Consider the following 72089-nt stretch of genomic DNA (forward strand, 5'->3'; position numbering starts at 1 on the left):
CAATTATTTATGACGAAAATTTTAAAATAAAAACTCATTACCTTCTACGAATATCGTTGAATGTTTTTATTTCCTAAGAATTACCAACGAAAAATGTATAAATACAAATTATGGCTTCAACACTGCAAGTCTAAAAAGTTTAAAGAAGGATCTGTGACTCAGGTAGGGATGACGTCGATCAACTTCCATTAATTAATAATTCCATGACAAATATAGTTATTTGTTTCAAGTAAAAAACATAATAGCAAATACAATTGTACATGTACTTGATCATTCAAAGGAAGAATGAGTACAACCCTCATTTTTAACTGCAAATATTTATGAGTTATGGTCTATACTCGTACAATAATACACTTAGAACATGTCTTCCTCCATGACTTTAATTTATCAAAAAAATCCAGCCGACAATTACTTCATTAAGATTCAGACAAACTTCATGAGTCATTCCATTTGAATGTACTACCTTCCACGAATGTACAATGTATATTGTATATGAAGTTGTAACAACTAGTTACATGAATCAGAGTACTTTGGAATATGTACGTATATAATATTTATTTACTTGAGCTAAACAAGTGTCCTAACCTGTAGACCTGTAGTATTCTGACAAAGTTTTGATAATTCTGTAGAGAAAAACGCGTGCAAGGAGAAGGGGGGAATACATATGGTATCATTGTTTAAAATTCTGATGTGATTATCATCTGCCTGCTTTATTATGATTTTTGAGGGTATAACGAAAGTATTTATTAGCAAAATGTTTAATGAAGATATACTACGTATAATTGACTTAGACGTTTTTTATCCGTTACAGTAGATTTTATAACGTCACATTCCATGAAATTGTAATTCATTATGAACCTTATTCTCAGTAGAGTATTTCGAAATATATTTGAAGTTCCCAATTTAAAAGGAAGGCTTCAATTAAATATAATCTACATACTAAAAAATAAACCATCATACATTTATGTTAAATATACAAGATTAAACAATTGTAATCATATAACTAATAATAACAATGAATTATAAATACAGAATATTGAAATAATAGATTGATCCAAATAATATTTTCTTGTTCTAACATCGGAATTCAGTTAAATATGTCATAACTTTAAGTTGCTAAACACAAGCCAAACGTGGAGTTTAATCAAAAAGATCATCTCCCTTTTTTCCTAATATGGTAATACAATTGTGCACAGGAAAGATATTGATGAGATCTAAATAATTATTAATAATAAAGTAAATATCAAAATCATAAAATTAGACAATAAAAATACTAATAAAAAAAATGTTAGGATTAAATCCATCGTAAAGATTTAGTGCAAAAGCTAATTATGTAGTAATGTCCGGCGATATTACTCCTTATTAAGGGCATCAAAAAAGATTTCCCCCCGTTATTTATGCTTTTATAACAGCATACTATTATCATGAAGGATACACACAATTGCTAATTATAATGCTACACCCAATGTAACTACCCAGTTAAACAGTTGTAGATTTTTTTAAATTTTTTCCCAATAAATTTAATATTTGAAAATTTATTTTCTGTGAACAGCTGTGAATTGTTAAAAAAAATCAAAAAAAATTAAATAATTTTTTGTGAATAACAGTGGATTTTTTAAATTTTTTAATACAAAAAAAGATCCAAAAACAAATCTCCCCCCCCCCATATATATAATCTATAGTCCTGTGGACGCCGTAATATTAAAATTTTGGCTTTCTTGTATCAAGGGTATTATTCTATTCCAATGTATTTTTGCAGTTACTTTTTATATCATTTTTGAATAAAAATGTTAGTATATAATAAATATTACCCAAAGCTACACGACCCAATAAATGAGTACTCACAACCCAATTGTAGGAAACCCAGATTTTCATTTATTTGTGAGAGACATATTGGCATACTACCATATACATATTTCATAATATTTTATTATATATAAGTTTTTATCAGCTGTACGCTATTGAAAACGGACCAATGAATTTTTTTCCCATTTTCATGAATGCAAATGTCGTAGCGTCCAAAATTAACATTGTTAAATGACGACATCATATTCAATGAAAGATACTTAAAGTTATATTATATTATTTTACTAAAATATTAGTGAAAATCATGCCTTATACCTAAGACAGTATAAAATTTAGGACCTTTTCAAGGACTGATAACAGGGATCGTACCAATTTTATGTTCTAAATTACGAACCAACACAAGACTAGAAAATACTAACTATTCATTAAAAAAATAATAAGGTTGACAAGCTTTGATAATGGGATAATTGTCTTACTACTAAATGGCTACAGGTCTGAAGATGAAATGGAACTGAAATCAAGGCTGTTACACAGTCCACCATGGGGTATCAGATTCGAAAAAAAAACCAAATGCAATTAGTGCCCATAAAGAAGTCTGTACTACTTAATCAAAAACTGTTGTACATATTCGTCAATTGGTTGACTGTAGACAACTGGAGTACTATATTGCATTACTTGCTCAAAACCCAACTGTGGAGCCCAATATGTGGGTCAAATATGTAGTAATAAGTTGCAATATATGAAAGCACAAATAATTGAAAAAGTAACCGCAAATGCAGAAGTAATAAGATTGACCAGAGAGGGAGTGTAGATTCGCAAATTAAACGTAAATAGAGGAGGGTTTAATAGGAAATTGTGAGGAAAACTACGTACACAAATATATCCTAGTTTCCTTTAAAAAAATTGAAATATTTAATTGTCAGATGATGTATTTCTTTTATTAATAATTATTACATCAGTTACGTTAGAAAAGGCTCCCAAGAAGGGTTTACTGAATTTTTTTTCCGTATTTTTCTATTAAAAGAAAAGAACTTAATAGTTATAAATACCCTTAGCAATGACTCTAACTGAAATCATTCGTTGTTTACCCTTGGACTCTCCCATATTTGAGGTTATTATGAGTATCATTTTAAATTTCCTTAAGACTGTCTGTATTACAACCGACATATCGTTTTGTTTTGTTTTGAAGAAGAAGAAAAACATTTCACGACAACCTGGCACCACTGGAACTCATATTTCACAGTTTGTTAGTTGAGAGGTAGGAGCAAACATACTGTACTCACCACACGTTCACCGAGTAGGAAAAACAAGATGACTCTCTTTTGAGTACTAGTAATTAATGGGTTACTCAGGCCGTCTAAATGACTGACTGTAGATGAATCCGATTCTCCTACTTCATAAATACATACTCATTAATGACAAATTCTGAATCTAATCAGGGGCGTCCGCAGGTGGAGGGCTGGAGTGGTTTTACCCCCCCCAAATATAAGGGGATTTTTTTACTCTTACTAGAAAGTTTACTATTTGAATTTTTTTTTTCAAAAATTTGATTGATTTATTTACATTTTTTTTATAAATACCTATGGATTTTTAAAAAATTTCTGTGAAAAATTTAATATTTGAAATTTAATTTTTTGTTAACAGCTCTGAATTTTTGAAGTTTTTGTACGAAAAATGTATTTTTTGTACAAAAACCATGTAATTTTTAAATTTTGTGTGAATAGCTATGGATTTGGAATTTTTTTTTCCAAAAAAATTTATATTTGAAACTTTTTATCAAAAAATTTAATTAAATAATTTAAATATTTTTTTAAAATTTAATTTTTTGTAAGTAGCATTGAAATTTTTATTCCAAAAAATTTAATATTTCAAACTTTTTTCAAAAAGTTAAATTAAATTATTCAAATTTTTTCCAAAAAATTTGATTTTTTGTAAGCAACTCTGAATTTTTTAAAAATGTCTCCAAAATATGTAATATTTGAGTCTTTTTTGAAAAAACTTTATATTTGAAATTGAATTTTAGAAATTTTTTTCCAAAAATTTAAATTTTTCTAAGCAGCTCTGGATTTTTGACATTTGTTTTTACAGCTGCATATTTCTGACATTTTTTTTCCAAAAAATTTAAAGTATAAAGTTTTTATTTTATTCTAAACTTTATATTTGAAATTGATTTGTAGAATTTTTTTTCCAAAAATTAAATTTTTTGAGAATAGCTATGGATTTTTGACATTTTTTAATTATAGCTGCGTATTTCTAAATTTTTTTTTCCAAAAATTTTAATTATTTTTTTCCAAAAAAAATCCCCCCCCAAAAAAAATAATTTATTATCCTGCGGACGCCCCTGTGATACTCTTAAAAAAATCCCCATTGTTACATGATTCATTGTTTGATGGATTGAAGCTTTTGAAACATCACACTCATTCGTTAATTTTTAATTGCATCCCATTCTTAATTGAAAGAAACTTTTGAGTGTACGTATTTTACTACAAAAACATATTTTTTTCCATCAAATAAAATACAATACATATCTACAAATAAGGAAGATGTCAGGGAAAGATAAGATTTTTTTCCATATCGGGATGCACTTTGTAGGAGATTAAAGATCCACAAAGCCAATGATTAATGTGGATAGAGAAGACCACGTCATGAGAATTTTTCCATTATCATCATCTGCACTCCCACCGCAATGGAATTCCTTCTACATATAAAATAAGCAGCACCCTAGTTCAACAAAAATCATCAGATGATGAGAATTTGATACAAGTAAATGTTATACACAGTCCAATGAATTCTCTTTTTCAAAAACCCAAATCATGAATATTCAGGGACATACATTGAATGCGTTCAGAAGGGACACATTCAATGTACCATGCGTGACTACATCAATATTCATAAGGACAAGTAATGATGATAAAAAGTATATCACGGTGTTAACTCAATAAAACAGACATATACAGTGTATTTTGTAGTCAGCTGTCAATCTTTCTACATATTTTCTCCTAATCAGTGTTCTAAACCTAGAATGGTTGAATTCAAATAAGCTTTTTTAAAGTTCGGAATAATTCCCAAAAATGATTGAATAGCAGGGGCGTACTCAAGGTTATATCTTAAAACTTTTTGAAAAAAAAAAAAAAAAAAAAAATAGGAAAAATAATCCAAAAATTAAAATTTTTTGGAAAAAAAATTTGAAAAATTAATTTTCCATATTATTTTTTTCAAAAAAGAATGTCAAAAATCCACAACTATTTACACAAAATTTTAAAAATCCATGGTTGTTCTCCTAAAAATTAAATTTTTTGGAAAAAAATTCTGAAATCCACAGCTGTTTACAAAAATAATGGAAAAAAATTTAAAAAATCCATGTGTGACTCACAGAAAATTACAATTTTTGGAAAAAAATAGAAAAATTAAATTTCTAATATAATTTTTTTTTCTTCAAATATTACATTTTTTGCAGAAAAATTTTAAAAATTCGTAGTTATTTAAAGATAAATAATTTTTTTTTTTTAAAAGTTTGAAGAATTAAATTTTTTTTTTAAATTGAAAGAATTAAATAGATTTCAAGTATTAAATTTATAGTAGTTCCATAGTTGGGATGAATTAGCGTACTACTAACTGATTATGGGCCTACTTTCTGTTTCTTTTCGAATGAAAGGTTGCGTGTCCCAATAAAGTAAATGCATGATGTATTTATGCTGGGATATAATGAAGATCCCAGATTTATTTTTTAGGTATCATTTATTTTGTAAATATATTCAATTATTTTCTACCTAATATTAAATAATTTTCGTTGCTGTTTTATGTAATATCCCCAGTAAAAGCTGACTTGATGGTGCAGTTTTTTTACATCTGCGTTCAAGCAGCTTAAGCCCTCTAATTGTTCTCTATGAATAATGGGTAAGGGTGTGAAATCATCTAATATATAAAGCTGCGTGAGTGTAAGTCAAAAGTCATGTATATGTTGGAAATTTTGTCAGACGAAAGAGATCACTTCAAAACTATAGTACTTCGTGCATGCTCAAAATAGGGGGAAAAATTAATAAGAACACTATTACCATGCTGTTTACCAACAAATTTATATATTTAAACGTATGCTCATAAGAATTTCGAAAATTTATCATCCTTAATAATGATTAATAATTAATAGTAATATAATTCAATTTCTGTGTACGGTAAAAATATATATCAAAGTCTGTGGGAAACTTGTCAACGAGAGCAGCCATGAAATTAGATAGGATAAAGATTTTAAAGAAATATTTCCTTCATTTACAAAATATGTGTAATGTCTCAAGCAGTGTGCTACTACTCATGCTGTAAGCACTTACGAACATACTAGGTATAAGAAAGGCTCACTCAGTCAAGCATATTATATTAAGACCTAATTAGACTTCATATACCTACATACTGATACAAACATATACAGGTAAAGTACTTAATTCATAACTTTTTTTAAAGAATAAATAAAACTTTTAAAACCATTCCACCGTTGGAATTAAGTCTCAAGGATTTACTTACGCCCTCAACCATAAAATTCGTTTCTCAATGAGCTAATTACATATATACATAGCACAACTTTTCTAAAATGAATACAACAAAATATATTTTATAGGAAACAAGTCTGTACAAAATCAGCCAACACCCATTCATGGTCTATTAAATCAAAATGATAACAGGGCCAATAAGATCGAGTCGTGTCTAATCCTGGAGTATAAATTTATATATAAAGTAAATATACCTGGCTAACTTTATTATCAAGAATAATTATAACTTCCGTTAGGCCGTAATAAAGAAAAGAGTAGATTTAAGACGCTTAATGTGATCAAATTACCAATATGATACAAATAGTAGGGTTATTTACCTTAAAAACTGCTTCTTGTCCATTAAATACAGAATACATGTGGCTTGTTAACACAAAAGTAAACTAGAATGATTTTTTGAAATGTTCATTTCATTGGTCAAATGGAAATGCACTGATTAAGTATAAGTAAATATTACACAATTACATTTACTCCATCTGACTTAGAAATTGTCTTTGAAGTCCATACACATTTAGTATACGAGGGTCGTTTGGAAAGTCCGTGCAAAATCCGATAATTGTGTATCGAGGTTATGTTTAGGTATTAGCATCTCTTGGAAGGTAACACTCCAATTTTCAGTCAGATCGGTATATTTCTTTCTGTTTGGCATTCCTTTGAATCGAGGAAGTGGAGTGATTTTCAAAAAATGGACGAAAAAGAACTTCGTGTGTAGATTAAACATTACTTTATGAATGGAAAAACGCCTCAGGAGACTAAAAAGAAGCTTGAAAATATTATGTGGACTCTGCACCTTCGATTAGAACAGTTTATACGTCGTTTCAAAATTTTCGGAGTGAGCATATGGGTACAAGTGACGTTGAAGTTCTGGATGCCCTGTTGAAGTTACTACTACAGAAATCATAGATAAAATCCATGATATGATGATGGATGACGGATCAGTGAAGGTGCATGAGATTGTTTGTGCTGTTGCCATATCGAGTTGGAACCCTATTTCCATTAACTCTGCGACTACGACTGCTGAGGTGTGAGCTGATGCATTGTCGTGATGGATAATGACGTTTTTTGTTAGACAATCGTGAGTGTTTTTCTTGCAGATCGGTTTTCAAACGGTTCAATAACGATGAATAATATGCACCATTAATAGTTTTACACTTTTCCAGATATTCGATGAGGATTATTCCTTGCAAATCTAAAAAAACAATAGTCATAATCCTTCCCGTCGATTTCTCAATTCAAACTAATTTCTAATAGAAAGAAATTGACCGATCAGTCTGCAAGCTGGTGTGTTCTTCCAAGAGATACTACTAACTACGCGCCAGTAGTGTCATTTCTTGGACTTAGTACGGACTTTTCAAACGACGCTTTTATTTCCTTCTTTGGGAACGACTGTCAATAATTTTCTCTAAATTGAATGTGTATTACATTTGTATTATTGTCGTCGATTTCTATCGACAAATTATAAATAATAACCCTTTGGAGACGCCACAAATGGCCCCCAAAGTAACCAAGCTTGATTGCCACAATAAAATAATAAGAAATTGATAGATTTGAATTGAAAAGGGCCGTATCGGGACCAATATAATAGAACTATCTTGAATCAAATAAAAGTTTTATAACTAAAATTCTTGGGTATCTTTACCCATCCCACTATTATAAATACAAGCCTATGATCGACCCAAATATGTCTATAAAGTATTGAATTGTATGTAGGTATATATCAAGTAAAAAATAAATGCGGATTTTCTCATTTTCTTTGTTTTTTATCAAGATTGTGTTTATATTGATCCACCACATATGTACTATGTACGTACGCTCAAATGATAATGTACAGGTAGGTATATATTGAAAATTAAAGTCTTTTTCAATCGAAAGAACGAATAATAATAAAATCCAATTCATCAAGAAGAGTATTTCACACTGTAATAAATTTATAGGATATATTCTATTTCTCATCTATTCCAAATAACAACGAAATTATTTAATGAAAAATCCAATTCTCTGTAAAAAAAAAAAATAGAGAAGAAAAGAAAAAGAAAAAAAAGGGAAAAAAGGAGGACGACGTGTGTTTGTTGTAGCACTGTAGTCTACAAACTCACACTGGCGCACACAATTTAACGAAATCCCCCCTCATCCTTTTCAGTTGATTCATAGACGTGTGTGTGTCGTGTTGTAGTACATCGTTCGTGTTGTTCATTTTTACTCTATAAGGTTTTGTGATAATATTTTACAAGTGTCTTGGAAATAGAAGAACATATACTAAATGAATTTAGTATAAGTTTTTTTCAAATTTTTTCTTGTCAAAAAGAAGGATTTATCGGGAGAAAAATATACTTGATATATATTATTAAGTATGCTGGGAGCAGAGAGATCCATCACTGTTGTATTAGTCGGTGATACGAAAATAGGAAAATCCGCTCTCATCAATCGAATAACCAAAAATGCATTTAGCCAGGTAATTATTTGCTAATCTACGATGTAAATGTTATTACTGTTTTACCTGTTTGACCATTTATGTAATCCAGTCATGGAGGAGGGCCTCTTCCTGCCTATGAGCAATTAAATCATGGATGTAATTGTCTATATTAACAAAATGGAGTTAAATACTTATCATTTCAGTACATGGAGGAAACTATTTTCATTGATTCTCCATTTTCCATGTTGACCAGTATTTCGTTGTGAGTAAGAGTCCCTTTTTGAAGTGGAGTTTGAGGTCTTAATATGTGCATGCATTATACATATTTGGTGCCTCAGTACAAAAACAATCTAGATCAAAATCAAGAAAATGATACAAGGCCAATTAATTTTTTTACTCCATACAAACCCATTATTTCATAGACATATTTGGGTCAATTATATACATTGTATTCAAATTTTTGGTATAAGTTGAGATACTTGAGAATGTTAACTATAGTTTAAAACCTTTTATTTGGTTTATATGACTTGATTTTGAGCTGATATACCCTTTCAAATATAATTCATCAATTTCTAATTCTTTCATTGTGACGATGAATTTTTGCTACATTAAGTACAATTTGCGACGTATCTAAATGACGAATCAGAATAATTTGTTAATATAAATTAACCACACTTTGTCGAAATTTGTAATCCAGACTCAATTTTTAGAAAAATCATTGTATCTTTATTTTGTGTTGACGGGGTACATTTGTAGTAGCCCTTCTACGAAATTTAAGAATCATGTCGAGTAAAAGCATTAATCATTTCTCAACACATAATCGACAATTGGATTCAATCAGTGAAAAATGTAACACTTGACAAAAATTACATGTTAGTGCCAACGTAATCATCTTCTAAGGAGCAAAGTCTAATTACTATGTTCATATATATATAAGTAATATCCACCAGTATTTACTGTGTATTTGAAAGGTTGTCAATTCCTTCTGTGTTATGTTTCCAAAGTCACTATACAAAAGAGGATAATAATAATTTATAGTCCTACATATATATATATATAAAATGCTTTAAAGTGATTTAATAAGACCTCCTTCATGTGATATTGATTTAATATGATACCTAGATATGTGTATAATCAAGTAAACGGTGGTTAAAAACCAATTTAGCTCTGAAAAGGTGATTCAATATACGTTTTTAGTTTCATTTCAATAAAAAATATATAATAAAACCCACTTTTTTTTCCTACTCAAAATATAAATAGAGAGAGACACACAATACAAGAAATTGACGAACCACCCATTGTGTGAAGAACCTATTCTTTATAAACATATGTACATTGTACATAAATGCTTTTTTATATCTTTTAAGAATAAAAATAAAATAAAATCTTTTTTTATATATAAATCTTAAGGAGGTGTTTGCTTGCTCCTTCACTATGGGGGCATTATTTTATTTCATTCCATATAAAGATGGCTATAAAAGTACATAGATATTAATAAAAAACATTTTGACAAGAATTTATTTGAATAAATGAGGATTTTCACGTCTTCCCATCAACTGAATAAGTAAAGGACTCACAAAATAAATGAACATAATTTTTGATATGTATGAAAATGGAATGAATACACTTTTTGTGAATAATTCTTATTTGGTTTTTATAAGAATATAGAATATTATTTAATAGTATGACTATAATGGCTATTACCCTTTTCTTCTATAATTAAATTGTATGTATTCCATGTTTTGTTTTTTGCTTTTCCCTGCCAATCTATCCCCAATTAAATTTTTCCTTTTTTAAGATATGTATCTTAACATACATATTGTGTATTTAAGAGTTTCAATAGCTTCTTGAATTGAATTTGTATTTATAAAGATACACACATGGATACATATATTTAGGGTTGTCAGTTGCAAGCATTTTCACTATATACTATATGTTTTTAAAAGAAACCAAAAGTTACCAGTGTAACTAACAGTTTGAAGAACGTTTGAGAGGAAAGCAGATTAGCTGTCATGATATCAATTAGACGCGAATATCTATGTGATGAAAGAGATACACACAAGTCTCACTCCGCATCACGCATGGACATAGGCAGGAATGACTCCGTTATCGATCCTCAATTCTACAGTCGAACAAGGACTTATACTTACAACTCTTCAGCGTTACTCTCCGTCATTCATGAGCACACATACTTGTGGTTACATTTTATACCTAGATTTTCTCTCCTCGAGAATGGAATAATAATGATAACAGCTTAAGGAGATAAAAAAACACTGTTCAAGTTTCCAGCAACAATTAAAAAGTGCTCACTAAAAAAATGTATAAGTGTACGTCTTGTTTGACTGAGGGTAAAAATGGTGATCAAGAATAGAGTAATGTCCTTGCTTGATACGGAATGGGACTTGTGTTTATTTCGTTCATCTCACAGATTTAATGAAACATCATGGCAGATACATCTCCTCTAAAAAATTCTTCCAACTGTCCGGATTAATATGTTAAAAATTTTGCTCCTTTTTTTTAACATACCGAACATGCTTACGACCTACAACGGGGGCTGCGGAGTTGGTAAATAAAATACTCAGACTCCAGTATTTTGAATGTCACCAACTCCAACACACAATATTATTTTTAATAATATGTTTTATAGTCAATATAAGTACTATTGAGTCATTTGAGTTGATATATTTTAAATATAGATTTTATATATAGCTATAGGTAGTTATTAGCTATATGTAGTAAATAATTGTGCTTTGCACAAAGAAAATATTTGAAATATTAGATATGTAACTAGATGAACAAGAAATGAAATGTATCAAAATTTATCTATAGCTAATTCATTCATAACTTTGGAAAAATAATCTATATACTCGTAACCGAGAAACGACAATACACACAGCATCTCACTACAATGTTACACTTTTCTCCAATAACATTGACCATTCAAAAGTCCAATGAACTACCCAACATAATAATTTAGACTTTAGAAGTGTTTGGAAATTGTGATTATATGGAAATATGGGAAGCAAACTTATAATTATATCATTTCATTTTACCATATTATTTCATTAGATTTTATCATATTATTTTATTATACTTTATCATTAATGTTTTATTATGAGTCAACAATATCGGGCTTTTTTTAGCCACTAGTCGAAACCAACCAAATAAATATATTAGTTAACTTATTAAGTTACTTTAAATAATGGTGCTTAATAACTATAATTTATAACCATTTAGAAAATAACATTACGAATACTCAATATAAGCCTTGGATTATAAATAAGTTTTGGTTACATAAATCATTATAATTTTTGTGGCCGGAGTCGGTACAAATTTTCCGACTCCTCCAAAAACAGCACCAACTCCGCAGCCATGCTTAGAACCCTACGTATTCTATTCGCTCTAAAGAGTCCTACTTTGGGTGGACAGGAATATTGATTTCAAATCGTTACTCAACTATTACTTATATTATTGTTATTACTTTTCACGATTTTGTCATAAAGATAAATGTAATTTTGGCACACTCCACCCTTCATTACTTTTATTGGATCATTATTAATGGGGATACTTATTCAGCTCCCTTCTTTTTTGTGTCTTCCTTCCTTCCTGATCTTTGTGTCCTTGTAGGATTTGGTTGAGACTTTGATAAAGGAGATATGCTTGAAAACACAATCATTTGAAAGGCTTCTATAATCATTGAGTATCCATCAATAATCATTATAATTGAAAACTGATTCTTTTATCATCATTAACATAGCGTTGATAAATAATAATAAAAAAAACAGGGGTTTCCCTCAAATATCCAAAAAATTAAATATTTATTTTTTTCCCTTAAAAAATTAAATATTTGAAATTTTTTCCCCTAAAGTTAAATTTCTGTGAATATCTGGATTTTTGGAATTTGAAAACCAAGTCTTCCTCAAAATACGCCGCTGAAAAGGCAAGATGATCACACGTTATAAATGTGAATGAATTTACAGTATTTAATAGATATTATTAAATATCGTTAACGGTCTTTTAAATATGAATTAAAAAAATTAAATATCCGTGGGGGTCTTAAAGTTAAGGTGTAGGTAAATGTATGTATATTTATAATTTTTGAAGAAAAAAGGCAAAGCAAAGCATTGCACACTTTAGTACAATTGTAGGTCTGTATGAACAAAGTGTTTTGCAAAAAAAGGAAAAAAAAAACAAAGGTTTTCAAAGAGAAATTTCAACATCCCACAAGAATTATGTACTTACAAATGGTTATAGTGGAATATTGTAACAAAATGTGTTTTTTTTTTTTTTAACCCAACGATGTATCATGAGCTTAATATTCATTTTTTTATATTTGTTTGTAATTAGATGTAGCCTCTGTAATTGTATTGTACATACTCGTAACTCCAAAAGTATCTGTCTGATACACATAAATATTGCGTCGAGGTTGAAGCAATACATGAAATAAGGAGTTGTGCTCTAGAACGGAGATTCTCGACGGGGGTTACCATTATTTCACATGATTATGATTATTACTATTATATAGAAGCTTCAGGGGTGCGTTATTGGATATTCTTTTTGCCTTAATATGTTAGTAAAGCTAATTATTTTACAGCATCAGTAGCAGTAATCCTAGTATTGCTTATGATAGACAAAATTTAGAAATGTTTTGCAATATTGTTTAGCTCTGTCTAAAAGTGGGTTTCCATATCTATCGTACTTGTACACACGTGAACAATGTCTTGAGCAATGTATATCTTATTTCCAAGAATTTTGAGATTATAATCTTCAAACCTTAACAATTTTCCTTTTGAAAATAAAGAGGTTCTGTGATTTAAAATGCGTTTGTTTGGAGGAGAGAAAATGACTCGGAGAGATACATTTGTAAACATATTTAAGTGCTTCCAAACTTTAATTTATCGTGACTCACATCGTATATTCACTCTTAGAAACAAAACAAAATCTTAACTGTTACCGCCTAATCGCCAATGCGAGTGGACCCTTCCTCGTCAAGTAACTATCAAAAAACACACACCCGAGTTGGTAAATGGTTCCTTAACCTATCATTTGTCGCAAATTGGTTTGAAAATGGCAAAAACTTGCTTAAGTTTATTAATTTATAAAAAAATGGTGTGCAATAACATATTTTTAGAAAAATGTTCAATCTAAAGCAGCCATCTTTATTAGAACTAATGCGCAACTTTTTTGTGCAGAGTCTGCACACGATGTATTTTTGTCCAATATGAATATATTATTTTGTTCCATGTCAATGCTTTGTCGTTCGGATTCAATCGTTTTTTCATTGAAAAACACAAGCAAAACTACAACTTCGGAGTCGTAGATCTGATTTTAACGACCCTAATTAACCAACACAAACAAAGAGCCAAACTAGAACAGATTAACGTTTTTGTTAATGTCACATAAGAAGTAGAGGGAAGTAGGCGAGAACTAATACCTGAGCCAGATCTTGTTGAGGGTCTCCATGATTATGATTATGACTGTCAGTATGGCTCTGATGATAAAGTAGATAGGAACTATGAAATGTGATAGAAGCAAGTCTTAGAAACCTTATAAAAGCTAAGTAATATTGAATAACTTATTATTATTTAGAAAATTGTTTTATTTTGTATTTGATTTGGGCCAGTGTCCAAATTAATAAGCCCTGTTACAAAACATCCTCATTTCATTTTGAAAGGCATAATTGTTGAGATTTTGAAGATTATAATATGCTTGGTTCTTTATAAACATATTACCCATTGGTCTGTTCCAAAATTATACGCATATTTTACGAAACTCATCAATGTTCAAGTTATTTTTGCTGTTTCTCTTACAAGGCTCAATATATTAAGAACGAAAAAAGAAGGCGTGTGTCCATTTGTTGGAGGAAAATCAATGGATGAGTCAGAGGGGTTTCTTCTGAATGTATGTACATTTTATGTATGTAATTGAAAAACATGCTGCCAAAAGTTGCAATGTTGCATGTAGTATTTATTGAACATGCACGTTGATATTTGTATGTTTTACTACCTCAAGTAACCCTTGGCACTCTACCCCTTTTTTATGTGAGTAATGTTACCATTAATTTGTTGAAAGCCTCCCCTTGTGTATGTTCTATGATGGTAGGTAACACAAACAAAACTATGAATTAAACGACGTATGAGAAAAAAGCTTATCAACAGAGAAAGAATTATATTTCTTTTTATTAAGTATAATAATCCCTCATCGATTTTCAGAAAAATAAGGTAAATTTATAAATATATACAAGTCTTTCCCCTACGTTATACTTTCCTACCTAGACATATGGCTGTTTTTGTCATGTATGTTGCTATAAGAAGGGGAGTAAAAACAAATCAATTTTACCCTCGTTTTCTAAGAGGGTTTGTGGAGAAAGGAGCTTTGTCATGCTATGATGGATTATTATAGAATTATTTATTAGACATATGTAGGGTCTAACAGATAAATCAAAGACAAAGTTTGACTTCATTTAGATGAATAACAAAAGCGCATATGACCATTTGGTTCCGATATCAACAACAACCATAGAAGTGACACAAAATTGACTACTACTAGGGTTGTGTTGGTCTGGTCCTTATTTATTTGGTACAGTACAGTCCAGTCTTAACTGTCTGTCCTTGGAATTTTATATAAAAATATCGATGGATTATTAAGCCAAATAAGATATATGAAATATTTATTAAGATATATCTTGCAAAAAATATGATTCTTTTCATTGAAATACGAACATATTACTTTTTACTTAGTTCTCTATAATTTATCCTTTTATATAACAGAATAATAAAAAAAAAAGGAAAATCACCCTCATTGAGATCACGAGGGATACCTTCTTTAAGGACCAATAAGTGGACCGGACTGGACTGCGGTCCTCGGTCCTAAATAAGGACCAACACAACACTAGCGACTACTACTGGATTAGCTTGAGCAGGAAACTGCGTCAGGGCTATCATTGACTCCACCGAGTACCATAAGACGACCGTCTACGATGTTCTAAAGCTTATGAACAATTCGAATGACGTCACCAGGAGGCCCCAAAAGAAAGAAACATGTCATTCTGCCTAAAGAGATCAATTGAGGCAAATCCAACAAAGCCTATGTCAAATCTGGCCAATAACCACTCTGTAAGCACGATAGTGGTGGATAGGGCCGTTAAAGACTAGGGGTTCATCCCTTATATAACAGACCAGGTTCTAGACCCTGTACGAACCTACTATTCAGGGCTTCAAAATACTTTTGTTGGTTGGTTGTTTTTAGGATTCAGGATTCAAATTCATATATTTCATACGTTAATTCAAGTGATGAGACTTTATACAAGATGGATTTTTGCCCCGGTTCGGTCTTAAGTGATTCTTTCTAGACTGATTTGGATCGATATTTATATTCCAATCGTTTTCAAATCGTAGACATATTTTTTGGGTCTCAATCTATGGACCGATTTTCTTCCCTATCCTGATTTATGAGTTGTACAAATATGATTAATGTAACACATTTAGCCATGTTTTATATTATTCTGCAGATGTTCACAATTATGAAAAACAAATACATCCTCAACCATTTATCTATCGAATCCTTGTAGACCGAATTTTAAATAAGACGGATTTTTGTTTGGTGGGATGGATCTAAAACGAGCTTCTTTAAATGACCTAATTATTTCGCTTCACTAAAAACCATAACGTTCTCAGACTGAATAGGATTTTCAGACCGAAACCTGATACTAGCAAATGCATTCATACATATAGTTATCTGTGGTAAATTTAGATGAATAAACAATCTTTCAAATGTTTGTTTGTTTAGAATTTTCCCACCAAATGATTTTTTCTTCTATTTTTTAATAGTAGAAAATTGCGGTGCACACTGAATGATGTCAAACCTTTTTGTCTGTCCAAAACTAACTATCAATACACGTTGAGGACATGCGTACTAACATAACAAAAATTAATTTTGACAATCAAATCAGAGTTAAACTATTTAGGGGCGGCAATTTCTTTTGTTGGTCGTATGGATTCATGATTTAAATGTATACTTTCATGGGTAAATACGTGTATACATAGGTAAATATATCACGTCGTTACTTTTATTGTATCACGCAACCTTTTCTACGGAAATGGACAGAAAAAAGGCTGGAAATCATCTGGTAGTTAGCCAAAAAAGTCGATCATACTCTTTGCTATTTATTTATTTTGTAATATTAAAATCCAACATAGGGTTCTATTCGATACTGTATTATAATATTGCTTATAAATATTCTATTGAAGGTTAGATATAAATTTGTATTTGTATATGATAGCCAAATTTATTCATATAAATAATAAAATGGCCAATATATATATTATATAAACGACAAGGGATCAATCGTTTTCCTCTTCTTTTGGAATCTGAGTATAACTTAGTTATCATAAATAATATATTAAGAATTAGCCATGACGTATCAAGCAAGATGAATGAATCGACAGGTGACAAAAATATATTGGGTATTTTTGTGTTTGTAAGCTAACGTCGTGATATCCGTGTGTATCTTATTACATAAAACATTTATTTTGGGAAGATAAGAGAAATTTCTCGCATAAAGTCTCATACAAACATAAATAAAGTATTTATAAACTTCCTGGAACGTTTCCAGTTGATCACGGATTCATATACATGCATATTGTACTCGGATACCTGCCTTTATGCATGCTGCTCCTTATTTTTCTTTCATTTAAATCCATCCGTTCAAAAATGCATTTTGTGTATAAATCAAATCCGTCTAAAAGACCTTGTCCCAAATGTGACTGCCTTCAATCCTGTTTAGTTAGTAACAGTCTGTAGATTATGTGTGAAAATCTGTTGGTTATTTTCAATTATCCTTTGCAATTAAGGATCATGTTATATTGATGTTTATGCTTATAAACCTTGTATACATTGATGAAGTTTTTTTTGTAGGGATTTAAAGTTTCCCATGAAAGTGGGCGATGTTCTTTTCCTCTCATGAAATGTTCATTGCGGTTTCGTAGCAAATAAATAGTTATTCTATAATTGATTAGTTTATGAGTTTTCTGTAATAAAAAATGTATGTACATTTAGACACACATACATATGTATATCCGGTTCATGGACAGACATTCTTGCACATGAAAAAAAAACATGAACTCCATTGAAGGAGGTCTTTGTTGTATTTTTTTCTTTCTCTAAAATGTCCTGGAGGAAGAAATTTAATTACTCATTTAAAAAGGGTAATATGCATACAGAATATGTACATATGTCAACAATTTTAGGTATATTAATAAAGAAATATATATATTTTAACCTTTTTACATGAATATTTCATTTAATAGTATCTACTTGCTTTGACATGATCAGTTTTGATTAATTTAGCGATTACACAGATTTGCATATTTATAATTGTATGGAGTGCTATTAAATTTATATTGGTTTTTCTGTTTATTTATTAAATTATAACTATTCATTTTTGATTTCTGAAGTGTACAACATTCTTTTCTTTTTTTTTTAAAGTCAGTCATTTTTTCTCATTGGTTATAGTCATTCATCCTCTGAGAAATATTTATTAAAAAGGCACATTTTGATAAATGTGAACATGTTTCATTTGGTTCTAGAAATATTGACCTCTGAAAAATAGCAGTAATTATACTATATATGTTGTGATGATCTACCGATCTGTCTTCATTCATAGAGGGGCCTACCCATCTAAGATAGTTTTCCTATCTACAAAAAAACTGTTGATTATATATACATAGTGGCCGTCAAAGCTGTCGTTGCAAAAAAGTATTGGGAAATTAGGAGAGGGGGGTTTATGGCACCTTATATGGCGACAAGGGTGGTTTTTAATCTGCCTTGAGGGCTCAAGTTTATACTGTATATCCTTCTAAAGTATCGGCAATTTTGTGAAAGACTCTTTGATTCATAAACAAGTGTTTTTAACCTGTCCTAAGGTCCCACGGCTATCCTACACAAATCTTGTATGTCTGTGCCAGAATTTAGGAAATTAGGAGGGTTATTTTATCAACAGATCCTTAGCTGAGTCAGACAATTTTCCGCTGATGGTAATTTATCGGAGGGGCATTTTCTGCAGACAATATCTTGGAGGGGAAATTCTTACTGTCAATCCTCAGTGCACGGTTTCATTTATGTAGAAAAACAAAAAGAATCTCGACGAATTGCATGTTTGAAATATAATATGTAAATCTTTTGAAGAGGAGGGGGGAGAATACAACAGAAATAAATATTGATAAATAGATTTTTCAATATTCAACAACGTCATAATTTACGTACATACATATATACTAAATATTATATGTACATATATTATTTCTTTTTATAAAAACTATGTATTTCCCTTTAAGATCCACGAAATATTTTATGATGATTATTTTCCAAATATTATTTAAATAAGACATCAACATTTATGGTCAAAATTCAACTCGTGTTTCTTGATTTTTTATATATTTATATTTTTTTCCCCTTAAAAAAACAAACAAAAAGAAACTGCAGAGTCATGTTTATGCATTAAACTTAATTTTGTGAATCTTTAAGATAAAACTTTTGATAGAAAATGTCATTTTATAAGAATATCATAATAATATTTGTATGCAGAAAAAAAATATGTACATTTATAAAAGTTAGACATACTTTGAAAGTTTAATTTGTATTTTTGGAAAATATATAATATTATATAGATGTAGTAAATGATAAAAACAGTTGACTATATGATGTAAATGAATGCCACTTTTTAAAGGAGAGAGTTCTTGTCCACTCTTGGCCTAGAATCCTTTCATTGTTGGTACTACTTTTATACAATAATATGTAGAGTTGCATAAATAAGGACCGTTTGGTGTATAAAAATATGAACGTGATAATACCGGCAATTTGAAGAATTTTTGGGATGAGAGTAGTTTAGCTTTCATGGCATTTATACTAGATAAGCTGCATGCCCTCGTGAGAGTAAGGAAATACACACAAATCCCACTCCTTAAATAGGAATATAACAAGGACATACATGCTGGAATTACTCCAATGTCGATCCTCAACTCTACTTCTACTCTTAAAACTCCCCAGGAGCAAATCCTCATTCTCACTTTCTGTCTTTCATGAACATATGCACAAATTATTACTTTATACTTGGATGTTCTCTCTTCAAGAATGAAAAAATAATGATAACATCATTGGAAAATAAAAATAAAAAACCCTACAAAAAGTATATAACTAGTTCTAGTCCATATTTTATACAACTATACTAATATACATTAACTTGAAAGGGAGTTTGCTCTTTATTGAGTCTCATGCTTGCCTCTTCCCCGTTACGTTCCAAATGGCTTTAATAAATGAACTATGTGCTTGTTAAATATTACGTAGTTATGTCTTCACATATTGTATATGAATATGAAACTTGATATTACTTGAATGAATTAGATGCTACCCTACATATAAATTGGTGGCTCATATTTACATATTATTTTTAACTAAGTGAGTAACGAAGAAGAAGCATAGTCGAGTATACAATATAAATCGTTTTCACGTGACGTCAATATTGTTAATGTCAGTCATAAACAATCAACATTTATAAAAATAATAACCCTTTTTCATTCAAATTAATTTAATTTACTTTAGTGAATTTGGATATCAAAAAAGAAACTGACAAATAAATACATACAGGACTTCAAATTATATTGTTTATCAAAAATATATCTCTCTAATCTAGTAATTCCAAACCTTTTTATACCTGCAGAGGCCATAAACGTGACTTTTAGGGGGCTGAGCTACAAATTTTCCTCGAATATTTGGGTCTAGCATTTTTTGGTAACATTTTTTGATCGCCCCACACACATACAAGAAGGTACAACATTTCTTCAGGGCGAACATGGCTGCCTTTTGGCCGGCAGACTTCTTACATTAGTCCTCACCCGACGTGCACCCCCTGGACTTCCCTGTTGGGTGTGTTTTGGATTACAAGACGAACAAAACTTCTCACCCTAATTTCGATATCCTGAAAGATGTGATCACGAAGGAGTGGAACAACTTGTACTCAGACTTCATCGAGACCAGCTGTGTCTCTGTTCGTCCCCCATATTGAAGCCATTCATTTAGAATGGAGGGGCATATTGAATAAAAAGTTTAAAAAATTATTGAATGGTCAATTTTGCCCTCAAAAGTTATCCATATAAATGTCATAAAATAAAAATATGTAGAAGTCACAACGGTTCTTAAAATTTTCTATTTTTTGAGTACTCACCCTATATATATACATCAAAATATGTATTTTTTAGCGATTATCTTACTTTTATTGTCCCTAATGAATCAGAACCTAAATGTATGATAGATATTTATCCATTTTTATTAGGAATTCCAGTATATTAATGTTTGATTTAGTTTAAATATCACTCTTTTTCTTTGGTATCAATTTGAAGTTTTATTTTCTAAACCATTTGATGAAGTTTTCTTAGATTTTTCCCATTTATTTATTCAATATATAAACTCTAGAACAATCAATGACGACAGATGAAACCGCTCTATATGTACAAACATTAATTTCTATGTCCATGTGCCCGTTCATTTTTAGAGAATTTATATTTAAAAAGCCAACTAAAGACCTGTGTAGAACCCTGAAGTCCATTATGTATTTACCAAGTACAAATTTCGTAGTTAATGACCATCAATGAATGGTGTGTCTCAAACATTTCTTTCCTATCAAAAGAAAGGAAAGACGATTTGAACACTCGTTTTTGTATTTCTTATTTATATTATTAGGTTCATCATGATAAATATCTTTGAATTTATCCATAACCATAAAAAAATATAATGAATGTTGAGATACGTGTGTGTCTATTTTGAGTTATTCATGCTATTATTTCATAAGGAGGGGGGGGGGGATCTTAGCAACAACAAATACAAGAAAGAAACTAATATATTTCGAAATACGTAATTTTTTTCTGTTATAATCTGCCTGCTGTGAGCTCTCTCACTCAAATATAATGGCGAATAATACATATTAGATATGTAAAGTACTTATTAACCATGATGTATGCTGGAGTCTCATATAGATTTTTTATTGTCTTGAAAGACGTAGAGTTAACACTAATGATTATTAATATGAAATATAACTCCCGAAGAAATCATTATTGTTAACTCTACGTCTTTCAAGAGAACACTCACACGTAATTATTCAATACTAGTGATGGGAGGATTCTATAAAAAAAAATTCGATTCTTTAATATTTTAAATAATAGTTAAAAATATCATTTTGCTATGAGGGGCGTCCACAGGATTATATATACTGTTAATTAATGTTTATTTTCTCATTACTATGAAAAGGTTCATTGATTATTTTTAGATATTCTATTTCCCGCCGTCCTTTTTACATAAACAAACTATACTAATATTTTAGTCATTTTATCATCATGAGCGAGCAACCAGCAAAAAGGCAGTGCATCTCCGATCTCCTAGATGCTGGAGTTGATATAATGAAGATTACATACATCGTTAAGTGTTCTAGGAGCCTGGTTTTTAAGTTGGCTAAGATTTAAAATAACGGGAAAGACCTTTCCAGGATGTCAGGAAGTGGAGGGCTTAATTTAAAGAGGATGCGAAGTTTTTTTTAAAGTTTGGAGAAGAATATGAATGAAGATGCTCTAAGTCGATGAATCGCCTCGCCAACGACTTCTCTGTGGGTTCTAGGACCATCAGGAGGGCTAGAAAGTACAACTTGGGATTATTTTCTTTCACAAGGACCTCATGTCACCTTCTGACAGAGTGCATGAAACCCTGTAGGGTCAAAAGGTGCAGGAAAATCATCACATGGATCAAGGCAAATGGGTCAATTGTGTAAATTTTCTAGGACGAGAAGATTTTCCCAGTTGATCGATTCCACAACCGCCGGAACGACCGCTGACTTGTGGAAACAAAAGGAAAGATCCAAGGGGTTTACCGCACCAAATATCCGACCCAAACAATGGTTTTCGGTATTGTGGCCTCTGATGGAAAGAAGATGCCTTCATTCTTTTCCAAGGTTGGACAGATAATCGTACAGGAGGCCTACTATTAGGTGCCTAGGTACACCATCTTGCCATAGCTGAAGCTCAACTTCCTGGAGGGTAACTACATGTGGACTCAGGACGACGCCCCCACTCACACGTCCGCCAAGTGCCAAAAGTTATGTGCAGATAATATGGCTCGATTCTGGTCCAAAGAGATATGGCCCTTCCTCATCAGATTTGAACCCACTGCACTTTTCTATATGGGATACTTTGTATAGGGAAACCAACAGGACCTCACACCCAAATTTGTACTTAATGAAGTCCTCCATAGTGGTTGCATGGGACAACTTGTTATTGAAGTTTGTCATCAACTCCTGGATGGAAGGGGACGTGTAAAGGCTGTGATTGAATATGAAGGTGGCTATATTGAGCGAATAAGTTTTGCAAAAACCTTGCCAACATATTTTGTTTTCAATATTTTAGTTTTGCCTATTATTGAAAATATAAAATTATTAATGTCTTTCTAAATCCATCTCTCGAGTCCAGGTTTTGCTGCCCTACCCTCTAATATAAAGTAAAAAAAATAAATTAGGATGTTTTCCATTTTTGTTCAATATTCTTTTTATGTTGACGGACCACATATTATGTAATTAATATATTAATTTCCAAGTCGTGACCAACTTATGAAAAGAAATAATATTTAGCTTATCCCATTCTCAAGAAACTGTTTTATTATTATCCACTTAAAATTTATGAATATGTAGGTATAAGCTAAGATGATTAATAAGCAAATTTATAAGAAGATGAAGAAGCCACAGTCAAAGGTGTGCCACCACCATCATCCTGTATTGGATATTAAAAAAAAAAGTCTATACTATTATGATTGTTGTTATTAATATACATATGTAGAAGCACACGCAAAAACTAAGACAAAGAGAGAGAAATAAAAAGCCTACACAGGAGTTATTTTTATAATAATAAGAAGAAGAATTACTTAGCCTTTTTTTAAAGTTTGATGAATGAGTTTTCACTCTTCATTCATTCCTAATTGAAATTTGTGGTTTGCAAGGTTGGACCCTTATCGATCCAGCAGTTCAAGCGGTTTCGGTTCTTGAACCGTTAGAACCGGAACCGACAAAGCAGAACCTACTGCAATATATTGCTCATCGGTCTCGGTTCTTTAAAAAAAAAAATATTTTTATTTTTCAATATGATTTCCTTATAAGTCATACACACTTCTCCAAGTTACCGACGGGATGGGTTACAGAGGTGAGGGCATCCCTGGTAAATGTGTTTAGAGTTACAAGGAGACCCATGTTGATAAATAAAAATCAATCCAGAATTTATTTTTCAACATGGATCTAGATTTGAAAAATGATTTAAAGTAGAGCATTTTAGCGGTCATGGCATTTTATTAGATCTGCTAGAAACAGCTATGAGAGAAAGAAATATATATCCCACTCTGTATATAGCAAGAACATATAGGCTGGAATCCGATCTTCTATTCTATTCTGAGTCCAACAAGGCTTATAACCAATGCATAAAAAAATATATACTGCAGGTATATATAAAAAATAAAACGAAAATGAATGTGGTAATCCGGACAATTTATAGCAGCTTAGCTGTCATGAAGTTATATTAGATCCACTACAAGTAGTCGTAAGATGAAGAAAATAAACACAAATCCCACTTCCGTATCGAGCAAGGACATAGGTAGTAATTATACTCGGATGTCGATCCTCAATTATTCTCCGAGTCAAACAAGAACTTACACTTATGACGACTCCCAAGCAAATCCCCATGGTTATTCTCCGTCCTTCATGAGGGTACACACTAGTTATTACTTTAAATCACTTAGATGCTCCCTTCTCAATAATTAAATAACGATGATAAAAGCTTTTGGAAAATAAAAATGACTGTTTAGATTCCCAACTAAATCAACTCTTCTAAGGACATATTTTACACACCTCTGCTTATAACTACGCTTCTAAATCCTCAATTCTACTAAGAGTCCAATAAGGAATTATACTTAAAACCCCTCGGCGTTACTCTACGTCATTCATAAGCACACGCACTCGTAGTTACACTTTATACTTGTATGTTCTCTCCTCAATAATGAATGGATAATAATGAATAAATGTTTTAATAAATAAAATAAAAACACTGTTCATGTTGCTAACAACAATTAACCTCCCGCTGAAAAATGCTGTGGATGTACAATCCTACATCTACTATAAAATAATATTATACTACGTGCTTGTCCGTCCTATCTGCGGAGTAGCAAGTTTGCTTAGTATATGCATAGTAAAATAATTCGTAATAAAAGGATGGAAGAGGACTAGCGAGTTTGTTTTACTATTCTAAGTATGCCCATAATAAAATAATTTGTAATAAAATATATAAAACACGGGTACATCTTACTCCTCGTATTGTATACTTTTATTGTGTTGTCAAGTTATTGTTGATAGGTAGTTGTTGCCACGGTCAGGCCCGTATAATTAATTCCTTTCGCATTTATTTGAAATGTAAATCCTCTATGCCTATAAGCATCATAATTATACAATATACTTTTGTTGAGATATAGAAAATAGAATTTGCAATAATGTAAAGTGAAGTCATACTGAGCCACATGTAACACTCACTTGTACAACTACCTATTTCTTTCAATAATAATAATAATAGTTTCTAGGTAAGTAATTACCTTTCTTTTCCCACTCACACCTTTTATTTTGTAGATACTTACTCAAAGTACTGGTGTTGGACGGAGCTTCTTTTTGACTATTAGCTAAATGAGAAGCAATTTACACACTTATTAGTCTAAGAGCAGACATTATTATCATAACGTAGTATGAAAGGTTCGTTCCTGCCAAAACAAATAGCCCCTCCCTCCTTGTGTATAATAATTGTGCTAATCACGGATTTTCTATGATTTATGTTCACCTGCTTTTGTCATGATCTCTTATTGCCAAATTATTGTTTGCCTTATTTCTTACATTCAAATAATATATGAATACCTAGTAGTGTATGTAATATGTGGGCAATGTCATAATGATTGAGGAAGGATTTTGAGTGCATTATGCATTTATATATACATATAAGGCCTTGAATCATTGCATCTATATTTGTAGTAATTTATGCTAATACTTTCATGACACCATTTGCTCGTATTTCATAAAATAATAACTATATATTCTGAACAATAAGAAACTCATCTCATACTCCTCCGTTGCAAGACTCTATCGAACTATTTGTTTGACCCTTTTGGCTCCCTACAGCCCTGTTGCCAACTTCCTTGACTACACCTTTTGAGTGTCCGCTGTAGCCCGAGCCCCCAATTAAAGAATTTCTTTTTCTGACTAGAAAATTTAATATTCTAATTTATTTTTTCAAAAAAATTTATATTTCAAATTTAATTTTAGATTTTTTTTCCAAATTTTTTTCTTTTTTTGTGAATATCTTTTAATTTTTGAAATTCTTTTCGGAAAAATTTCATATTTCGAGAGTAGTTATTGATTTTTGATTTTTTTTTTGAATATCTATGGATTTTTGAAATTTTTGTTCCAAAAATTTTATGTTTGAAATTTGATATGGATTTTGGAAAAAAAAAATTCAAAAAATTAAATTTTTTATAAATAGGTATGGATTTTTTTATTTTTTGTTTTTTAATTTTATATTTAAAATTTATTTCCCAAAAAATTTCATTTTTCTAGAATAACTATGGATTTCTGAAATTTTTTGTTAATAGCTATAGATTTTTAAAATTTTTGTTTAAAAATAATTTTTTGAGAATAGCTATGGATTTTGGAAAATAAATTCCAAAAAAATTAATTTTTCATAAATAGCTATAGATTTTTAAATTTTATATTTAAAATTTATTTTGCGAAAAATGTCAATTTTCGAGAATAACTATGGATTTTTGAAATTTTTTGTAAATAGCTATAGATTTTTAAAATTTTTGTACAAAAATTTTATATTTCAAATTTCATTATAGAAATTTTTTTTTTCAAAAAAATAATTTTTTGAGAATAGCTGTGGTTTTTTTAATTTTATATTTGAAATTTATTATCGAAAAATGAAATTTTTCGATAATAAATATGGTTTTTTGAATTTTTTTATAAAATAGTTAATATTGGAACTTTTTTTTCCAAAAACCAAGCCCCCCACCCCCCCCAAAAAAAATAACAATAATATCTATATATGTATAATGTTGCGGACGCCCCTGACATATAGAACGCATTAGATGTTAAAGTATTTCATTACCCATAATGAGGCTGCTAGATAATCAGCACAATTTTTTTTGGCTTCTTCATCTTCGTGAGGAGAGCTGAGAGAGCACACGTGCATTGTATGTACATGCATTTACTATTTGAGCATTCCTAACATGAAACGACGCCAACACAAACCATCTAACAATGTATTGTTATACTCCATCATTCCCATAAAACTAGTTTGACTGCGTAGGATTTGATTGTCAGACTTTTTCTTATTGTATGTATATTTTTATATTTTATTTCTACTTCAATACTCTTGACAGAGATGGTGATATGATGAATCTGTTACTATTCATTTCATATTTTTTAAAAGAGATAAATTAATTTAATATTAGTAGTAATCTTTTAAGAACAACAACAGTCCGTTCCTACTTCATATATACATTTAGTAATGTGTTGGTCCATATTTAGGACTGTCGACTCATGTCCCGCCCAGTTCATTCTCGGTCTGGTTCAGTTCCAAAACTGATAAAGTTGTTCACCTCACTCATCTTTATTTCATATTTTTTAATCAGTCCTATGACTAGAGCGGATCGAATAAAAAAGTACTGACACAACACTACAAACAATTATATATCTATTGTTAGGAGATATAAATATATGTTACTAGTTAATAATGTTGAGACTCGGTCCGAGATGGAATGTTTTCGGTTGGTCTTAAGTAATTTTTGTAAAAAAAATGAAAAGAAATACCTTTAAAAGTGTACCAAATTATCTAAGTGAAGGTAATGCCAAGTGATTTTGGGCTTTTTTTGGTTTCTTTTTAGATTACAGGTTGCCTGATACAATAAAGTATTTTTATGTGGGACCAATCGAGACCCTCCCAGACCAATCTTGGACTAAATTAGTTTGGTCAAACAAAAATTATGACAGTCTCATATCACTGAACCCCAACACTACTAGATAGTAACATACATATAATTAGTGATGGGACGATTAAACAAATCCCGATGACGATTCTAGTAAAAATTCCTCGTACCGATTCCGATTCTTAAACATTTTTAATTATAGTTTAAACATACCATTTTGCAATCAGGGGGTCCACAGAATTATAAATATTGTATATTTTTTATCTTTTTTGGGGGCTTGGTTTTTGGAATTTTTGTAATAAAAATCAAAAAATTACAATTTTTTTGAAATATAAAATTTGATATTCCATTCTTTTTTTTCAAAAAACCCATGGCTCTTCTCAAAAAATTAAATTTTCTGTAAGAAAAATCTCAAAAATTTAGAGCTATTCACAAAAAGTCACATTTTTGGAGAAACATTTCCAAAATCCATAGCTGTTCACAAAAATTTTCAAAAATACATAATTATTCACAGAAAATTAAATTTATTAAAAAGGAATTTGAAAAGTTAAATTTCAAATATTGAATTTTGTAATAAAAAACAAAAATTCGTTAATTAGGAGGGGCTATTTTTTTTCTTCATAACTTAGAAAAGTACTAAATAGTTAAATACTTGTAATAAATAAGAATTGGAATCGTATTTATTCGTCATTATTTTCTCGATGCCGATTCTGATTTCATAAAAAACAACTGATTCTTCTATTCCCAATTCCGTTAATCGTCTTATCACTACATATAAGATAACTACAAAACCTGTGGGCGTTCATACATAATAATAGGGATTTAAGAAAAAGGAAATGGACTATAGTTTATTTGGGTTTTTTTTTTTCTTCAACAACTTATGACTGCGTGCTTAACTGTGGAATTAAACCCTGTTTTTGACCCATGTATTCATTTTAAAGAACATGAATAATTTAAAATATAGTACGTCCATACACATGTGTGGTAAATGTGTTTAAGGAAGTTTTTCTTTCTCTTCATCACTCTGATGAACAAGAACCTTCCTTCCATCTTGCATACGGAAACATATCGAATTTCAAAAAGTCGACTCATGTGAAGTACAAAAAACATACGACGTACAACAAAGAAAGACCGAACCCTGCAACTTGTATGCAATGTTGAGAGCAAACAAACACATTTATTATCGTATATACGTTATTTACTATTTAATTTTTTTTAACGGAATGTTTCAATGATCATAAAAGTTAATTACTATGCCAATATTCAGGGCAGGAGATGCTGTAGCCCCCCCTCCAATTAAGGTTTTTTGCTTTTTATTAGAAAATTTAATATTTGATTGTTGTTTTCAAAAAAATTAATTTTCTGTGAATGGTTATTTATTTTTGAAATTTTCTGTGAATGGTTATATTTTTGAAATTAATAAAAATATATATATATATAAAAAATTGAAATTTGTTGCAACAAATTAAACTTTTTGTGAACAGTAGTGGATTTTTGAAATTAAAAATAAATATATTAGAAATTGTTTTCTCAAAATTCAATTTTAAAATATTTTTACAAAAAATTTAATATTCTTTGAATAGTTATGTATTGTTGAAATTTAAAAAAAAATATATAATTGAAATTTAAAAAAGGTAAACATAATAGAATTTAAAAAAATATATATATGATTGAAATTTAAAAAATAAAATAAATATAATTGCAATTAAAAAAAAAAGTATTTGAAATTTAAAAAAAATATATAATATAATTTAAATTAATTTTAAATTTAATTTTTGGGAACAGCTGTGGATTTTTGAAATTAAAGAAACAACAAAACAACTATATGTATTACAATTTTTTTACCAAAAGTTTAACATTTTAAATTTAACTCCCATAAAATTAATATTTGAAATTTATTTCCCAAAAATTTAATATTTGAAATTAAAAAAAAAAAAAAAAAAATATTAAATTTAAAAAAAAAAAAAATATTAGAATTTTTTTTCCCAAAAATTTAATTTTTGTATATTTTATTTTTCAAATTTGTTTTCCAAGAAATTTAATTTTTCAAATTGTTATCCAAACAATTTTAATTTTTGGTATATCTAAAAAAACAAATAGTTTATACATGCTTTTTATAATAGGTAAATATTTATTAATAAATTGTACAATTTGCAACCAGTAACTTAGATGAACAATTTTAAATCGAGGATTTAAAGTACTTGGGATGATGTTAATACAATGATACCATGAGTGATTGATATAAATAGTGTAATTTTTGACTATTTTAATTAAAATACTAAAATATATGTATTCTGTGATACATATTATAAAGTGCAAATGTCCAAACTGAAATACTATGTAGTTTTAATTCATCAAACTGAGATGATAGTATCAATTATTAGCTGTTAATTAGAACGACCAATTTGCTCATTAAATAATGCATTTTAAGATTTCTTTTTACAAGTCACAAATTTAACATATAGAATACTGATTTCCATTTTTTCATTTACAGGAATATACTCCGACTAGTTTTGATAAAGTAGCTGTTAAACGAAACGTAGAAGGAAAATGGTTGGAATTCGCTCTATGGGACACATCAGGTATGCAAAATTATAAAAAAATATTTGATTTTCTAAAATGGGATTGTGAGTATTAGTTTATTGATCATTGGACCATGTGTGCTAGTCCACAGTGAAGTGCTCTAAATGTGTGGCATATTACTATTTTTTTTTTTTTTTTCTTTTCTTCTTTTAAAAATGTGTTTTTATTTTGACAAGGGAGTAGAAATCAGTTTTAAAATATGCAAAGTATGTCGTTTTCATTCTGTTTTTTTTTTCTTTCTTGTTTCCCCTCCGTTTTTTAAAATGAGAAAAAATATATAATTTGATCTTATCGTTGAGTTCAAGGGAATGTTAACTAACAATATTGTTGAAAAACAAAAAAACAAGACAAAAACACGAGGAACAAACCTGTTTACGCTTATACCAATGATTAAGTATTACTTTTTTGTATGAAAATGAGCTACATTAAGCACTACCAATATACCTGTTGTGAATTTGTATGGATGGACAGAAGAAGTGCACTTCACTAAGTATGAATGGAAGGATACAGAGAGAATTGAGCATGGGTTTTAAAATGTACAAAAAACTAATATTCCTATAAATAAATGTAGACTTTTAAAATTATAATACACACCTCTAGTTATTTATTTTCAAAATGATTTATGGTACATATTTCAAAATGATTATTATCGTACCATTTCTATCTATAAATACCAGGGTATTTTTTAAGGGCGTTGAATATATTGTATTATGGGATGTGATGGATGTTTGATTACTCATCGATCCTAAATTATTGTATTTGTTCTTGAAATAGAAAATCACGCTATTATTCCTCAATACATGCCATATACAAAACTTTTATGATTTATTTATCTTTTTCCTTTCAGGGTGTTCTGCATACGACAATGTAAGATCCTTGCCCTATGAAGAGGCCCACGTGTTCCTACTCTGTTTCAAGATATCAGATCCAGCTTCTCTCTCTTCTGTCCGTCATAAATGGATGAAAGAATTGAGAAGACATCGTCCAGAAGTACCCATCATTTTATGTGGATGTCAAGCAGATTTAAGACATGATCCACCTACAATTGCTTCTCTCTCTAAAATGGGTCGTTCTCCTGTAGCACCAGAGCAAGCACTCGCCGTATGCTGTGAAATAGATGCAGTTAGCTACGTAGAAACATCTTCTAAGGAGGGTGACTCCTTTTATGAAGTCTTTGAAGTCTGTGCCCATGCAGCGCCTCCACTCTCAACAACGGAAAATACTCATCGCAATAATTCTTCCCTCAAAAATAAAAGGAATGGACCGAATAATGTGTCTTTTTCCGGATCCGAATGTGAAATCCGTGATCAGCAAGGCCAAAAAGTATTTTCCTCCCCTACGAAAAGAGCTCCACTCAGCTATCACCCAGTTCATCACCCCCATCATCATCATCCACCTATTTTAGGATGCCTTCGAGCTTCGCAAAGTCAGCCCACGGTTCAAAATGACAATGAAGAAGAACTCCGTGATAGAAGGATACTTTTTCCTCCTCCTGGACCTTCTGCTTCATCCTCTCTAGTCAGTCCTTGTTGCTCTGAGCCTCCTTTTATGATACCTGCTCCTAAACCAAGTAATGGTCTAAGTCGTAGAACGTCCTTTCGGTCTCAAAGAATCATCGTTCCCCCTCCTCCACCACCCAAGTCGTCTCCACCTCTTCTAAATACAAGTTCTAATCATGAGTACGAAGTAGATTCCTTCGACCCTAAAAGTCTGCCCAGCTCGAAAATCATTCCTGTCAAAAAGACTTATGAATCCATAAAGAGTCATACTTCCACGGGAAGCACAGTCAGCAAAACCTCAAGTTGTTCAACTTCCTCTCTCATTAATCATCCTAGTAGTAACACACAAAGGCCCACGCCTCCTTCAACGCTCACTAATTCAGACATTGTTGTCAACTCTGGGAATCATGAAGTGCTCAACAAATTCAATTTTATTTCTCCTAAAACCGGTGTTTTCCGACCCATCAATGCCCAAACTCTGCCGCCTAACATCAAACCCTTAAAGAAGAAACAGCATTGCAGTCTTATGTGATGTGTGAAGATCCATCTGAACTATACAATGTCAAGTCCCTCTCTGGTTTTGATTCCCTCTTTTATTCTGCAAAATTATCTCTGTTATATCTACAAATATGTATCCATGGATTAGTATACTACAATATCAGTTGTTGTCTAATTACTGTCAGAGGCTTCAACATTTATAATTTCTTTTCTTGTTTATCAATTAATTATAATTATTATTATACTACTATCGTCTTCATCATTTATTGTTCATTAAGTATGTTGTACGTACATATATTAGTTAATTATTGATATATGTAGTCATGAACTTATCATTTCTTTTTGCTGTGTACGTAAAAAAAAAACCTTTCTGTGATATGTAAATAGAGTTTTACTATTTGTAATTCCTACAATTTTATGTTAAAATCCGAAAAATATAATATTAATCATTATCATAGTAGTAAAAACCTTGAGTTGTTAATAGGAGTCATTAACTTGGGCTGGTGTCTACATGATATTGGGTTTATCTCTAAAGAAAAATACACATTGTTTTCTATTTGATGGGTCAATTTTTCATCCTATAATAAGGCTCGTAAAGCCATTTCAAATGTATGATTGATTCTACTCGACCTGAACTGATACCTATTAAAAAAAAAATATATATATATACCTGAACGAATCAATTATTCATAGATGATTAATTCGAGTATTGTGTCAGAGTATGATTACTTTTATTGTTTGTTTTCATACTTAGAGAACAAAAGGTGTATTAAATAGGGGAAAAAAATCTCATATCTGTTATTATATCTCAATAATGGTTTAAATAACGATTTATTCTGTCAGATGTTTTTTTTTCTAATTGTCTTATTTTTAGTGAATGTCTTGAATATCTATCAATATTTCAAAGTGTTAACTATTATGTAAATATATGATAGATAGTGTTGGATAGGTTTAAAATATTTAAAAGACTGTAGTTCCATCAATCTTTTGGGGTAACTATGACAGATGGAATGACGTAGTTACAAAAGATGTCCTTTCAGTTGTTCAGCATAACCTTTTTCAAAGAGACAAGAAGTTTTAAGTACCGTTGAATAGTAAAATAAGGGTGACCGGAATTGGGAGAAGTTCTCTCCATTGGCCAGCAAAGTATATTGGAGAATGATTGCAGAAATGCATTACAAATTACTTCAAGTGGAGACCCACTTTAAACCTAATATGAAAGAAGATATATTTTGCCATAATATAAGTATAGATAAGGGTAAAAATTCCTAAGGCAAAAATTACATAGGGCGAAACATCTTAGAAACAAAAAAAAGACTGAAAGGTGGGGGGAGGGGGATATTTTAAGAAATCAGCTCCGTGACTTATCAAACATTAATGAATAATGGCACACCTACATACAGTTGAAGTACAGGAGCGTCTGCAGGGGTTGGGCTAGAGGGGCTACTGCACCCTCCCAAATTAAGGGATTTTTACAAGATTTTTTTTTGCTCAGGAATAAATAAATTTTACGCATAATAGAGGTAACTTTTTTTTCAAAAAGTTTAATTTTTTGTGAAGAGCTGTGGATTTTTAAATTATTTCCGGAAAATTTAATATTTGAATTTTTTTCCAAAAAATTAAATATTTGATTTTTTTTCTTATTCAATTTCTTATTCCAAAAAAAATAATTTTTGCTATTAAACTGGATTTTTTCTAAAGGAAAATAATTTTTTGTGAAGAGCTGTGGATTTTTTAAATTTTTTTCCACAAATTTAATATTTGAAATTTGATTTCAAAAATTTAATATTGTAAATTAAATTTTGAAACTTTTTAAATATTTTGTGAATAACTTTGGATTTTTTATATTTTTTTTTGCAAAAAATGCAATATTTGAATTTTTTTATGATTTTTTTCCTATAAATGTAAATTTTGAATTTTTTTTCCAAAAATGTGCTTAATGATTTTTTTTTTTTCCAAAAAATTTAAATTTTGGTGAAGAGCTGTTGATTTTTAAATTATTTCCAGAAAATTTTATATTTGAATTTTTTCCCAAAAAATGTAATTTTTAATTTTTTTTTCAAAAATGTAATTCTTAAATTTCTTTTTCCAAAAAAGGTAATTTTTACTATTAAACTGTGGATTTTTTTTCCAAAGAAAAATAATTTTTGTGAAGAACTGTGAATTTTTTTCCACAAATTTAATATTTGAAATTTGTTTCCAAAATATTTAATATTGAAAATTAAATTTTTTAAATATTTTGTGAATAGCAATGGATTTTGACATTTAAAAAAAAATTATAATTTTTTGATTTAATTTTTTTTTTTTTTTGAAAAACCAAGATAACAAGAAAAAACCATATATATATAATCCTGGAAGTTTTTGTATGAAAAGAAACGGGAGGAAAAAGGCAGAAAATCAGTTGGTAGTGTGCCAATTCTTCTCAATCATTGAATTAAAATTATTCAATGATTGTTTGTCATTTTTTCACAGCTTAAATAGAGCTAATTTAAGTAATCAATGTAAAGAACATTGATTAGGAGAAAAGAAGTAGAAAAATTAACAGCTGACAACCAAATACACTGTACTAGCAAAGTAACACCGTGATATAACTAAGTGGCCATCGCCTACCCTATAATTTTCGTTTCTTTATTTTTTTTGTATATATTTTTGACAGAGAGGTAACTAAGCATTATCATATCTTTGTTCCGGATCTTATTTTGAGGAAGGGGAAAACATGGAAATTCTTTATTCTCCAATACAATAGTCGACACATTATACGTATAATTACGTACGTTCACTACTTAGTAATTTTTTAATCAACCGTTTCTCTATTTAAGATTGTTCTACGCTAAAAAAAATTACTCTTATGATCTTAAACCCTAATCTACTGAACTTATAAAGTAATTATAATGGTGTATATGAGTTTAATTCATTCTGGGAGTAGCTCGTGTCGTTATAAGTTTATTTTCTCGTTGAATTTCCCACACTTTAATATATATATATTTTTTAAATCTATTTGTACTTATTTGTCACGGCGTATCCTCGCTAACACAAAAGTACCCAATGTATTTTGTTGCCAGCTGTCGATTCCCTCTTCTCCCTTCATACATATTTCATAATTGATTATTTTTGATAAATAAACAAATTAATAAGTTATTCCATACAAATGCACCGTTTCCAAAAGAGCAGGAATACGATGTCTTGTTGATCTCTTGTCGTTTATATACAGGAAGCAGGGATCAAATTGTCGGCAAAATATTTTTCTACAAAAAACAACACAAAATATACATTTTTTTACTTTTTTATTGAAAATCAAAACTATGACGAGCATATAGGTATAGAGTAGCCATTCATTCGATATAATCACCGTTGGCATCAATAACGGCCTCAATACGGCCTCTGAACCGGCCGCAGGCTCTTCTGACCATCTCATTGTTCATGTTGCCGAATACCTCCTTGATGGAGTCCATCAGGCTGGCCTTGGTGCTATGGGGATGTCTGTTGGTATGTCTCTTGACATAGCCCCAGATAGTCCAAAGGATTAAGGTCGGGAGAGTTAGGGGGCCACAAATCCTTGGTTACGACGTCATAACAGTTCTCGGTTAACCACTGCATGGAGATTTTTGACACATGGCAGTGTGCTGAGTCCTGTTGCCACACCCAGGGCCTGTCTCCGGCCTTCATGGACCTGGTTGGGTCATCCTCAACCATCTTTTTCACCTTGTCGACAAAGTCGGTGTCCCTGACCTTCCTGTCGGCGCTCTCCTCCTTGGGTGCCCTCTTTATGGTGGCATCAACATCCCAGGTGTCCTCTAGCTTCTTACGGATACGCTGAACAGTCCGTAAATTCACTCCTAAGGTTGAAGCAATCGTTGAATTGGAGATTTCACCTCCATTATTAACCAATGCCATGACTACGGCAGACCTCGAAAGCTCCGCGTTCCACTTATGGCTCTTTATCTCCTCATTTGATGACGGCATGATGCTAACTGAACTACGTATCGTCAGCTGACGAGAATAGCTTTCCTATTTGGTAACCGGTTTCTTATTTGATAATGTTGTCTTCAAGTTTTCAAGGTTTAAAGTAGGCAACAATTTGATCCCCGCTCCCTGTAGTATTTATATATAGGCCATTTTATTATTTCAATGAATAAATTTTGGTCATTATTTCATAGAAATACGACAGCGATAGTCTAGGCTTATATATGAGATAAATGGCAGTTGGCATGATTAACTTATTTGGCTAACTACCAGATGATTTCTGACCTTTTTTCTACATCTTTTTGGAGGAAAGGTTGCGTAATACAATAAAAATAACGACAAAAACTCTATTGTTTGAACACTCACTTGAAGGTGCCCATATCCGTATTAAAAAAAAAGAAGAAAAATTACAGTTGGAAGAAAGACTTATTTGTCTATAACCATAACTTTAGTACCGTAGGGCGTTCATGGGCGTTTTTAGAATATGCAATGTCCGATCGAACAAATAATTTCCTGTCCTTATTATTATTTTGTTACTAACTAATCTCATTTTTTTTGGTATAAAAAAAAAAAAAGGTTAATTTTTTAGACGATATGATTTTGATTTTAAATCAAGACAATTATTTAAGTCTAAGATGCACCAACCCTCATTATTAAATTTAAGAAAAAGATAGTTTGCAGCCAAAAAAATTCCTAATCACTACATAAATTATAAAAAAATGGTCATTTGTAACAAATTAAGTCTCTTCCAAGGTTAATAGAAATACAAGGCTAGACCATCATGTAATGGGCCTTGCTAGAATTTTCAATTTGGTGTATTGTACCGACTGCTGGGCAAGACAGGTAGATTTTAACAAAACACGCAACCACTCATACTTTATGATGTCACTATTAATAGAATTTTCAATTTAATGTATCGTACCGACTGCTGGGCAAGAAAGACAGTCTTTTACAAAACACAGAGCCACTCATCTTCGATGAGGTCAATATTAAGAGCGTGGTGGTAGTTAAACATCAGTCGTACAGGCGTTATGGTATAACCTTGTATTTCTATTAACCTTGGTCTCTTCTAAAAAAAATTCAAATCATTTGAAATTTTTGATTGTCTCAATTCTTTGGCATTTATAAAAAAGACCAGAACATTCAGCTCCCTCAAAGAAAAATCCTAATGACGACCCTGATGACGATATCATTCTATAATTTGCCCTTCCACTCGCAAATACATACCAAACACCACTGGTTTGTATTATACTTTCCTCAAAAAAACGGACCTGTTATAATTTCAAACTTTTTTTTCCCTTTTTGAAGGAAAGGTTAAGTGAACTATATGATGACAAAAGATATGAATATGAATTTTTTTTTTACGTATCTGTCTGAAAAATATACCGAATCTTAGTAAAAATCTTTGTTTAGTACCCAATGTCCATACAGAATACAGTTCATTGATTCCCAATCGCTGTATCAAGGTCACGGATCCAAATGTGGCCAGACAATGCAACAGCAAGCTACAATAATTTTTCTCAAAATTGAGTATAGATTACATTTGTATTCTTCGACAAATTGTGTATCTATGAACAAATTACCCTTGGGAGGCGCCCCAAATTGCATTTAAAGTAGCCAAAAATGATTGCCACATAAAAAATTAAAAATTGGTGGATTTTATTTAAAAAACGCCATATTTGGGTCAATATAAGTCTCTGAAATCAAATAAAAGGTTCTAAACTATTGCAAAAATCTTGGATATGTTTACATAATGTAAAAAATTTAATTGGGATTATTTTCTAGGTTTTTGTTTAAGATTGTTTTTATATTGTCACACCCCAAATGATACTTATATGTCATCAAAAAAAAATTTAAAAAAACTATTAGTACAAAATTAGTCGACCGACCCTCTCCCCGAAAATACTCCTTGGGGCTCCGTAGTAATGAACAAGTTGGAAATCTTTGCAATACATCAGCACGCATGAATAACAGTTCATTTTGATTTCATTTAAGGTATTTTTTATATAATTAATTACCTATTTGATGAAGGAATTAGACTGTTATATATTATTTAAAGGGATTATATTACATTACAATTTAGTGACTTACTCCGAATAAAATCCATAGTTGAGTGAATCAATTGTTTTCTCATGAATGAGTTTTACAACGTCTTTCAATATCTTTTATTGTCAAGAGTCAATAACCCATGTTTATATCATTTAATATCAAAATCGTGGGTTATTTTTTATAGTTTAAATTAATAAAAGATGGTTTTATTTTGTAATTGTTCTATAATCTAGGCAATTGATTTATTTTTACTGCATATTATACCTAAGCATGTTTGCAGTAAAAAAAATAAATAATATTCATGCCTTTGTTTTATGTTTTTTAATCGTTGAACCAATACCTTGTGTATTTTTTAAAGTGATTTAGAAATTATTACTATTAGTCTGCATTAAATATATTTTCACCCCTATGTTGTGGTTGACGAACAAATGTGTTTAAATCTTAATACACATATGGATTAAGTATATTTTGCCTCAAGCAATTTGTTTCTTTTATTTTCTTGAAGAGAAAATTCGTTTCATCGTGTTTTTATGGAACAAAGCAGCGCAGTAATACATCTATATATTATATATTATTTCTTTAACATATAAGTAAAAGTCACCTAATGATGAAGCACATCATATGGTTGCCTTCATTTGATGTCTCAACCTTTCTTCAAATACAGAAAGATTAGTTGAAAGTTAACCAATGATATCATTTCCCTATTTTTATTCATTTAGTAGTAAGAACATTTAGCAAGATTTAATGTATGTTATTTAAATCAACGTTCAAAACACTGATGAGGGGAAAGACCAAATAGATCAACAGCTGACTTAAAATATTCGGAAATTAGTAAAGTAACACATTTATCCTTTTACAAACGCTTTTATGAAGCAAATCCATTCTCATTCGGTAGAGTGGTCGATCTTTTAGTCATTCGATATGTAATAAAAGATCAAACTGTGAGTGTTTTGAATCCCGAGTTTCCGTTTTAAATATATATAATGTGTAATTTCCTAAATTGCTAGCTAATTCCATTGATTTAACCACTCCAAATGAGACTACCCATCAAGACTTGGACAAAGTGTAAGAGCCTAATTGTAGAACAATTCTGCTTCTTTTGGCTTTATATATTATATTTATCATTTTCATATAATTGTGATGAATTTACTTTTTAAAAGGAAGCTCTCTAACAATTTCATACATTTTAGATTAGGATAACTTCTTTACCAAAGATTACCCTCGTCATAATGGTAGTATTTTACATATTTTAGGAATAAAACTTATTCTATATTTATGCAAATATTGAAATCAATTATTAGCCTTATTATTTAAGTCCTATGGCCAATTAGTTAACATTTTAAAACGTGATAACTTTTTGCTGATGCAGCCGCGTCCTTACTGAAGTCAAACCTGTGGTATTTTTATTGGCTTTATATAACTTTGAAAAGTTATTTATTTTTAAAATGTTCAGCTAACTTTTATCGAGTTACTTCCACCACTTTTTTTTGCTGCAATTTTAAAAAGATGTGTCTAATGACAGCTAATGAAATAACGCCATTTTTTTTATATAATGCCCAATCTTTATGATAAAATATACCTATTCAAAATAATGATATTAGTTAAGAATAAAGGCGGCTTACCACAACTATCATACTTGCAAAAATGCTAAGGATAGTTTTTTTAAACGTTCGCAATTTTCTCTGGCCTCACTTCATCTCCCTACAAAAGGTTTTTAATAATATAATGATGGAGAGTAAGACGGTACGAATGTCACTCTACTACTCAAGAGACAGGTTCTAACCTCGTCAAATAGGGAGAAAAGGATCACCCGTACCAAGGCTTTGATCAAGCTAAAAGAGAAGTCTCCCGTGAAAAATCTTGTCTGATTTTTTTCAGACGAGAAAAATTTATTTCAAACCAAGAATCATAACGGAAGGAACAATAGATGGTTAGCAAAAAGTACTTATAAGGTGCCTAGGATCATAAAGGCCTTGTACCCATAGAAAGCTATGGTTCTTGCCCTTCATGTTCAAATAGGGCCTGAATGTCTACACTAACTTCCACATCAGTGTTCTGAGCAGCATCATTAAATACAGACCTTGGATCTGGCAGCAACGGGCACTCTGTCACACCAGCAAATGGACACTCGGTTTTCTTAATTATGAGAATGTGATGTACGTTCTGCCGAGTTCTTGGCCTCCCAACTCCCTGGAATTGAACCTTTTATACTAACCAAACCACAACTTTTTTACCGTAACCCAAAATCGTTTTTAATCGTGAAACGATTTTTTCCTTCGCCCCTGATTTATGAGTTGTACAAGCAGGATTTATGTAAATCATTTATCTGTATCACGTCGTTATCTGTATTGTATCACGCAACCTTTCCTCAAAAAAAAAAAACACACAACAGAAAAAAGGCCCAAAATTATCTGCCAATTAAAGAGTTGTTATACTACTATTTTTATGAAGAAATAGCCTAAATTTTCTTCATAGAAATAATAAAATGGCCAATATATATATATATATTATATAGACAACGAGGGATGAACAAAAATTGTATTCCTGTTCTTTTAGAAACGGAGCATATGTGTGGAATAACTCATTACTTTGTGTATTAATGAAAAAGAAAAAAATATGAAATACCCATTATGTATCAAGGGGGAAGAGGGAATCGACAGCTGACAACAAAATACATGGGAAAATTTTGGCTTAGGGACGTAACGCCGTGTAATATGATGTTAATGTTCCGATACTCACCATTAAAAAAAAAAAAAAAACAAACAAACACATTACGTCATGAACAATTCATCTATAGAATAGGTTTAGATCAAAGTTTTTTTTGAGACCCTTCCAGACCAAACTTTTTGAAGGACTGAAATAATTTGATCCAACAAAAACGGTCTCAGACCGGTCTAATATTCTCAAACTTCATCCCAACTCTAATAGTAGGTCTTTTTTAACAGAGGGAAGAGAAATTAATGAGGCATTTTGTTGAAAAGGTAAGATATAAAAAACCCTAGTAATGTTTTTGACTCCCACTCTTCAAGGATAATATTTCATCATAAATATAATAATAATATATAATTATTTTTTTCCTCACTATTCCTTACATTCTTTACAGAGAGAGAGAGAGAGCCGCCTTTGAGAGGTTGAAGAAGCAAATACACTACATATAAAGACAAAAAACAAAAGCCCTCTTCAAGATAATTAATTAGAAGAAGAAGAAGAAGAAGAAAATAATAATAATAATAAGACAAAAATGTTTATCAAACCATTTTTGAAGAGGAAAGACAGATAAATTTTAGTTTTACTTTGATCCTCTTTTTTTAAATCCCTTAATTGATGTGTCTAGAATAAACACTATGAATTGTTTTATTTATTCATTTGGGATCGAATTCAAATCAGTTTAAGATCCTGCGCAGAAATCTGCTCTGGGGAAAATTGTCCGTATCGTGTTGGAACTTCATGATGAATAATTGCACATTATCAATTACAAATTTAAGGAAAAAACAATCATCAATATCCCTATTGAAATACCAAAATGCATGTGACGTAGTATCCATAATGAAAAGAGTGAAATGGCGTAAAAAAACAACAGAAAAAATGCGATTTTCAATTTGTAAACCGAGTAATTGGAACTATTTTTGGTATTAGATGGGTCCTTGGATGCATTGCATGAATTGGCGGTAGTTTTTAAGGATCCAGAGATACCTCCGAGTAACCCCAAGCAAACCCGAGGGCTTGGAACTATTTTTCATTATTAGATGGGTTCCTTGGATGTATTGGATGAATTGGCAATGGTTTTTAAAGCACCGTGTGTACCTTCAAGTACACGGCGTAACTCGAAGGCTTGGAACTATTTTTTGCTATTGGAGGGGTTCCTTGGGTGTATTGGTGGTGGTTTTTAAGTATCCAGGGGTACTTCCAAGTAACCCACGCAATCTGAGAGCTTAGAACTATTTTTTGGTATGAAAGGGGTTTCTTGGATGTATTGGCGGTTTTTTAACAATCCTTTGCTACACCCAGGTCAATCCAATGGTGGAGGGTATTCAACCATATTTTAAGAGGTAAGTAGATTAATTTATCTCCCACCCTCCTTACCAATCCTCTCGATCCTTTTCTTAAAAGATTGTATTGAAATTTAAAAAATTGCAAGGAAATTGTATTGCAATAATATTGCTCATGCTTGAACATAACCCCTTGGGGATGGAACAAACAAAGATTTCTAGATGTTTGTCATTAATAATATTAAGCGAATTTATTATGTGTTATCATGAAGTTTGAACAAAATACGGGCAATGTTCTCCTGGGCAATTTTCCTAACGGAAAATTTCCTCCATGGCAATCTTCCACTGGCAATTTTCTCCAAGGCAGTTTTCCTAGTACCGTTTAAGATACACAAAGCGTCTAATATTTAAAGAACTAATGCAGAAGGTGTGACATATAGAGTTCAATCTATGATTGTTCAGAGAATGGGAATATCGGTTATATTGAGTGAGCATTAATTTAAAAAAAAGGGACTCGCAAGAGAAAAATATCTAGGGTTGTTATTCCTTAGAACTTTCGTTATGTAAAAAAGTAATCGAAAATTATAATGGTTATCATGACAATTTGAAGAATGATTGGAAGAGAGAAGCTAAGCTGTCATGACGTTTCATTTATTTGATTAGCTGTTGTTGTATTCTTACCGAAGAAATAATGGATAGAGTAATATCCAGGCTATTCGCCAACTCAACGTGTAAAATGAATTGAAGACAGGTGACTCTGGAGGATGTATTATTTACAAGAGTATATTATGCACTTTCACTCAAATAAACGGGGTAAATAATAGAGGAGCTTAAACGCAAGGGTAAAATGGGGGTAACGATGTAAAATGTAAAAAAATGATTGCATAATATGTTACAAAATATATAATATATAAAAAGATTGTCAAGACATTACATCTGTAAGTAGCTATGAATGGAAGGAAAAAACAGAATTCCTAAACAAGGACATAGGAGAGAATTACTCCGTTTGTGATCGTCCTCACTTCTACTCGGAGTGCAACAGGACGAACTTGAAATGTTAGCTTCAAGGACGGCGTTATGTCCAAATAATGCATGGAGCTAAATATACAAATTAAACTCCTAATAAAAAACTCACAAATGTTTGTAAATAAAAATGCAGAAAAAGGCCAAAAATGCAGATATATCTGTTAAAATAGGATGTATTCTGGTAAAAAACAAATATATACAGAGTGCGACCGGGAAATTTCTGCGTCATTATTATTTTTTTGTTTTGCGCTTATCAAGGTTTCAGGGACATTTCAAGTAATGTTCCGATACAGTTGTTGTTTTTCTTACGCATTGTTTTGACTTTAACAAAATCGGACAAAAAATGAGTCAAGAAGAATAAAAAAGGCAAAGGGGTTAGGATCTTCTCGAAGCAGATGTTGTTCCAATAAGAATTTCAAACATCCTCGGCGTGACAGTGAGGACAAAATGGAACATCAGGGTGACCAAGGAGAATGGGAAGAGTAATAAGGAAGGCAGGATGAAGAGGAAATGGATTGAAGCGTAATGAAACATTTCTCAATTCCCTGGAGGCAAAGATCAAGGAAGATCCAACAACATCAATGGACCGTTTAGCTGACAATTCAACGTGGATAAGATCACCATCAGCAGGGCAGCTCATAATGACCTCGTCCAGCATGCCCGCTAATTATATTATGGCGCCAAGAACCGACCTCGTGTGGAGGCTTTGATTGAAGCTGGAGGTGGTCATATTGAATCATTCTTACCAAGATTGATTACTAAAAGTTTTTTTAGTAACAATTTGCACTATACTTTTCTAAAATTTCCCTGTTGCACACTGTAATTAAAATTTATCAATCAAGAAGGTACTTGTTCCATTGAATTATTATCTGGTGCGGGTAAGCATCGTCTTCTTAAATTACTCCTCCAAGAAGTCTTTGAGCTCCCTGTTGTTGATCTTGGCAAGGGGATATTAGCAGAGATCAAGGCCTTCAATATGTCAGTATAGAAGACGCCATCGATGTTATCGTTGGAGGGGATGACGTTGAGCTCCTTCTGTGTAACTTTGTCTCCCTTGTTATTTAAATCTACATTCTTTTTGTGCCTGTCCATGCTGTTCAAGGACACCCTTCCTGTTGGCTTTAGGGAAAATTTGAAAAGCTTGCATAGCCAATACTTTGTTTCAAGAACATAAGTTCAAATCTTTGTGCCACCAAGCTCCTTAATGAGTACTGAGGGGTCCATTATCGTAGGCATACTCAATTTTAAAAAGACCTTTCACTTCGATGGCAAGATGGATATAATATATCTTTGAATATCTGAGTACTTTTCCCTTAATAATTAATGGTGATAATGTATTCATCCTTTCCTCCTCGAATACTCGCACTCAATCATCCCTTTACACTAAGAACTGAATGTTCTTTTACCTAAAAATGGCGGGGAAAATGCAAATTAAGGTCGAAAATGCATAAAGTACAAATCAGAGCTCAAAATGCAAGTAAATCATATTTGTATAATTTGAACATCCCTACAAATAGAAGATCATTCGTATATATTTGTTGATTTTGATAATACAACTGATTTTTTCTACTTTTTAAAGAAGGATTGTACCAAGTCGAAACGCTGGAAGATTATTGCTGTAAAAACGTGAAAGATTCTGATGAACAAAGGAATTTGGGACAGACTTTGAAAGTATTTCTTTGAAAGAAAATACCCGGGTGGACTTTCTGTCAAGAGATTTTCTGGGATTTTGGGTGATACTTTTGCGTCAAAGGGTTACTATAGTCCAAGTAATACAGGGGGGTTCCCCCCTTTCTCCCTCATGAGTCATAGATCCTTACACAGTTACAGTTAGTGGATAATTTATATTATATATATATACTGTTTGTGGGTAATTCTTTGGACGTAAACAAACTAATTGATAACTAATTCGTGATAAGTAATATGCCATTTGTTTAAATTCAAAAAATAATAATAGATAAGGTTAAATTTTATAATACTGAATGTGAGGAGAATCAATCTTAGGTTAAATTTGTATATTCACAGCTTAGAAATATCACATACAATAAATGTATCCTTTATCTTGAACTTATATATTTATTGATGTACTTATGAAATAAAAATTAACTCATTTGGGAAAAGGAAAAATGTCATTTGTATTCCAGATATCTGACGTTCCGTGAGCAATCAATTCCTTGAGTCTAAAATAGTGAGTGCTCCTCAACTTCTATTAGGATATAACAAAAATATTAAAAGGTCTTTTTCAAAAAATAATTGGTTTATTTTTAATCAAATAACGGTTTTTTTAGATTGTATTTTTTTAATGGCCATTTTTGAAAAAAAAGTATAATCTTTTTCCGTTCCTTTTCCCAGACTGTGTCAATATTTAGTTTAATGACCATTTTTTTTTTTAGAAAGTAATATATGTTCTAAAAATGTCCTTTTTATATATGAAGTATAATTTATTTTTCCGAAAGGTCGTTTTTCTATTTCTTTCCAAATTCTCTCTCCCTCCCCCCTCTTGTGTATAGTCATGATTATATTTTTTAGTCTACTTTACATTTGATCCTATTCCAATGTTTATTCTGTTTTATTTTCTCATTTTTGATGGGAATATTTTTTTTTTTTGATAAGAGCGTCTTCTGATAGTTAAAATAAATTGAAACTCTTATCAGGATGACTGTCTGGTATTCCCCCCTCCCAAAAAAAAAATAAACCTAATAATTAATTTGTAATTTCATTTATATTTTTAATAAATATATGCTATAAAATAAATACACTTATAACTAGAGTTGTAAAATGTAAGCATTTTCGATGTGTTAAAAAACCCAAAAAATATCATATTAACCATGACAATTTAAAAAATGATATAGAGGAAAGTAGGTTAGATGTGAGGACGTTTCATAGCGAGTTGCCATGAGAGGACGGTAATAAACACAGGTCCATCTCTGTCAAACAAAGGAAATAGGCAGAAATTATTGCGATGTGAGGGGCTTCCGCAGGGGGTGGGCTAGAGGCGCTGTATTTCCCCCCAAACTTAGGAATTTTTGGTTTTTACTCGAAAATTTAATATAATTTTTCTAATTTTTTTCGTGAATAGCTGTGGATTTTTGAAATTTGAAAAATAAACTTTTTTAAAATTTTAATAATTAAATTTACAGAAAAATTTGAATCATTAAATTAAATTGCAAATTTTGAATTTTTTTAGTAAAAAGCAATAATTCCATTATTTCTTTTGGAAGGGGCTATCTTTTTTTCATGACTTGTATGTATAATAAATAGTTAACGTAACAGTAATAAATAAGAATTGGAATCGTAAAAATAAATATTATTTCCCCAATGCCAATCCCAATCCCGATTCCACAAAAAACACCGGATTAATCGTCTCATCACTTATTTACATAACAACAGGTCATATTTAATACAACTCTAGTCTGCTACTCGTCTATCTAAGTGGTGTCTAATTGTGTACATACATACGAGTAAATTGATAGCTCCAAGACAAATGATATATATTTAATATTAATTTGATTTATATGTACACATGTACAAAGTTTTTAGGTGTCATTGCCCTCTAACATCACATTGCATTCAAACAAATATTTTTGAATAGTCAAGAATGGATAGAACAAAATATATTTGTATGTATCTTAAATACATACAGGGTGGTCCAGATAAATTGGAAAACTAGATGGGGTTGAACCATATTTTTTTAAATATTTGAAAGCTAAATTTCATTACATTCAATTATTTATAAGGAAATTCGCCTCTGACATACTTTGTCGGGAACTTTGTTATGTTCAGTGACCTTGTGTGGATAATAAAATCCTCCAAGGCCTCAACAGACGAAAGATAATTTGGACAGGCCTCATGTTGGACCCAACCCCAAAGATAGAAATCGCATGGGTTCAGGTCCAGGCTGTTTGCTGGCGAAAAATCCAAGTTCCGAAAGTGAAGAAATTTTGTGACCAAGGCTTCCTGTACTTTTTGGCTTTGTGGGCCAGTGGACTGTCTTGTTGGAAGGTGTAATTTCTTCCTTGCTCTGCCCCATCCATCCAGGGAATGTAAATTAAAAGTGCAAATCCAAAACCAGACGATGACAATGTCATCGTCTTCAAAAATAAAACCTTTGTTATATCTTCTCTATCAACATTTCTTTTGTGGGCTGAGGATACTTGGGACTTGAGCTGGAGTTTGAGTCAGTTTAAGAATATATGGTGGGAGCCTTTTTCTTTATTTTGTACACTGCAAACGTTTAATATCTTTCTTGAGATTTTCCAAGACCCTTCTGTTCACTCAGAAGATATGGTTTTAAGCTTAAAATATTGGAAGTATATAAATTTCCAGATGGAACAGATCCTTTCTTGAGCAACTTTCGTGATGCTAGTCCAAGTAACTCATTACAGAGATCTCTTTCATGACAGTCTTGGCTGAAATGGTTGCTGTAGATGTGAGATGTTCTTGGATTGAACTTGTCTTTTCATTAGCATCTCTTCACCCAATTTCGGAGCAACGCCGGATCCTTTGGAAAATTGTGATAGGATGTATCAGCTGGCGATGGGCAAGAAGCCTCGGCACACGCCACTGACGTCGTTCCTTTGACTATAGTGATTGTGTTGGTTGTTGAAATTCGATTTCTCGGAAACAATAAATAATTAATTTACAGTGGAAAGGAATATATCAAGGCTTATAAATTAATTTAAACCTCTGTCCACCCATTTTTCCAATCAATAATATTGGAAGGATCATTTTTTCGGCATTAGTTAACCTACAGAATTAGCCCATTGTTTACTCACCGAAAATGAAGTTTCTTACGAGAAGGAAATTGGGAGAATGGATGATGGTATGGATGAGGACCTTGATACAGTCCAGACTGTAGAAGGAGCAAATACAATAAAGGAAGTCACAAAAGTGAATCCAGGAGACACTACAGATTCGGGTTCTAATGAATACACTGATGACTTTTCCATGTTAGAGGTCGAATTTGGGTTCTAGGATGATTCGCCTTGAACATTTTTGCCTTTAATGTGTCCACCTTATAAGTAGTTGACTTGTAACACTTTCACCTTGGGACGCTTTTGTCTTATGACATTTTCGCCTTGCGACTTTTTTGCCCTTTATTACCATAGAGGGATGTGTCATCATCTTCATCTACAACTCTAGTACAATCTTTGATGTAAGTAAAGATTTCAATATCCCTTTTCACATTTTGACGATGAATTAGACTGTCAATGATGCTTCGCAAAGGACCGTAGCAGTAGCATTCTGTGATTTCTTTCCAATGCATTGAAACCTACGTTTTAAGGGCTGAAGAATTATGGTTGTCAAGATTGTTCGCCTTTTTGTTTCTAATTTTTTAAAGCTGGAAATCAATGGTAAAAATTCAAGTAAAAAAATATATAACTAAGAAGAATATTATTCCCTCTATTATTATCCAAGGCGAAAATGTTGCAAGGCAAAAACGTCTGAATGCGAACCCGCGTCACAAGGCAGAAGCGTTAGAATGAGAATACTTATAAGGCAGATACGTTCAAGGCAAAAATGTTCAAGGTGAATCCTCCTGACACACCAAATTAGGGCTTTGATTTTGCTGAGTGAAAGGGGTATTCAAATTCTCATCTCACGTTGCTATATTATTGTTTTCACACTTCTGAGTGACTAGTATATTTCTGACGTGACTCAGTTAAACAAATCAGAATGCATATTCTAAGCAACACACCTTTTCAGCACCTTGGTTATAAACCCTTAGATTTTTCCATATTTATCTGGATCACCCCATACATTGTACATACTTTTATATTCCAAACATGGAGCCCTCTCTCTACCTACCTCAAAATTAAGGTACATATTTATGTAAATTGAAACATTTATCATTCATTTCTCTTCAAAGAGTTTTACACAGGTGGGTTTCAAGTTATTTAATGATTCATTCTACATTTTTATTTACTCATAAATTATTATTTTAATAACCCTTGTACAAACATACATTAGTTTGTTTAATCAACTAATAAATGCCTCCCTCCTTTGTGCTCCTAACAAACCATACATCTAACAAGGGTGAATAAAGCAAAGTGTGTAATCCAATATTTTGAAAATCTAAAGGATTATGAAGGATTTTTTATCTAACGAACAAAGAACAATGAATATAAAATTTTTTATTCTCTATAACTGTTATCATCCTTATTTCATTCTTATTCTTGTGGAGAGAACATATAATTATAAGGTGCAGGGGTGTCCGTGGGGGGTGGGCTGGAGGAGTCATAGCCCCCCTCAAATTAATTAAAGAAATTTTGCTTTTTACTAGAAAATTTAATATTTGAAATTTGATTTAATTTTAAAAAAAAACTTACAAAAAATTTAATATTCTGTGAATACCTATGGATTCTTGAAATTTCTTACCTAAAAATTAAATATTTGATTATTTTTTTCAAAAAAAATAATGATTTTTAAATTTATCTAATTTATGTGTACGTTCGCGCCTCAGTGATCCCTAGAGAAAGAATATATACTTCATGTATATGGATTTCACGAAAAGATTCCTAAGTTTGATGGAGTAATTGTAATACTATAATGATTGCAAATACTTAATCAATGCAACTCCATCCAACCAATAAAAGGAACATTAAAAAAAAAAAAAAAAAAAAAAATTTTTTCTGTGAATAGCTATAGATTTTATTTTTGAAATTTCTCTCCTAAAAATTTAATATTTAATTTCTTTATTAAACAGAAATAAAAATATTTAATTCTAAATATTTTTAAAATTTTTATCCAAAAAAATTAATTTTTCAATTTTTTTTTCAAAAAATTTAATTTTCTGTGAATAGCTATGGATTTTTGAAATTTCTCTCATAAAAATTTAATATTTAATCTCTTTTTAAAAAAAAAAAATTATAATAGAAATATAATTTTTAAAATTGCTGGAGATTTTTCAAATTTTGTTTAATTTTGTTTTAATTTTTCAAATGTTTTTCAAAAAAAAATCTGGAAATCAAGTGTGCGTCCTCATGAAGTATTGAAAGTAACTTTGAAAAGTTATAAGTGTAAGTTTTATTGTACTCAGAGTAGAATTAAAGATAAAAAACCAGGGGTGCAGATTCGGAGTCGTAGAGTTTTTTTGGTGGAGTTGTGATTCGGAAAATTTGTACTAGCTACAAAAATTATGATAATTTTTGTAATAAAACTTAATTATAATAAAACCCTTACATGGAGTGTTTGAATATATTTTTTTCAAAATTGTTATATGCCTTAGATATTTAGTACTTTTAATTTAAGAAACTTAAAAGTTAACTCATGTATAAGTTTACTTCACAATTTTCAAATGGGCTCTATAGTTTATACAATTACAATTCCAGAACATCTCAAAAGTATGAATGATTATGTTGGGTAGGGAATAGCCACTGGCCATGCTGGTTTATTACTTAGCCTTGTGAATAGCCAATGCCATCAGAGTAAAGAGTAACGTTGCAGTAAGAGGTTGTCTGTACTGTTGTTCCTCGGCTATGAGTACATAAATAAACGTCATGACAACTAAGATGCTCTCCTTTAAAACATTCAAATTGTCAGGGTTGTCTTGTTAATGATCCGTGTTTTTTTTACATACCAAAAATGCTTACAATTTACAACCTTAACAATCTACAGACAAAACAAGTAATAGGGAAAAAGTCACTGATCCGTTAAACGAATATCAACCAGGAAATATAATCACATTATATGTGTACTAAAATACGTTTTTATGTTGAATAAACATCTCTTTGGGGCAATGTGATTAACACACCATTCAGTCGAAATAATGTACCAGTTGTCTTCAATAAATAGGTGAAGCAGTCATCTCTCTCTTATATATCACTTATAACAAAGAAATAATAGTCCATCAAGACGGGAAGTATTATGTGTAGTACCTTTTTATGACCGTTTCTTTTATATTACTTAAATTTATATATTTTTTTCTTTACTTGACAAAAAAGTGGTTGAGTTCTTTTTATTTTTCAAATATATATAATGCATTAAGATTCATTTGTAAGGATCATTACACAAGGATAATTTATACCAAAATACGTAGTAGAGAGCTATAATCACTGCAATGACATTTAATGTGCGGATCAATACTTGCCTAAAATGGATTTGACTTCTATTTTTCGTTAAAATAAAGTAATTGAGAGTTAAGGTATTTCGTAATAGTGCTTTTCCAATCACCATTACGAGCCATACCTATCTTATAATGAAGTTTCAAAAAGGAACACAATACTTATTTATTTGAAAAGTACAGAAATAAATAAATGGCTTTAAAGCGATCAAATGGGCTCTAGAAGGATTGCCCGGAGGAATATTGTCATCCGAAAATTGCTTGCAGGAAATTTGCCATCAATGGAACATTTCCCACAATTATATCATGCATATACGAGTATATAGTAACTCGTCTCCCAATCTGTCCCATTTACAGATCGGATTGGCCCATCTAATAATCTGTAAATAGTTTTTCCATCTGCAGAAAAACTGTAAAATATATTGCACCCGTGGAAGCTGCCATTTTTAAAAAGTATTCATAAATTAGAAGATATCCTTTATTGTTCTTGAAGTGGCGGTGGTCGTTTTTAATCTGTTTCAAGGCCCTAAGTTTATTCTAGACCATCTACTAATCTGGAGCATAATCAATTAAATAGGGGGTTCAATGAAGTGACACAGGAGGTTTTTAACCTGTCCATTGTTACAGAAAAAATCGCAATTGTTTAAGTATCTATATGTGATGGCAATTCCCTGCGCATTGATCAAATAATCTATATAATGGATGTACTCCTTTAAAAACCGGTAACAAAAAAGAATGCAAAGTAGTTGATTGTTTAAGATTCATAACAGATTATATTTACACAAGTATATAATTGGCTTCATATATATAAGATAACAATGCAGTTTATTTTGTATCAAATAAAATCCTGTTGTTGATAAGATGTTGTGCCTTTAGATTTTATTAATATTTAGTTTGGTATGTTAAAATTCTAAACTAAAACGATCTACCATAAATATATATATATACGTAAATTTCTATTGTAAAACCTTCTTACATAGAACATTTTTTTTATATGTCCATTTGATGTAAACATAATCAAACCTGCACCCCTTTTTGAGACTCTTGAAAATGCAACATATAATTAACCATGTGAAAATATTAATTTAAGCAAATATAAAGCCATTTTTTCAAATATTTGACTTTGTGATTTATTTATTGCTAACTTACCATGTTCCTTCTTCCCCCATGATGAAGATACATACTAAGACTAACTCGCTAATCCTCTTTTTTCTTCATTTACTTAATTTCCTTTTTTAATTCGTATTTAATCTACGTTTTCTTTTAAATAAAAGTTTGAAACATGGAAAATCGATCTTTCTTTATGAAAATAATCAACCTATTAGCTCAAAAACAAACTTGCCCTCTAGAGCCCAGGAATCTGGTCCGATCAGAATTAAACATAGCCGTACGTACGTAACTCAGAATTCTAAAGAACTTGTATTTTATGTTTAATGTCTGTATTTGTCTCCGTTTTTGAAATAAATGCGTTTTTATAATTCTTTTTCTAAGCGGGACATACATTATAGATACACAAATAAATTATTTTAATTATATAGGATGTATATTAAATGTATTTATATTAATTAGTGTTAGAGTTCAGTCTGAAAATCCTAGTTCGGTCTGAAACTGATATAATTTTTAGTGAACTTAAAGAAGTTCGATCTATATCGGTCACAATGAAAAACTAGGTCATTATCGCTCTAACAAAAATGGACCTGAATCGGTCACATTTAAAATTTGATCTAGTCCGATTCTATAGTTGAAAAGTTGATGACGTAAATTGTGTTTTTAGAATTTTAAACATCGGCTCAGAAGGTTAATGTATTTTAAGAATCGTATTTGTAGCACTTTTAAATGAGGATAAAATCGGTTTACTATTTGACAACGATTAAATTTCGGTTTAAGGTCTGAAATCGCAGGTCTGGACCGAAATATCTGTCGAAATCTAAAAAAATACATTAAGGCCAAACCAAAAAAAAGGAGTTGGCTTTAGACCCCGCCTCAACACTAATATTATTTTAAATCTTACATCTAAAGAATCAAATTAATTTTAAAAAAACCAAAAATATTTATAGTTACAATGGTGTTTGGATTGTAAACAAATACATCCTTATATTCTCTCTCATTAAAAACACTTAGTGAAGCTCATTAAAAATCAATTTTACCAACTATTTAAGTTGCAATAGTTTTTTGAATGTATTCGCCAAACCAGAAAAAACTAATTGTTAATGTAAACACCGTTAACTTACTAAAGAAGAACACCATGTTGATAAGGACGTTACTTTAGAGGGAGATTTTTTTGGACAAAACTTTGACAACTTTGAATGACTTTTTTTTCCTAGAAAAGACAATATATGAAAAAAAAATATTTACAATAATAAATATTATTAAGTTCAATTTGACCAAAACTCCAAATTTTGCCAACATAGAATTTTACACCAATTTGACATCCAAGATTTTTGTCAGACGAGAGGTGATCCCCATCTAAGACGTCTTCCTGTAGTAACCAGTCCTGCAGAGGGGGGCATTTTCATAATAATGGCGTCATACATTGATGAAAATATAATCATTAATCACACAACTTTTCATCTTTGCTCTATTTAAAAAAGTGAGGTGGTAATCAATCCATATTTTGGTGTTTATAGAGAGAACGGCAGCAAGTGATTCATTATCAGAAAGAAGTGGCGGTTCTTCCAATTTTAAAAACCCCACATCTACATTGGTGTTGTGAAGAATCACATAATAATATATTAGTTAATTCCCCTAATAATTCCAAATTAGATACAACGACAACATCAGCCAACATTATTTTTGCCTAGTTGTCCTTTCCGTATCCGCATTTGTATAATGTACGTACTTGATATGTTCATGTATATTGTTATTACTTTTGTCACTGAGTTTTCAAGGTATCACCCTAATAGTCAAAATGATAACAAGATGATGATGATATACATATTAGACTGTCCCGTTGTCGGGTAAATTTTATGAGTCAAAAATTGTACTTTGTATATTTGGTTTAACCGTAAAAATGTTTTGCACTTTGTTTTCAATCATTTAAAGGTTTAAGAAATGTGGTCCAAGATTTTCGGTTTATCTTTTATGTCAAAAATAGCGTTCCTCCTTTTCTCAAACTGCTATTACTTGATTTGTATAAAATATGACCTGACAGTATATAAAAATAAAAGAAACCAAAAATGAACGTAGTAAGCCTGAGCTTAGCTTAGCTGTCAAATTTATTTCGAGCAGCTGATGGTAGTCGTCAAAGGAAGGAAATAAACACAAATCCTATTCCGTAATGGTAAAAAAAGTTATATATACTCTGGAATGTGCTGTGATATCGATCCCCAATTCTACTCTGAGTCTAACTGTCGTGGTTGGACTTAGATTATAATAACACTTATAGCTCCTTCATTGTTACTTTTCCTCTTTTATGAGTGATTACTTTATACTTTGATGTTTTCTCTTAAGGAATTTAAGAATATTGATAACAGCGTAAGAAAATTTGAATCACTCTTCAGATTATCAGCTAGGAAAAAATCTCCCACATGTTAAAGTCATATTTCAAAAAGGGTTAAATTTTGCTTTGTTATGTTATGTAACTTTGATAAAGTCAGCTTTTTTATGGTTCCCAGCAAAAAAGGTTTTTGTGCAGGTGGAGAAAAAATATTTAACTAAAAACGGGACAGTCCATCATGTATTCAGTACGCAAATGTTCTGCAGTAATTACATCGATCAAGCAATCACCTATAAATATTTACAGCTATACATAAGTATATTTGAAGGTGTTTTTGTTTTCAAAACTGAAGCAATAGATACAATTGTCGTATGCAAAAATACAATGATGATGTTAAATAAAGGCATCATATATTTACCAAAGTGCATAATAATAACCTTTTGTAATATGTGTAATAAGTGCCTGTAAATTATCTTTGAAAAAATTCACACATTAGTTCTCCAAACATCAAGACCTCTATCAGTGTTTCACCTTTTTACCCTTTCAAAACCATTGTAGAACAACACTCCTTAATAACATATACAGAAGTATGCTTCAAAAAACAATTCACAGTAGATTTCAGGGGCGTCCGCAGGATTATATATATATTTTTTGGGGGCAGGGGAGGGTTGCTTGGTTTTTGGATTTTTTTGATAAATATCCAAAAATTATAATAAAAATATATTTTGAATATTAATTTTTGAAAAAAAAAATTCAAAAGGCTACAGCTGTTTACAAGAAATTAAATTTTGTGAAATTAAAAAAAAAAAATCTACAGCAGTTCACAAAAGAATTATTTATTATAGTTTTGGAGAAAATTTTCAAAAATCCATGAGTTATTCACTGAAAATTAAACTATTTGGAAAAAAATTTAAAAAAATTAAATTTCAAATATTAAATTCTTTTAAAAAAAATCCAAATATCTACAGCTGTTAACAAAAAACTATTTTTTTTAAATTTCAAAAATCAAATTTCTAATATTAAATTAAAAAAAAATAGAATATTAAATTTTTTGGAGGGAAATTTCAAAAATCTACAGTTATTTAGAGAAAATTAAATTTTTGAAAAAAAAATATTGAAAAACTATATTAAATTTCAAATATTACATTTTTGAAAAAATACGTGTAAAAATTCAATTTTGTAGTAAAAAGCCAACATTTTTTAATGTGGGGACTACAGCCTCTCCAGCCCAGCCACTGCAGACGCCCCTAGATTTATGTATGGTTAATAGTTATATAATAACTAATGATGTTTTTTTTTTTTTTGTTGTAATCATTTAATGGGTAGTCGTGGTATTAACATTTCACTCCTAAATAAGAATTTTTATCCTACCTTATCTTATAAATTGATTTAAAAATGTGTAACAAAATAAATATAGATACTTATATGAGGTTAAATATAGTTTTAATATTTTCCCTTCTATATTAAATGTAGAAGGATTTTTATAGCAGTAATTCATTGTCTCTTCTGAAGATCCTTTAACAGGAATCTGATAATAACAATTGGCTTAATTCAGTAGTACCATCTGTTTTGCTCCTGCCTCTTTCTTACGTTTTTTTTTGTACAAAAATAGGGTCCGTAACTACAACTTGTATAAGCAAATTGTACCTGTTACAAGGCAAAAATGATGGGAATACTTAATTTTGAGTACTTGTGATAGGGATAGTAACTAATGATGTTTTTCCATCATTAGTCATTAGTCCATGATATTCCATCATGGAATATTCCATGAATGGTAGATAGTAGATTTGAAGAAGTACTTTTCGTGACGTCATACCCTGTATGTTTATGTGCTAGAAGGGTCCTTTAAAAATTCCGTGCAACGTCCGAGACATGGCATTAATGGTGTGTATTGAGGTTATGTTTAGCTAGTAGCATCTATTGTAAGAACACATACCAACTTTTAGCCAGATCAGTCTATTCTTTCTGTTGGCATTCTTTTGAATCAAGGAATCGGCCTGAAAGATTATGGCAACTCTCTTTGGGATTCGCGATGAACAATCCTAATCGAACATCTGGAAAAAGGTAAAACTATTATAGGTACATATTATTCAACGTTATTGAACCGTTTGAAAACCAATCTGTAAGAAAAACGCAGACGATTGGCCCACAAAAAAGACAAGACGCCAGTTCACATTTCAGCAGTTGTGGTCGCAAAATTAATGGAAATAGAGTCCCAACTCTAGATGTTCGCAAATCACCAAATCATAAACTTTATCTATGATTTCTGGAGTAGTTAGCTCAACAGGGCATCCAGAAGGTTCAGCCTCACTTGTGCCCATACGGCCACTCCGAATTTTTTGAAACCACATTTAAACTGTTCTAATTGAGGTTGCAGAGTCCACATAATGTTTATCAAGCTTCTTTTTAGTCTCTTGAGGTGTTTTGCCTTTCATAAAGTAATGTTTAATCAACATACGATATTTTTTTTCGTCCATTTTTGAAAATCCCTCCACTTCTTTGATTCAAATGAATACTAAAGAGAAAGATATTGGCCAATCTGGCTAAAAGTTCGTGTGTGTACTTCCAAGAGATGCCACTAATTCAACGAAACAGCTATATGTGTCAATAAGGTCATCTCTCAGACTTTGCACGTCTCTGTACAGCGTACCACAAAAACTACAAAGTAATACAAAAACATAAACCGTATGACATCACAAAATATTCCTCTTCAAAATGGGGATTATATGCCCGGGAATGAATTTACTAGGAAAAAAATTATTAGGAATGAATTTAAATAACTTTCCACCATTTCGATTAAAATTATCCATTAATAAGTATTCTACGGTACATTATAAGTTGTATTACCTGTAAATGGATAATTTTGATTGATCAAATTGAAATTATAGCAATGGAAATGGTGTGTATTATAATTAAATAAAACGTAATAAGACGTAGAAATTGTAACTTGTATAAGCTGTTTATCCAAGTTACATCTCGTACATACTTGCCTCTCAACACAAAGTTAGAACAATTTTTCTCAAAATTGATTGTGGATTACATTTGTATTCGTATATGAATAATCGTCAATTTTTATGAACAAACTATTGCTATTAACCCTTTGGATGCGTCACAAGTCCAGGAGCGTCCGCAGGTGGAGGTCTGGAGGAATTGTAGGTCCCCCATCTCCAATTAAGGAATTTTTGATTCACTAAATTTTTTTTGGTCAGCTTAATTTTTTTTTGTAAAATTAGAGGTAAATTTTTTATTTCAAAAAATTTAACATCCGTAATTTCTTTTTAGAATTTTTTTAATGGACAGCTGTGGATTTTTGAAATTTTTTGAGAATTTCTGTAAATTTTTATAATTTTTTTAAAATAATATAATATTTGTATTTCATTTCAAAAAATGTAATATATTACATTTCCAATATGAAAAAAGTTTTAAATATTACATTTTTTTTAACCGAAAATGTAATATTTATAACTTTTTTGTGAACAATTGGAGATTTTGTATTTTATTTCTCAAAAAATTAATTTTTGAGAATGCCATAAATTTAAAAAAAAAAAATTTCAAAAAGTTGAATTTCTGAAATATTTTGTTAAAAGCTATGGATTTAGAAAAAAAAAAAAAAAACCAAACTAATTCTGCAGACACCCCCAATATACATTTTATCTGATCGATATTTCATTTAACTTTATTATTTTAAAAGTTGATACAAAAATGATTGTCATATCTTTTTAAACAAGCTTTGACAATTTTTGGTACACAAAACTAACAACCTATTTTTAATCTCACGTTCTGTTTAAAAAAAAGTAAAAAGTACCATGTATTTTATGTGGAAAAAAAAGACATTGTTTTCTTTTTAATGGCACATATTATGTATGACTTGAATGAGAAATAAAGTCGAATACTATGTATCTATTGTATGAACATTGAATATAAATTAAGTAACTAGCAAAGATGATAAAAATGTAAAAGATGTATTATGCACTGTTAGGTATGTCTGTTTTAGTATGATTCGATAAATCCATACCAGGAGCGTCTACAGGGCTGGAGGGTCTGTAACCTTCCCCAAATTAATGAATTTTTGCAATTTAGTAGAGTTTCTAAGATTTTAAATTATTTTTTTATTTTTCAAAAAAATTTAATTTTTAAAATCTTTTTCCAAAATGTCTCATATTTAAAAATTTTTCGAAAATTCTAAATATTAAATTTAATTTCTAAATTTTTATTTTCAAAAACTTTAATTTTTCAAATTTATTTTAAAAAAAAATTTAATTTTTCAATTTATATTTCCAAAATATTTGATAAATCAAGGCTCCGTCAAAAAAAAAAAATTTACGGACACCCTTGGGTGTTATGCCGGGGTGCTGACATATTTAAGGAAGGTACTTTACTAAATTGTTTCACCTAGAAAAATTTCCCATAAGTTTACATAAATCGTCAAATTTCTGATGGTTCTTCTGTCCCAAACAAAGTTGTTCTTATAAACAGAAACAAGAATGATAATTGTCTGTTATTAATAAACTTGGTCAAATTTCTGAGCTATCCAATCCTCAATTTTAAACAAAAATCCTGAAGATACAGGAGTGTTCGTAGGAGCATATTCCAAAAATTAACTTATTTTGAAACCAATAATAAAAATCCATAGCTATTCACAAAAAAATTAATTTTAAGGGAAAAAAATTTGAAAACTTCTATTCTTGAGAAAAATTTTTGAAAAATTTCATTTTAAAAATCAAATTTACAAATTGTTTTAAACAAATTACAAAAATCTATACCTATTTTCTGGAAATTACATTTTTTGGAAAAAAATTCAAATATAACATTTTTTGGAAATAAATTTCAAGAATGAAATTTTAAATATTAAATTTGTAGAAAAAAGTTTCAAAAACTCAAAGCTTCGCATAAAAGGTTTCAATAATTTAATTTTTTAGAAAAAATAATTAAAAATCTACCGCTATTCACAAAAAATTAAATTTTTTGTAAAAAATAATTCAAAAATCCATATCGATTCATAATTTTTTTTTGTAAAAATGATTCAACATCATCTCTTACACCATCCTTCATGAGGAAAACGCAAAAGAAAGATAACCTAAGCTGTATGCGTAATTAATCCATATTTCCATAATTCTATGGTTAATACTTTACTTCATCAAAAAAGCTGACTCGTGGAAGACAAGTTTATTTCTTTAAAATGCATTAGAATTATCAAGTACATATTCATCAACTTAATCCCGGTTTACTAATGTTAGTAAAATGAAAATTTAAAAAAAAGAGGGATTTTTTTTAATGGTAAACCAACTAAACAGGCCTTGGTAATGAATAAATCTTATCATAAATAATCTGTGTTGCAGTTTTATTTTTGATAAGTGCATAAAGGATAACAGATGCTTGATTGGATTCATCCATTATGATTAGCCTATTGATACTTGTTTTCCATTTTATACTTTTCAAATATATAATATCAATCAGTGTACTTGGTAATGTAGTTGGATTGACTCCGATAAAAAGTTTTAAAAAGTTTAATAAATTATATATAATTAATGGTTGTTTTCTTATAACAGTTATATAAAGGAGTCAGATTGGACAAGTCCTAAAGATCAAGGTCCGTTCATTCTAGATGCATTCATTGATTTAAGCGTGAGTATTTCCTGTAATAATTGTTCTCACTATATAGGAATGTTAACTAAAAATCATAATTTTATATATAATAACTATTATTAAATTTTAGCTGAAAAATATTATGATGCCAAAATTACCTTCCCTAGTTGGATATAGACGAAGTAATTTGTAATTTTTCTTGGCAAAAAATTAAAACTTTTTATCCCCCGCAATCGTCACACTTTTCATAAAAGTATTTGTTTGTTTAGGCCAGGGGTCGGCAAACTATGGCACACGTGCCAAAGGTTGCATGCGGAGGCATACTCACTGCCACGTGCAAATCAGAGCATATTCCCGTGGGTTGTGTGTTTTTTTTGCCATTATTGTTGATAGGGGCACACTCATTGATTAGAAGTGTTGAAGTTGACAATCCATGTCTCAAAGGTTGCCTTCTCCTGGTTTAGTCTATTTGAAAACTGGATGGCGCAGCAAAGTTGAAAAGATCGTCATAATAATGCAAAGGTATTAACATTAAATAATTTATCTTGCAGTTGACATTAGGACTATTACAATTCAGTTTATCATGATGAAATTACTCTAATTAATTGATAAAAGACTACAGTTTACCTCAGATATATTCACAAAAAATATTATTGACGGAATAATGTAATTATAACTGAAGAAGTTGTTTAATTTGCTGGACAGCAATATATATTATAGTTTGAGTCTAAATCTATTGATACTTTATTAAAATTGAGTAAACTAATAGTATTCAAATCAATGATACGCAATTTGAATTTATAAAAAAATGTTATATAACTAGTCTGAAAAGGAATCATATGGTAGACCAAATTAATACAATTGCGATTTTTTTTTTATGTTTTAAACATACCTACACTAAAATAATTAAAAATGATATTTTCACATTCCCAACATTTTTCTGATTGCATCATACAAAAAATCGGAGTAAATATTGACATTTATAAGCATTTACTCCAATACAGATACGATGCAAATATTGTTTATTTTACCCGCTATCTGTTGTCCAATTTCAATCCAATCTATCAGCCCAAGCCTTACACATGTAAGAATGTTATATAATAATTAATATTTTTTGCTCAAAAATTATTAGACATGAAAATATTTGTTTAACAAGATCCAGATGATTCCACTATAATCATACGGGTAAAATCAGTATTTATATATATGCCTTATCGATTAACATATCTTTCCTTTGAATTATATTTTTCTGCATCAGTGCCTTTAATTTAATTACCTTTTCCAAAATTCTTAAATACTATTCTTCTTGATTCGTTTATTTTAGATAAAATGGTAAAGATGTGCATTATAACCAAAAATGTAACTAAAACTATCTATATGCAAGTAAAAGTGTAACGATATATGGTATAACATTATATCTATTTGGTTTTTGTTAATATGCTTCTTATAATCAAAATATCTGTAAATATCCCTAAATATATATAGAACGTAGGGCAGCGAAACGTGGACTCGAGAGATGGATTTAGAAATACATCAATACTTTTATATTTTCAAAAATAGGCCAAAAAAATAATGCCAACAAAAGATGGGGACAATGTTTTTGCAAAACTTTTTTTTACTCTATATGGCCACCTTCATTATCAATCACAGCCTTTACACGTCACCTGAAGGCCATGCAGGAGTTGATGACAAACTCCTCTGTCTAGGTGTCCCATGCAGCCACTATGGAGGACTTGAGTGAGTCCTAATTCGGGAGTGAGGTCCTGTTGGTTTCCTTGTCCGAAGTTCTCCATATAGAAAAGTCCAATTGGTTCAAATCTGGTGAGGAATCAACCCGTTTTATCTCCACAGAACTTTTGGTACTAGGCGGACGTGTGAGAGGGGGCACTGCCTTTTTGCTTGTTGCTCGCTCATGATGATGAAATTACTAATTGATTAGTATAGTTTGTTTATGTAAAAAGGACGGTGGAAACCGAATACATTTTGCTTTATATATATGTACTGATACATAAATACAAAATGTCAGGTAATAACATGATCAAATTTGAGGCTTCATTAAAAAGTTGTTTGACACTGCAAAATCAACGGTGCTTAAATCAAGTCTACAAAATACACCATCAGGCCTTTACAAACAAGTATTTGACAATCCTTATAATCATCATACAAGAATTCACAAACATGTAATTTTTTATTTTATTAAAAAATTTATAAATTCTCTCTTTCTTTTATTAATTTCCTGCTTTAAATTATATTTTTGATTTACATAAATTAGAGCCATATATTATTGGTAATTTATAGAAAAAATCTGTATTTGCTAACATAAATCATACATAGGGATTTTGGAAAAATTGTTAATTGAAAAATATAGTATATAATACTCTCTTAATAATTTATCTTCATATTTCTTTAAATCGATAAAGGATAAATTATAATAGTTGAATAAAATTTCCGGTATATGTTGATTGACGTTTTATATTTACTAATTAGTATTCAGTGTTTCTTAATTTCTTTTAATATCATAATTGATTGATTAAATATATGTAATAGATAATTATTTTATATTTCAATGTTAAAACTCCATGTAATCTACATCAATGTTTTATTACTTTCTGTAACTTTTATATCAATTATAATATATAATAGACCAGTTGTTCTTAAATTTATTTCAGTCAAGGCACTTTAAGCGTTGATTGAATTACATTGGGAACAATTAAGGGGGGATTTTGTACAAATAAATGGAAGACAATAATTTATTTTATCTATGAGTGCAAAACTAATCTCAGTTTTTCTCTGAGTCATCTGAATTCTAAAATATCTGGAATTATAGAAACTCGAGACTATTATAGTTCAGAGACATTTTTTACTCTTAAAATAATCCCCAAATTAAAAGTAGGATTAATAAAACTTATGTAAATGGGTTTTTATGATTAAAAAGTGTTTTCATTGATTCTGTATCTTGTTCTCAACGCGATATATTTTCATTTTTAGGCAAAGTATGATGAAAAACGAGATACATAGTGATAAAAAATATCATAGCTTATATTATAGAAACATATTCAATGTATAGTTTTAAATAAAAATATTTAAAAAATATGCATCACGAAGGTTTTGTTCCATTTTGTATTTTTTAAGTGATACCATTTTTTATGGGAGTGTACTTGCAAATAGTTATATATTACCATTATACTTTTCCCCCCGATTTCAATGCCAATTTCATTACGTCATGCCTCGTAAAAGAAAGGTTGAGGTAATCGAAGGAAGATATTTCTGACTTGATAATTCATATCAAGAGATGTTCGAATACGGATTCCGAATTCCACGAGGGACAACAGGAGGTCAATTCATCCGCGGAAAACTACCAGACCTCATAAGTGAATGGAGTGGACTCCTTCCTTGGGATTGACATACCAGGATCGAAAAAATAAAGCGATCCATTAAGGATGTGTAGATAGTTTTAATATCTCAATATTGGATCACTTAAAAAATACAAAAATGGAAGAAAAACCCTTGGAGATGCAGATTTTTAAATATATCTTTTTTTAAATAAAGCTTTGTATATTTTTCTTTAATATAAGCTCTAATATATGTAATATAATCATATCAAACGATCATTGCTAACAGAGAAACGATTAGCACTTCTTTGATTCGAATCGTGGTTATGTTTGTTTGGTTATGTATATTATATTATATTACCTATTCCATCTCTGGCTCAAATTTATTGTATTAACCATATTTTGATAGTATGTTTGAAATTTTGAGGCATAATTCCTACAGAAAACAACCATTTAATGTTTTTATTGTAATAAATATTACATACTCGTAGTTTGATTTTAAAAATTCAAAAGGAACATGAATTTTAACCAAAAATAAAATTCATGTATTGTTATTTTAAGACAAAATACCCTTAAGGAAAATGGCTTTAAAGCAAAATGGCTTAATACAAAAGTACCGGACATGTTCTATAAGGTTTGAACTATTTATAGTCCTCATGCTCAATTAATCCTATCTTAAAATAACAAAATATGGTACATCATTCTTTTAAAATTTAATATATCCTGAGTTGTGTTCAAACTTATATCTTACTTTGACCAACACAATTGGTTATAATTTTTTTGGAATACCATTTATATTTTCTTCAAATCAAAGATTTTTACTTCAGTTAGGATAAAACGAAACTTGAACACAGCTTAGACTTCATGAATTTCAGGAAAAAAAAAATCTAGGTAATATTGTGGCGGACCTAATTCAAGAGTTCCTTTCCAGTTCAAAACCAGTCTCAAGGACCTGTCCTTAAACACAACTGTACAATGATAATTCATAATGAAGAAACATGTCAATGACTTAAAGTGGGACTGGGCTTAAACAAACTGAACTGAATTGAATTGCAGTACTAATGTAAGGAGTGATACATTACTCATTATACATACTATATTGAACAAAAACCTTAATATTTGGCCCAAAGTTTTAAATTTTAAACAGGACAATTGGTATATTAACGGTCTTTTTGGTCCCCAAGAATATCTTGCCTGAAATTATTTGAAATTCTTTAAACTTAAACAAAATATTTTTTTTGTATTACTCCTAGTTTAAAATGTGTTGATTGGATGTAGAGATGTATTTTGTGAAGAAAATAATTACATGTATAACATCAGCATAGAGATCTTGAAAATTGTAGATTATATTTTAATGAGATGTAAATTGAAGGGATTATATTCCTTCTTCATGCCATATGTTTTAAAACATATTTATGATGAAAGGATTAAATTAATGAGAGGAAAGTAGCAATAAGGAGTTGAAAAGGCCTTGAGAAAAAACCAACGGGTCTAAATCGTCTCATTTGTCAGGAGTCTTTGTTTTTTAATAATGATTAACCTTTGGATTTCCCACTATGACAACATGTCTAATGAAGTTTCAAATTAAAAAATAAATATTTTTATTGGAAATGAATATGTATACTATTTTTTGATAAATTAGTATTTCATCTTACTCGAGCTGTGCTCGAGTCCAGCTGTTCCAAAATCAAGTTAAGTATGGATCTAGAGACCCGTGTATTAAAGACCTGAATGGATAAAATATTAAGTACAAATATAATTTTTTTATTTCAATCAGCGGCGATAAACAAAGCCTTTAAAGAATTACGTTTAAAGAATTAACGTTACAGTACAAAGAAAAAAAAAACCAAGATCATAAAGTAAACCACAAATGTAAGTAATATATATAAATACGTGTCGTACAAAAAAATGATACAAAAAAAATAATTGAGTAAAAATCGCTTGAGGTAAGCCTCACTTCCCTGGCGAAAGCATAAAGGTATTTTATTCCAAAGATTTGTCGATTTGTAATAGAAACTATGCTTAAAGATTTGTCAAATTTGGAAAATTAAATTATTTGGAAAAAATTTGAAATATTATTTTTTTTTTTTTATTAATAGGAAAAAACCATTAAAATATTAATTTTTATGGAATATTTTTTTTTAAATATATTAAATTGTTTGGAATTTATTTTTCTAAAATCTATAGATATTCACAGAAAATTAAACTTTTTTGTTTTAAATTTTAAATATTCATTTTTTCAGAAAAAATATTTATATTATTCATTTTTTGGATTTTTTTGTTTCAAAATCTATAAATACTCAAAGAAAATTAAACTTTTTTGAAAAAATTCAAAATCCAGAGCTATTCCCATAAAATTAATTTTTTTGGAGAAAAAATTCAAAAATCAACAACTACTTACAAAAAAAAATTCAAAATTCTCTAAATATTTACAAAAAATAAATTTTTTGAAAAAAGTTTAAAATAATTCATTTTTTGCTCGGCTGCATATTTTACGAGGATGATTTTTTTTAAAAGAAAGAAATCTTTAAAATAAAAGTTTAGCCCGATTTTTGCGTAAAATTTTTCATCCTGACCAAAAAAATTATAGTAAAAAGAAAAAAATTCTTAATGTGGGAGTGGGCTAAAGCCCCTCCAGTCCACCCCTGCAGACACCCATCTCATGGTACTCTGTCCAAACCAACATAATTCCGAGTCTAAGACAAGTCCGAATCTATGAAAAATGAATCGATTTCAAGTCCAGACTCGAGTACTATAGCTCTGCATTATTCTGAATATAACTTTAAATAAGTAATTCTGAAATATGTTTTTGCTACTTAAAAAATGAAGAAATATGCATTTTTCGGAATACAAAGTATTCTTATTTCTTAAATAAGACACCTGTCAAAGGCACAACAAATATTTACCTCTAATAAAATACTGCGTCGCAATTGGTTTATGTTATTGCAATATGGACAAGTTTAAAAAAAATTTAAACAATGGAAAAATTATACGTTTTCAAACATTGTCCAAGGGTTTTAATCGGATGGACATCTGACGCTAATATAACATGATGGACAAGTCGGAGCCAATGCCGTTTTAAACTATTATTTTCAATATTAAACTATTCTAAAAAATCTTTCTGATTATCCCATTGATATATTTTACTTTAATGTAAATTGTTTTTATTTTATTTTACATATATATGTCTCAACTTTTGGAATTTTCATATATGAATGTAAATATGTCTACTAGAACAGAATACACAAAGAGAGGGAGAGAGAAAATAACTATGGGGAACATGGCCTACAAGGGATCCCTGTTTAGGGAACCAAAACATGATTAAAAGACCAAGATAAGTCCCCGTCCACAAACGGACAAAAAATTCCATAACAGAAGCCTACCTAGCTGGCGGGGGGGGGGCATTCCCAAAAGAACAGTAGGCCGTGTTTCTGCAAATTTCAAGTCTCTGCCTTCCTTATTTAATAAGAAATATAATGTCTATTAAAATAATAACTGTTCAACAAATTGTATGTTTTTACTGGAAAACAAGTTATTTTTTGAAACCGTTTAGATCAAAATAAGAATGAATTAACTTCACTTTATAGTATGAAACATAGAAATGCATGATTGTAACGATATTTTGAAAGGTGCAAGGAATGAATCAGAAGCAGCATCATGGGGAAGGGCTGGAGGGCTTCCCCCCAAATTTAGGAATTTTTGCTTTTTACTAGATTTTTTTTTTGGTGAGGAATACAAAAATTTACGAGAACGTTAACGTTTTTACTCAAAAAATTTAATTGTCTGTTAATATTTACAGATTTTTAATTTAATTTAATTTTTTTTGTGAACAACAGTTGTGGATTTTAGAAAATATTTTCCAAAAATTATTATTTTATAAATAGCTTTGGATTTTTTATTTTTTTTCAAAAAATTCCAAAAACCAAGTGCCACCCTCCTCCAAATATAATCCTTCAGATGTGCCTTTGAATGAGTCTATATCATTCTTGGAGAAACAAATATTGTCTTGACTCAAACAATTATGGACCCGCCTTTTGTTTGATTTTTTGATTTGATGCTGAGTCGATCTTTACGTTCGAAAAAAACAACAGGCCTAGTCTTTCTTCATATTTTTATTGAGTCGGCTTGATTTTTATTATTAAACCTCATCAAATGATGTTTTGAGTTTTGTTGAGCAAATTCTTTTATTTATGGGATTTTCTAATCAATCATAATTTCAAATGAGATCTTTTTATCTATCTATTAGACTTTGTAACGAATTGCACAATCTCACATATACTAAAAAATATTAGATCAGTAGTGCTCAGAGAAATAAAATAGCCAAAATATAAATTGGGGGGTGGGCATTGCTAGGCTACTTAATTTTTTATCTTTCCTTTTTTCTTCTTCTAATTTATCCAGTCAAGTCTATTTTCAACGACTCCAATCTATCGACTCAAGCTGACACGACAATATACAAAGAAAAATGTACATTATATGTGGCCCGTCAACACAAAATCAAGTACAATAAATGAGTGTGGATTATATTTGAATTCTTTCACGAATAATTCTCACTTTCTATAAACAAATTTTTTTTTATGGAAGTGTGGTAAACTGAACTTAAATGAGCTAAAATGGATTGATTTTATTTGAAAGCGGCCATATTGGGGACAATATTAGTCTCTAAAAATCAAATATAAGTAATAAACTATGATAAAAATTGTGGGGTATTTTAATTCATCCAATAAATTAGTTTAAAAAGCCTATAATTGACTCAAATATGCCACTGAAATGTTTGATTATATGCAAGGTTAATAGAAATACAAGGTTCTACCAGAAAGTTTTTCCTACAAATGTTTGACTTTCCCACGCTTTTTAATAATGACGTCAAAGAGTATAACTGTTACCAAGAGTGGCTATATATCGCCTTCTTTGACTGTTACTGTTAGAGTAGCATTGCCATAGTCTATGACGTCAAAATCTGTCTGTCTTCTCCAACCGTCGGTACGGTACATCAAATTGAAAATTATGGCCAGACCAATTACAATATGGCATAACCTTGTATTTCTATTAACCTTGGTTGTATGTATATAAAAAAGAAAAAAAAGATGGGCCTTACCCTTTTTTTTTTTTTGCCCGGAGTTTGGGCGGTTTCTTATCCTCAAAATAAACACACATACGTAACAAAAGCACAATTAGCCTCTGAAAACAACAGCCAAACAAACATTCAAAATAAATATCAACATATAGATATTTAAAATAACATAAGGTTTAAAACCGAAATTAAGTATTTCCAAAACTTTACATATCCAAAACTAGTTAATCATTTAAAATAGACGATTCATAGTCAATAAAACTACCAGTCAGAGCTTTGATTGGTCTTGTAAATTGTCCATAGATTGTAGACACAAATTTCAGTGTAATAATATTATACCTCATTAAATTCGACGACTATTAGAACCCCCCTCTTCAATATTTCCCAAATATTGTCTAATTCTTATTCTTCCGTTTTGTGAATAAGTCTCCTTCAAAATACTTTTTAGTGAATGACCTCCTTTTTTTGATTTTTGTTCAATGTTGTTTTATGCTGACGGACCACGTATGTACATTTTACATAAATTGTTACAAATATTTCCGTTAAAGCAAAAGGAGTTTTTTTTTTTTGACAATAACGCCATTTTACATTTATGTTTGATATATTTAATGTCAAAACGAATATCCATATATAATTTCCTGTTTTCTAAATAATCCTAGCATCAAAAATAATATATTTATATTTCTATAAAGAGGAGGAATAACGTTATCATAACTTGATATAATTTAATTCCCAATTTATTTGATATGCTTAAAATAAATATTTACGTTTTAAAAAACAACAACTCACAATTATAAATATGTATAATAATCATTGCATATATAAAGATTCCTTTGAAGAAAATGGAAGAGTAGGCAGTCTTCATGAATTAATAACTAGGCATTAAATTACAAAAGATTATATCTTTATATTTATTTATCTGCTGCATCAACTGTTTAAAAATATTTGATTATGAGGAATAATGAGTTGCGGCAAGGGGATATTTTTATTTACGATAATGAAATAAGAAAAGGCATTTATTTTTTTAAGGTTTTTGGAATGACAATGATAGATGGAATGTCAAAACTCTTATCCAAGGTATACTTAATCAGCAATGACGTAAATCCGGTGTGTTTTTTTTAGCCGGTCCGTTAGTTTGTAATTGGTAGTATAAAGAAGGAATTGTCTGTTGTCATTATAGCTTAATTTTGAGTAAAGAACATTTTTTCCTAAAGAGTGGCCCACGAAACTTTTTTCTTTTGATATCGCTATAAAAAAAAGACGGATGGATATTTTTCAAGAATTTTTTTTTATTTGAATGACTCAACATCCCGGTTAATGATGGAATGCCACTTCGTTCATATGGCCACCGTGGCTGGCCTTACAGTAGCCCATTCTGTCGACCCAATTTTTTAATACATTTTCCATTGTGTGAGCTTCAATAGCTGCAATGGACACTCCAATTTCGTGTTTCAAATCGTCAATCGTCTCTGGATGGTTGGTGTAACATTTATCCTTGACGTTTCCCCACAAAAAATAGTCCAGCGGAGTCAAATCGTAGCTACGAAGTGGCCAGTTGACGTTGCCGTTTCGGCTTATGATGCAATTGTCGAAGACAGTGTGCAAAAGATCCACTGTAACGTTGGCTGTGTGGCACGTAGCGCCATCCTGCTGTAACTAAATGTCGTCGATGTCTTCCTTTTCCATTTGGGGAAACAAAAAATCTTCCAACATGGCCCGATTCAGCTCACCATTGACCGTAACAGCACCTCCTTGCTCGTTTTTTGCTTTCTGCAACAGCACCTATGTTTTCGATTGAGTGCACTGGACGAACATGGGAACACGTTGTTTTATCCATTAACGAACCAGTTTCGCGTACATGCTTCACAAATTTATCCACAAACTGCCTGGAAGGCGCTTTTTTTTGACCGACATAATTTTCTTGCAGTTTCGTTTGAAGACTCTCCATTTTGGAAGTAAGTCTTTAGTATTTTCCAATTTTCTTTGAGCGTAAACTTAATCATTTCCTAAACCGGATACCTTTTACAAAATAATAACAATGAATAATATGCACTGGTAATAGTTTTAACCTTTTCCAGATAGTAATGAATAATGTGGCTAATTCCAACTAGCCATAATCTTTCCGGCCGATTTCTCGATTCAAACAAATTCCAAACAGAAAAAAATAGACCCATCTGGTAGAAAGTTGTGTGTTCTTTCAAGAGATGCTACTAACTAAACATTAACATGATACGCGCCAATAGTGTCATCTCTTTGACTTTGTGCGGACTTTTTCAAAAAACCCTCGTACATCTTAACATTTCATAGATACAGTTGAGCCAATCAGAGGCTTTTATTTAAAATTTGTGGGACGAATAAAGATACCCAACAGTTTAGTGCATTAGTTTTATTTAAGATACTTAAATTTGCCCTGAAATGCCCTTCCTAATATACTCTGTTCATTTCTCAGGTTTGATTGTGACGATCAATTTTGTCTACTCTAAGTGTAATTTGTAACATTCTCAAAATGTTCATAAAAATAATTTGTTAATAAAAATTGGCCATATTTCGTCACACTCAATTTTGAAAAAAAAAATAAAATATTTTATCTTTCTTTTGTGTTGACGGGCAAATAAGTATTTAGTTTTCCCCTATGAATAAACACTGCTTTACATATAAGCATACATACATAGTATCCATATTTTTATTGTATATAATGTTTATTAATAGTGAAAAAGGTAACTTTTAATCGTATAATTAGTTGAAACATTTCTTTGGCAAATGCTCAAAAATTCTTTCTATTTTTTTGGATATGATTATAATTTTTATTATTACCAAAAAGTAAATGAAATAATTGAAATTGTAATAAAGAATAAAGTTAGATATTTGTTCTCAAAGACCTCCCAGAAACAGAGCAAAAGCATAACAGAAGTTTATAAATATATAAATAATAGTTTATGAAATAGATAAAGAAACAAATTTTATACAATGAACATCTATTGATATAAATATAAAACCCTAATTAATGCAATTTCTAATCGGATTATATAAAAGTGCACAGTAATATTTTAATTAATTTGCTTAATCTAAAATCCTCTTTTCCTTAAGGGATTATATATGTAAATGATTTGAAAAAGATGGGTTGTTATTTTGCACAAAAAAAAAGTAATCAAAAGTATATTAAGTGATAGACTTTGTCAATTCCCCTTAGAAAG

General features: G+C 30.3%; 1 protein-coding gene across 1 annotated transcript; it reads left to right on the top strand.

Moving 5' to 3' along the window:
- The first annotated feature begins 8412 nt into the window (after positions 1-8412).
- On the top strand, positions 8413-32845 carry LOC121117771 (uncharacterized). Its single transcript, XM_040712263.2, has 3 exons — positions 8413-8796; positions 30293-30380; positions 31229-32845. The coding sequence occupies exons 1-3, from the start codon at positions 8695-8697 to the stop codon at positions 32410-32412; spliced, it is 1374 nt and encodes a 457-aa protein (XP_040568197.1). The 5' UTR covers positions 8413-8694; the 3' UTR covers positions 32413-32845.
- The last annotated feature ends 39244 nt before the right edge of the window (positions 32846-72089 follow it).

This window comes from Lepeophtheirus salmonis, chromosome 5, assembly GCF_016086655.4.
Source record: "Lepeophtheirus salmonis chromosome 5, UVic_Lsal_1.4, whole genome shotgun sequence".
Taxonomy (NCBI): domain Eukaryota; kingdom Metazoa; phylum Arthropoda; class Copepoda; order Siphonostomatoida; family Caligidae; genus Lepeophtheirus; species Lepeophtheirus salmonis.

Coding starts and splice junctions, on each gene's coding strand:
- LOC121117771 (XM_040712263.2), top strand. CDS start 8,695: ATGCTGGGAGCAGAGAGATCCATCACTGTTGTATTAGTCGGTGATACG. Junction 8,797..30,292: donor CCAAAAATGCATTTAGCCAG/GTAATTATTTGC, acceptor TTTCATTTACAG/GAATATACTCCGACTAGTTT. Junction 30,381..31,228: donor CGCTCTATGGGACACATCAG/GTATGCAAAATT, acceptor TTTTCCTTTCAG/GGTGTTCTGCATACGACAAT.